The following is a 72,089-nucleotide window of genomic DNA, read 5'->3' as shown; positions in this document are numbered from 1 at the left end:
GACAATCTCAATGAGTGTAAAAAAGAAATGATTTTTTAGGAGCTCACCAAGTGTCAAGATGAAAGGACATTTTATCAAGATTATATAAAGGGCATTATTGGCGAGTATTGAAGTTAAGAGCACACTCTAATGAATGTTGTAACTCTTAGAAAGAAACTTAGATAAGATTTTGCATCTCTCATACGGAAAGAAAGCAACAAGCACTACAGTACATCAAGGATTATTGGATTAAATATCATGATTCCATTGAGTATTTGAATTGCTTAAGGAAAAGAAATTTTGGGAAGGGTGGACTATAATGTCCCCACTCCTGAGATCAATTTAATGAAGTTTCAATATAGAATCAAATAAATATAATATAATATAATTATTATTATTATAATTATGTTGGTAGGATAAATTATTTAATAACTATTGAAGTCACTATAATAATGCAAGAAGATAGTAATACTACATATAAATATCAAAATTTAATAAACAATAAGATTGAAAAAATAATAATAATAAAGAAAGAAAATTGATAAACAAATATTATAATTGTTAAATATACTATATATAGTTATAATACATCACATTGATATAATAATTGTATGAAAATAATACAATATATAATAAGATTAATTTATAATATTAAAAATACATTTTATTATAGAGAATAAATAAGAATAACAAAACAATGACAAGATAAGAAATAATATTAAATAATGAACATAAAAATATATATTATTTCATAAGTCATTAATAATATAATAATATATTATATTTCATAAGTGATTAATAATATAATAATATATATGTATGTATGTATGTATATATATATATATATATATATATATATATATATATATATATATATATATATATATATATATATATATATATATATATAATTATAATGTAATATATTATATTGACACTAGAAAATATATGATTATCCTTGAATATGGAAATTACTAATCAAAATATTAAATGTAGATAAAGAAGAGTCACGTCTATTCTAGGAAAATAGGTATATAAATGATGAGGAGGATTAAAGAAAGGGGGACATTTGGATTACAGTCTACAAGTTCAGAGAAGAGCATACAAGGATTTAAATCACAAGGAAGGAAGAACAAATATTTTTGAAAATTGGCTCATTGGATCCTCAACAACCACGCGGAGAAATATCAAAAAAAAAGGGAAATTCATGTAAGGGGCATTACACATTCAGCGATAAGGAATGATTCTGACATTCAGACACATATATTCAGAGGTAATTATCAAGAACTAATCACAGCTAGCAGTACATGTGAGGGACCAATCAACATGGAGAATCCAATGTATACACATGAGAAAGAATAATCAATGGATGTCAATAAAAGAGAATAAATCAATATAGCCAATATCATTCCCAATTGAGACTGGGAGGGACCAGTTCTAATATCACTTGAGATATGGAAGAATATGAAGTATTGGGGAGTTAAGAATTCAATATACCAAGCCCAGTCCCTTGCATAGATACCAAGAGTTATTTCATAAGGTTTGCCTTAGCATGCTACCACTAAATCAACACAGTGAAAGCCAATCTAAGTTTGTCATAAACATCAATGTTGTGGTAATTAGAATAGGAGGAATGATTAATACAGATACAAAGACTATTAAATTGTGGAAGGCACAAATGTAGAAATAAGTATGTGACCAACAATGGAGAAGAATGAAGGACATTCATGTAGCAGCTTATGGGGGCATCTAGCATTGAAGGAAATAAACTTTTAGCATCTAGTTTGCTTGTAACTCAATTTTATTGTCAGCATAGGCTACAAAAGTCTTTGAGGCATATATATATCAATACAAAGGAAGCATTTGGTTAAAAAGGAGAAATGTACAAAATCCTAAATTGGAACTGGAATTCTGATTCCTATAGACAGAGATAAGAACTTCTGACATGAACAAAATATTAGACCTTTTACATATTGCAAATTACATGGGAGCCCACAAAGAGAAAATAAATATGATAATTCTGAAGTATTAAAGTACAAGTAGCATTCGATAAGAAGAGCCCTAAGCTCATACAATTGAGATCTACAAAATTCATTGATAACATAGATCTAGAAAGTAAGTGATATAATATTGTAAAAAGAAAGCATTTATGATAATTGTTCCCATTCTTTTGAGGTAGCCAACTGGAGACATTACATTGACAAAGCTATCAAATTCATCACACAAATTAAATAAATACAAAATATATGCAAACCATTCTATGGAACATAACTACCTAGTACAGGCAGCACCACAAGCTTAGACACCACCTTTGAGCTCAATCTTCCTGCCTAGCTTTTTATGCACCTTGTTTTCTATTCAAAATTCTCACGCCATTACTAGCCACCTCTATTGAAATCTATGATGCTACAAGGCTCTATTTTCAATTGAACTCAATCCTCTATGTGCCACCCCAACCAATAGTAACCAAATCATCAACAATCAACATCTAGGTTTGCCAACAAGAGACACCCTCTTCCTAATGATGGAAGCACAACAAGTTCCTTCCAAAGGATAGGGGTAGACAAAAGTGCAAATTGAACTAAAATCTCCACATCTCATTTTGTAAGGTGCCACTGGACATGTGTGGCAAGTTTTTAGAAGACTTACATTGTCATGTTTCTCTAATGTTTTCTAAAGGTGATGATTTTTTTTTTGACAAAGCAACCGAAGGCTTATCTTAGTATAGATAGAGTTATGTATCCCTGAGTCCTCGAAACCCTTGAGAAGCATTAATACCCATTGTGTCTGATTATCCTAACATATTTTCTAACTACAAATAGTTGCAGTGACATATTTGGCCCTACCATTCTCTAGGAGCTAGCTTACTAGTAGATTAGGGGAATAGATTAGGCACTAATATATACAACATCTCAAATTTTACCTCTTGGATAATAATACTATGCATTGCAATTAAAGTTTAACATCTAACTTATTTTGTTATTTGTTTTCCCCTCATCTTCTCTAGCCTGGTATGGTTCTTAGCCTCTATCATTCATAATTATGTTTTTGCTAACATTTAGTCCACTCAATGTGCATATCCTCTAGGCACTATCCTTGACCCAAAATAAAATAGGGGTACGACAAATTTGCAGCATCTGCTCAAATGTTTGAAGAGTTTTTCCCCATATAGTAACTTTGGTGCAGTAATGTTTTTCAGATAGAATTTAACTGATGATTTTGGTTGCAAAAACTTGAAAAATTGTTGCAGAAGGCTTGAATGTTGTGTGGAGAGATTAAGAAACCTAAACTAAGAATTGTTCCCATGCAAGTGGGTGCACAATAATTTTCTCAATGGGTCGTGCTGAGAATAAAATTACCTGGATGCATTAAAGGGTCCTCATGAAACATAAAACTTCTATCTAACAACTATAATGTCCTAGATCTTGTATTTATTAAAAATTACCACCCATAAAACTTCCATTTGGGGACAAAATCCTCTAATTCTCAATGGGGTGGTTGTACAACTAAAGCCTCCTCTCTAGAAACCTTGCAGAGTTTCCTACGAAAAAAGCATAACCACTAATTTGTCAAAATGATAGAAAGAAAAACTGAATAGTTGTTTACATAATTTCATGAGGCCACCTCTAGATGAAAAACATAAGAGTTCTAGGCCTCTCTAGATGAGACCAAATTCTTTGTAAGGTTTGACATCCCTGACTTGTTTTACATATTTTCACAAATTCTTTGTGATGTGCATGCAAAAGAAACCAAAACATCCTACACATTCAACACCTTCATCATTCAACTAGGAAACCTAATAAATTAAGAATCAGTGCAAAGGAACATTTACTCATGTTTTAGTTTCAGCTATAGCATGGAAATAATAATTCAAGCTTTTAAAAGAAACTAAATAATAATAATGGTTGAATATTATTTGTGGAGAATAAATTATATAATCTAGTTACATGTAATTCATAATTTGGATTGACAGTCTTTTGGGAAGTAGAGTAATCAATGAGTTGAATAATAATCAACCAACACTTTTAAATGTTTTTGGTCTAAAACCTCTTTACTGTAGAGGCATCCTACACTAGTGAATAAATAAATGACTAATTATAATTGAAAAAGCCCATAACTTGGAGGCCACACTATGTGAGGTTGTGAAACATTGAAATATAGGTTTGTGAGTTAATACATTATTGTAGCAACATAATTTCAACCCTACACCCACAATATTACCTCTCAAACCATTAGTGCCAAACATTCTAGCTATAATATTAATTTATTAAACAACTTAAGTGTCACATTGCTATGGAAACAAGCAAAGAATAATAAACAAAAATAATATGCATGCTTTATTACTTAGGATTTCATGCCATCCAAAATGGCTTAACAACACCTAAAGATTTCATGACACAAAATAATAACAAAGTGATGCAGTAGTATGCAGTAGAAGTCTTCAAACAACAAGGAATGGTGGAAATGCTCAAATTCCCTCAACACCCAAGGTGAAGGGTCGTAGTGCCAAATATCTATCACAGCTATGGAGATGGGCTTAATGGAAGGTTATCACAACCCCACAAGACAAAGTAACCTAATCACTAGGTCTACCCAAGTACCAAGCACTAAAAACTCAATATGCACTACAGGATTCCCTTAGCCTATTTAGGTCCTAAAAAACATGAATCCATGATTCATTTCATCAAAGACAACTTATAGTATGAAGTTGCTTTGAAAAACCACTAAATTGGCTTGTAGCCCTCCTAGAATGAGGAAGAGGTGTCAATTTGGATTCTTCCAAAGGAAATGGTGACTTTACTAGTGATTTGGATACCCTTTTGGGTCTTATGAAACATTCCAAAGTTCCCAAGCATGGAGAAGAATGGATGTTGTTGCTATTGCAACATTAGATCGAATTCGAAGGCCTAATTAGGGCTCTGTTTGCACTGTAGGTACACTTTCTACAAAGAGAAAATAAAATAAAATAATTAGTACATGTGGGGGCATGTAAATGAGACAAATTTATAGAATCTTAGCCTCTTGTGTACCCAAGAACTCAATCTAGAAGGACTATTGTAAATGTTGATTTGGTGTACTCTTCATGAAGCACACCTAGGGTATGGCAGCAAACTCACCTCCTTGCATCTTCTAGAAAAAAAAAATTCAAAATATGAAAGTAAATTATTACAAATTTTATTCGACCAAAGGGCATCAATTTCCCATGGTGGAATGTGCCAAAATAACCCAGCCCTAGCAAGTTGCTGATTTGTAGGCTAATTTCTAGGCAGCCGACAATAAAAATTGAATAACTTTCAAACTATGAAGAGTTAGAACATGAGAGTTGTTGAAAAATGAAATAGATAAAATTCCCCAACTTTTAGATCCACTAAGACATATCCAATGATCTGTACACATCCATACCAGGGTCTGCAACATGTGTTTATGCAAGGAAAAATGTTAATTTTATTGCTTTCAATGTCAAAATTACATATCTATCCTATCACCTGCCTATAAGGGCTTATATATGATAATCCCAATGGTTTTATGAGTTTTTTGAACCAAATAGACATTTGGGAGAGGATTTTACAAGTTTTAGCAACTTTTTAAGAAGTTGCTCAAAGTTGCTTTAACAACTTGTAGAGCAATTTTTGCATATTTTGCAATTTTGCATACCTAGTGACCAAAATTGTTCCTAACCTTATTTTTATGATACTTAAAGGATTTTAACATAAAAAATATGAAAAAAATGTAAATACCTATGCCTCATATCATTAATGAACAATAGTTAGACAAGGGCCTATAAAATGTCAATCTTGTTACTATGGCCTTATAATGAGATCCAATGTTAAATCTATTATTCCTAAGCATGACTAAAGGCCACAAGGACCTTAGTTTGAAATATTTATAGTGATTTTTGAAGGTAGATTAGGTTCTGCTGCACCACAAAGGAGCTATTGGCCCTAGAAATTTGGGTGGAAGCCTAATTAGGGGCTCTCCTTATAGCCCTTTTGTGAAGAAATCTTGAAATCAAGTACAAACCCATTGTTGTTATCCATTCAAGCATAGTAAAAGTGTTCCAATAAAACCTTAGGAAATCATATAAACCTTGGTTGGACTAGAGCATGCTATGGTACCCTAGTAGACCTATAAATTCTTTGGAGGGATATTGTTCCTAGAAGAGTAAGGGAGTGATGCTGCAAGTTTGGATTAGTTAACCTGGTGAGGAGGTTTGGCAAGGTTAGAAAATGTTCTAAGTAGAAAGAGATCCTATAAACTACATAGGTGTATAGAAAACACCAAGATCCACATATAATATACAAGGTTGCACAGGGACAAGGGTACTTGGGGTACTTAGGGTACGGGTATGGGTATGGGTACAACTATTTTTTTATAATAGGGGATGGGGTTATTTCGGTGTGTCAAAATTTATTTTTAATTATACTTTTATATTTATAGAAGACCTAAATTTATGAGTCATGAAAATGATTTTTCAAATCAAGAATAGTGATAAAGTTTTCAAATGTAATGTATTGTTTTCAGTTTCAGATTTGTTATATGTTTGTAATAATAATTTATTATAAATGTTTAGATGCATAACATAGAAGGAAAGATTTAAACATGAACAAGAAGATCATAAATCATATGACAATGACATATTGCAAATGATAAATTTTTGGCTTTACCACTGATAAAGTTTATTGCTGATCAATATTGTATCAAAAATTCAAACTAATTATGTATTGAATTAAGCTTGATAAACAAATAACAGAGAAGGAAAACTTTAAACATGAACAAGATCATAAATCATATGATGATGAAATATTGGAAATGATAAACTTATGCTTAAATAGTGATAAAGTTTATTGTTAATCAATATTCTATCAAAGTTTCAAACTAATTAGGTATTGAATTAAGCTTGATATGCAACGAGCTAATACACAAACAAAAAATAAAATAAAAAATCCAAAATCTCAATCAAGATCCTTAGCTATGATCCTCTCCATCGAGTACTCGGTACTTGGGTATGTGGGTACAAGTACCAAGGGTGTGGGTAAAAGTACCCATGCAACCTCATAATATATTATGATAACCAATAATGTCACACATGAACAAATATATAATATATTATGATAACCAATAATGTCATACATGAATCAACATATAATAAATTATATTAACCAATAATGTCATACATGAAGGAACATATAACATATTATGATAACCAATAATGTCATACATGAACAAACATATAATATAAAATTATAACCAATAATGTCATACATTAACAAATACATAATATATTATGATGACCAATAATGTCATACATGAACAAACATATCATATATTAACCAATAATGTCATGCATCAAATAAATGTCATACATCAAATATAAAATGTCATATATACATCAAATGTATATCAAATATGTCCACTGACATAAAATCAAACGTTTATGTCTGTTGATGCCTATACTTGTATGTCTATCAACTATATCTTCTCCTTCCCACAAGGGGAAGGAAACAAATCTGTAGAGGTCTTTGATCGTCGTGTGGAGGGAGATGGTGGTGATCATGGGGTCTTCTTCACACGCTCACTCGTCCTCTTGTGAGGCTCTTCTCTAACTCAAGCTGATACTAAAAAAAGTAGATATGAATCAATAATTATTATACATTGAAATCAAATATATGTACACACAAAATTAATTATTTTATTACCGTCATCATATAGTCGCTCTGCAAGTCTACCTCAAAGGCTCGTGAATGATCGAGTGTGATAAGACCCTACAACAATTGAATCAATATAATCACTTATAGATAAAATTAGAAATTTTGATATTAACTATTATAAACAACAACTAAAACCAAGAAAATTCTTTCATGCCTCATTCAATGGCTATGAACTAGCCATAGCTATAGCCACTCCATGATCAATGGACTATCGAAGGTGAGGAGGAGTCTCAAATGTCAAGAGCTGCATGTCATACAATACACATTAAATGTAACATGAAACATGAAACAAATATAATCAAATAAATTAAATTAACATAAAAAAAATGTACCTCTACAAAGCTTGTGTCATGTCTGGGCTCAGAGTCTGTAGTGAATGTCGATGGTCATGTAGAGAACTAATGCACATGCATAAATTTTTTTATCAATCCTTTATATGATTACTTAATAAATATATGTATTCATTTAAATGATTAAATCAATACATACCTCTAGACTCATTGACGAGATGAAAAATGGGGCCAGGGTATCGCTACTAGGGTTGCCAACACTCTAACCCTAAATTTTGAACAATGTCAATACATGCTAATTAATTAGTCATTCACTATACATATGAAATGTGATCAAATTAATTTATTATAATTATAATTTACCTATGTGCCAATGCCAAATGTCTCATTCAAGAATTGATCAGTCACTAGTCCATCATCTGCACCATCTTTAGCATGACTGCCAAATGTGCATAAGGATCCACATGATGTGCACATGTGACCACGACATGTAGAAGAATCCTCCTCAACTAATGGACTCATGTGATCAATGAGGGTTTGTGTCAAAGCACTAATAGTCCCTAGAGCATTGGCCTCTACAAGTTCCTTCACAATTGAAGGAATAGTTACATGCTCACCTTGTGGCTTGACCATAGGTGCCCTAACTACATTAGGGTTATGACATGCCCCCAACCTCTGAAATGATGACCCCCTACCTCTACCTTGAGAGTTTAATATACCAAAATAATTAGGGATCTCCCCAAGGACAAACTCATAATACAATTTCCTTAAGAAATACATTGGGACCTCATGATTATTGCAAAGAGGGGCATCAAAAACCATCCACCATCTATCCCAAAAATTATTTCTAATACCATTGTGTACACACCAATGGATGGGGAACCATTTAGTACCCTATCTAATAGTATCTTGTTCACCAAGCTTTCTAAATAATGCACAAATCCTACCTTTTGGTATATCTTTTTTTTCAACATCTTGATATGATAATTTATTTGCATAATATCTTTTTTGTTCATCCCTCTTAACTTGCCAAACATCTAATTAACCACTAATATAAGATATGTGGGTCTTAATGGACTCGAGGGAGGATGCCAATTGAGCTCTCATTGGATTGGTTTGTCCACAAGCTTTCAACCTACCAATGAGTGCTTCTAATTTGGTTTTGCCTCTTTCTATTTCATTTAAAATATTTTCTTGTGTGCTAGGAGGAGGTCTTACAATTGGTTCAAGTTGCAAAAAATTTTGTTCTTGTTGTGGAAGGTTTTGGTTTGGATCTTGTTGAGGGTTTTGGTTTTGATCTTCTTGGGGATTTGTTGGTTCATTATTCACATTTCATAATAAGAAATCAATTGAAATATAAATAAATAAACAAATTTAAAGAAAAATTGAAAAAATGTACAAAACAATATAAAAAACATATAAAACAATGCAAAAAGAAAGTTAGATAACATACAACATGCTCGTGATCTTGAACTTCAATGGTGAGGAGGCATATTGGCAAGGCGGGTGGCAGAAACCTTGTATTCTCTTAATTCGCTTACATGCTATGAGGAGGGAAAGTAGGAAAATAAAGGAAAAATGAATGGTCTATGGGTATGTAGCCCATTTATAACAATTTTATTTTTTATAAAGCACATATGCGCTATGACTCAAGTTACCCAAGCCATAGCATGTGCGCACTATAGCACGTATACACTATTGAAAATTAGAGAAAATAAAAAAGGTGTCACCTTTTTTGGCACCACAACTTACCCTTATATGATTGAGCATTCAAATCATCAAGGAGATCCATTGATAGTTATTGAATTATTCAATCTTTTGGAACCCTCTCGTTGAAGATTCTAACATATGCATTCATTCAAGCTTCTTGCTGTTCCAAGATCCATTCAAGATTGGTGTTTAGGATCTAATGCAATATCTTTGAGATATCCTACATTAAATTTTACATTCATTTAGAGCATCCATACTTGTGGATCCAAGGATTCAAATCCTCCATAAGAATTACAACATAAGCAAGATGAATGGTTCCATTTACTTTGTTTATCTATAATGTGATTTGAATTTCAACATTAATTCCAAACTAGGGTTTGACCAAGGAAAACCCCCCATCCAACAAACAAAACCCTTTTTCATGTAGGAGCATGTGTGTTACAATGAATATCAATATGGATTTGAGTACCCTTTTTGGAGAAATTTCAGGATCCATGAACAGAATTTCAATAGGAGTAGCACAGGTTAAGGTCAGAAATAAAGGTGTAAGATCTTACCTCGGCTTTGGGCCAAGGTCAAATTTCTTTAGAAAGACAAAAGGTTTTTTGTTTTTTCTCTATTTCTACATTTCTAGTCTAGATCCGGTTGCAAAATTTCCCAAAACTGTATATAGACATCAGAAAACAACATTTTCCAAATTTACCCTACTTAGAGGTTTGTATTTGTTTTCAATTCAATCAAGATTTCAATACATACTTTCTATAGCAACATATAAGGTTTTCTTCACTATTCATATCCTCCATAGATTGATTCTTTTATGTAATTAACCTTTTTGGTTGATCAATTTTGATCATTCCTTTGGGAATTTAGATTTAGAGGTAGATTATATATTTCTTTCATCCCTCTACATTTTATACACATGTTTTGTTCATCATACACTTTGGTGAGCACTTGTCATTTATCTTACATTTTGGTGAACCTAACAAACTTACCCCCTCTCTTTTAAAAAATTAGATGACCTATTGTGTTTTTGGTGTTAGATTTCCCTTCATATTATCTTGTGTGTTCACCTTCATCTTACATTTTGGTGAACATGTGATAGACAACTCTTTCTTTTATGGTGCTATATATTTCATGTATTATATTTCTTTTGTGTGTTTGCATCTCTTATAAAGTAAAAATACAAAAATATTCATTTCTTCATGCCTTGTGTTTTCTTAGTTTAGTTCATTTGCATTGCATTGGTATATGAGTTGTACTACCTTTAGCGCCATTTATAATATTATGGTTAAAGAAGTCATAAATTTATGGGTGCCTTTGATCTCAAGTCTTCCTCTCCTTTCCTTAGGATCACAAATGAAAATTTGATTATTCATGATTTCAACCTTATTATGGAGAAAAACTCTTCTCACTCATCTCATGATGAGGATGATGCTTTAAGAGTTCCTCCTAAACAAGTCCAAAAACTTTCCATTGAACTTGATAAAATGGGTGATTGGATTATTCAAGAAAACCAAAAGCAAGATTCCATTCAAGCTATAGAAGCTCTTAAGAAATTCCTTCATGATAATGATCATGGTGTTAATCTCCTATGTGGTATCATTCACCTCATGCATTCAAATGTTAAACCATTACTTCAAGAAGCTCAAGATTTAGGATTTATTTCTCTAGTTGAACCTTCTTTAGTTTCTTTACCTACTCTTCCTACTTATACCCCTCCTTTTGTGACTACAATAGTTCCTTCTCTTTCTATGAGTTCCTCTTGCATCTGTCCCTTCATCACAACCTTCTTACCATAATGATCCTTTTACTTATTCCAATCCTCTTCCAACTTTTTTCCAAGTGTTCTTCCAATTGTGTCCTCCATTCTCATCAGTTCTTACACTTTACCTAGTGTTTCTAATGTTTTTTTGCCTACTATTTCTTCCAATGATTCAACAATTATCGGTTTGGCTCAAACTATGTCATCTTTACAATAACAACATGCTTCTTTAATTGAAAACAAGTTTAGCATTCCTACATGTGACATGGAAAGTCCTCTATCCTTAGACATCATCTATACTCTTGTTCCTTAGAAATTTGATATGCCCCTTCTAGAGAATTACAACAAAAAAGGAGAACTTGTTGCTCATGTAAAATATTTCAAATCCTTTGTAGTGACCATGCTCATGACCATAGGATTTTACCTAAGTTATTTGCTAGAACTTTTCATGATAAGGCTTTGCAATGTTTTTGTTTCTTGCTTTCTTATTCTATTAACTCTTTTCCAAAACTCGCCAATGTCTTTATTCAATAATTTCAAAACAACATTGGTCCAAAAGTTTCTTTTACCGATTTAATGCATTGTAAACAAAACCCTAAGGAAAACTTGATTGAATTCATTGGTAGATTTAAGCATTTACATGCTTAGATTTCTTATCATGTTCCTAATATTGATATTCAATATATGTTTATTTCAAATTTGCAAAAATATATTAGAGATAAGATTCTTCTTACTAAATTTACCTCTTTTCAACAACTTTGTGTAGCACTTCATCATTATCAATTACAAGTTTTTCAATTTGGGAGCAACACTCAAATGGCTCTTGTTCTAGTTGATTAGAGTGATGGTGCTCCTAATCCAAAAAAAATTCAAATGCCTAACAACTATGTCAAGATAAAAAAAACAAGTGAATATTGTTTTTGATCAAGTTTTTGTTGCATATCACAATGCTACTTTTGTTGGAGGCATGAATGATGATGATACTTCTATGGGGGAGCATTGTAGAAACATGATTAGATCATTATCATGATGATATGTTACATTCATGACTATTTTTGCAATTGATTTAAATATAGCAATTTTCTATGGTATCTGACAGAAGAATAGCAGAAAGATCAAGTTGGTATAGATAGATTGTTGAGTGCTTTCACTAGTGAGCTTAAAGGGCAATAATACTAAGTGTCTAGTATATGCAGCTAACCTTGGAAGCATAAGATATGAATTCTGGAAGAAGTTATGCAAGTTTTAGTGTAGATTATTCTTAGATAGATTTTATAAAAGCATATTTTGGTAAACTTGTTATATCTCTTAACAAATTTTTTATTCTAAGAAGTTGAAGTTAAAGATGTGAAGACATTCTAAAGATGACAAAGCTAGGATCTCTCATCATAATATTACATGTATGGAAATTTTTTCAAGTTACAAGGTGAAAGATTAATGTTATCACTAAGTGTAATGAGTTCTTAATGAGGTCTAAAATGATTAATTGAGGTGTAGCAACCAACTCAAGGAATTGTTTTATGGATTCAATATAAAGGAAGGACATTTTCCTTTATCATGTATGGAGGTAAGAAAATGATTGTAAGTAGCACAAAGAGTGGAATGGAAAGATAAGTAGAGTAGAGAAAAATTGGAAAGAACTCTGTTGCCAAGGTTTTACTATGATATTTGAGGTTTGATATTTGGATCTAAGGTTTTTGACCTAGTCTGCAAGGTCTAATAGTGATTGGTCCAGTTGTCGAGATAGAAGAAAGAAGTTAAAGTATACAATAGACAATAATTCTACAAGGAATGGTTGAGAGATCAGTTAGATAGTGAGTTCAGTGTTCTTGCCTCATAAGTTGTTTGGACACTGGGTCCTTCTATCTTCCACAACTCCTAATAGGGTTGGCACAACTCCTAACAGGGTTGGAATCTCCTAACAAGGATTCAAAGTCTCCTAATAGGGACTCATATGTACTAAGTGTTGTAATAGACTCCTAATAGGGTCCATCCTCTATCAAGGAATATTTATATTAGTACATCATCTTGTGGACATCATTCCCACCAATGTTTTCCCTCTGATTAAGGGTTTCCCTAGTTAACATATCCGGTGTAACTGTGTGTGTTCATATTGTTATGATTGTTGTTTACTTTGGTTTAATGGTTAAACTATTATTTAAGGTTGATCAATGTTTTAATTATTGGATAACTAATTCACACCCCCCCCCCCCCCCCCCTCTTAGTTATCTTGGTGGACTATTGTTTCTAACAATTGGTATTAGAGCATCAAGTCCTTGAAGGATAAGCTTAACATCTTTGGGAGATTAGTGAGTTATTTTAGAAAAGATAGTCTCGAGTCTAATGGAGGAAATTTAAACTCCTAGAAAATGGAGCTTCTGGGTGAGAGATTAGAATTATGTACAAAATTGAGCATTGAGTTTCTTGATAGAAGCACAAGTAAAAATAGATCCAAATCTGAAGAAGAAATGGATATCAAGGAAGGTATTGATCTGCTTATGAAAAGAGAACAAGAAGGTATGGAATTTTTTTTCTTGTTGGACATGTAATGAGTTTGGTCATTTTTCATCTACATGACCTAAAATAGTAAGAAAAATTAGACAGAGTTCACCTTCTGATGAAGATGAAGAATTTAAAGCAAGTATAGAAATTTTCTTGAATGATTGTTATAAAGATAATGAGCTTGAATTGGTTAAGTAAAAGAAAGTACTAGAAGAGATAGCTTTGGTAACTATTGTTGATCCAAAGGCTAACCATGAAAATGTGGAAGTTATCATTAGCAATGCTTTTCACAATGGGAATCAAATTGAAGAGTAGAGATCTGATCCTAGAGCAAAAGAAAGAGTTGAGTTGATGACTCCTAAGCAAAATGGAATTTCAAAGAGAAGAAATAGGTCAGTAATAGAAGTAGCAAGAGGTATGTTAGCTGAGAATGTTGTATCCAAGATATTTTGGAGAGAAGTTTTTAATACAATAGTCTACAATATGAATAGAGTGCAAGTAAGGAAAGACACAAACAAGACCCCTTATGAACTATGTTTTGGTCACTCACCTATAATTAAGTATTTCACAATTTTTGGTAGAAAATGTTATATCAAAAGGTATGTTTCTTAGTTATTTATTGAAAATAAAATCTTATAGATGTTATAATTTGAGAACTAAGACTATTTTTAAGAGTGAAAATGTAAGAGTTGGTGAGAAATTTAGGATATAAGAAAGAGTAGTTGATTACAATTCTAATGATGAGAATGTTGTTACGAAAGCAAGGAATGATGAAGTATTTTTTGAGACTAACAATGGTTTATAGAATGAAGGAGAAAAAAGGTTTGAACTGAGCTTGGAACCTTCAAAAGAGCTAAGAGGTGAGATAACAACTCCTACTTCTAGTGAGACTATGACAAAGAATAATCCACCCAAACAGATCATCGAAAGTAGAGACACAGGTGTGATAACAAGCAGTAGAATCAATGAAGAACTATGTTTGATATCTCAAGTTGAACTAGAGAAAGTAGATATAGCATGTAAATATGACTATTGGAAGCAAGCTATGAAAGAAAAATTGGATCAGATAGTGAAGAATGAGACATGGGAATTGGTTCCCAAACTAGTGGACAAGAATGTGCTAAGAACAAAATGGGTATTCAGGAACAAGATGAATGAACAAGCTAAAGTTGTAAGGAACAAAGCAAGATTGGTATGTGAAGGTTACTCATAGCATGAAGGAATAGACTATGATGAAACTTATGCTCATGTGGCAAGAATAGAAGTAGTAAGGTTATACTTAGCATATGCAGCATATAATAAATTCAAAGTGTATCAAATGGATGTCAAGTCAGCATTTTCGAATGGAGAACTTGAAGAAGAGGTATACATAGAATAGTCTAAAGGTTTTCCTATAATAGATGACAAGTACATAGTATGAAAATTGAAGAAATCATTATATGGCTTGAAGCAAGCACCTAGAACTTGGTATGCAAGGTTGGACAAGCATTTGACAAAGCTTGGATTTAGCAACGATATGGTAGATAATAATCTATATTTGAAAGAAATAGATGATGGATTGATGATTTTGGTAATATTTTTTGATGATACCATATTTGGAGGAAATAATGATGAAAGTGACAAGTTTGTAGAAGAAATTAAGAAGGAATTTGAAATGACCATGATAGGAAAAATGAAATGTTTCCTAGGATTACAGATTGTGTAGGAAAAAGAAGGAATCTTTATTTCTTAGACTAAGTATTTGAAAGATCTATTGAAAATTTTTGGTTTGGAAATATGTAGACCCATTGGAACACCTATGGTAACTGGACGCAAGTTATCTGCAAAGGATGAGATACCTACTGTTGAGCAGAAGTATAGATATATGATTGGAAGATTGCAATATCTGACTCACACAAGGCTAGATATAGCAAATGTAGATGGAATTGTTGCAAGATTTCAATCTAATCCTAGAGAAGCACATTATGCAATAGTCAAAAGGATATTTAGATACCTAAAAGGAACACTAGAGTTTGGATTGTATTATGATAGATCTAATGATTTCACTTTATATACTTATACTAATGTTGATTGGGTAGATAGTATGGATGACAGAAATAGCACTAGTGGTGGAGCCTTCTTTCCTAGAGGAAGTTGGTTTCTTGGCTAAGCAAGAAGTAGGATTGCACCTCACAAAGTACAATAGAAGAAAAATATGTTGCAGCACCAAATAATTGTAATCAAGTTGTTTGGATGAAGTAGATGCTGAAGGATATAAGGATAAAATTCAATGAACCTATTGTCATACATTGTGATAACACAAGTACACTAAATATGTTAAAGAATCTAGTTTTGCATTATAAAACTAATCACATTTCTATCAAGTATTACATGTTGAGAGAGAAATTTGTAGAAAAGAAAATTAGATTGGAGTGTGTAAGCACCAAAGAGCATATTGTAGATATTTTCACCAAGCCTCTTCCCAAAGAGACTTTTGAGTATTTGTGAAATATACTAGGGGTTATGCCCCTTCCTACATCAAAGTAGATGATGCAAGAGTGCATTAATCTAGTGTAGTAGAGCATTATTGTTTGTCTAGATTGAATGTTGATTCTTCTTGTTTGGTGGAGTATCTATGATGGATAGAGTCATTTAGGACTATTTTTGGATTTTTTTTAAAACAGTTTCTTTGGATGCTTGAGTAAGTCAAAGAAAGTTGTTATAGAGATTAATTGATGGTTGCTGAAACCTTTGACATTGGTGCCAATAGGGGAGAAGTTATAGCATGAAAAATAGTTTGATATAGAGCACATTGAGGTATATCAATGGGGGATAATGATTGATGAAGAGGATTTGAAAATGATTGATGAAGAGGATTTGAAAAGAAAGGTTAACAATCTTTTACAGTTGGTATCTTTGGAACTAGATTTTTTTCATCTATGTTGCCATCAATGCCAAAGGAGGAGATTGTTGGAAGCATGAATGTTGATGATAATTCTATGGGGGAGTATTGTAGAAACATAATTAGATCATTATCATGATGATATGTTACATTCATGATGGTGTTTGTCATTAATGTCAACATAGTAGTTTTCTGTGGTATCTGATAGAAGAACAATAGAAAGATCAAGTTGGTATAGATAGATTGTTAAGTACTTTCACTAGTGAGGTTAAAGGCAGATAATACTAAGTGTCTAGTATAGGTAGCTAACCTTAGAAGTATAAGATATTAATTTTGGAATAATTTATGCAAGTTTTGGTGAAGATTGTTCTGATATAATGTTTATAGAAGCACATTCTAGTAAACTTGTTATCTCTCTTAACAAACTTAATATTTTGAGAAGCCAAAGTTAAAGATGTGAAGAAGACATTTTGGAGATGATGTAGCTAAACTTTCTCATCATAATGTTACATGTACAAAAAATTATTCAAGTTACAAGGTGAAAGATTAATGTTCTCACTAAGTGTAACATATTCAATGAGGTCCTATAATAATTAATTGAGAAGGTGTAATAGCCAACTTAGGGAATTATTTTATGGATTTGGTATAAAGGAAGGACATTTTCCTTTATCACGTATGGAAGCAAGTGAATGATTGTAAGTAGCATAAAGAGTAGAATGCAAAGATAACCAAAGTAGAGCAAAGTTGGAAAGAACTTTGTCGCTAAGGTTTTACAGTGATATCTAAGGTTTGATATTTGGATCTAAGGTTTGTGACCTAGTCTACAAGGTCTAGCAATGATTGGTCTAATTGATAGGATAGAGGAAAGAAGTTAAAGTATAGTACAAAAAATTATTCTACAAAGAGTAGTTGAGAGATCCATTGGATAGTGAGTTCAGTGGTCTTTCCCTAGAAGCTATTTGGATAGTGGGTCTTTCTATCTTGTACAACTCCTAACAAGATTGGCACAACTCCTAATAGGGTTGGAATCTCCTAACCAAGATTCAAAGTCTCCTAACAAGGACTGTTAAATACCAAATATTGTAATAGACTCCTAATAGGTTCCATCCTCTAATAAGGAATATTTATATTAGTACATTATCTTGTGGGCATCATTCCCACTGGAGTTTTCCCTCTTATAAAAGATTTCCCTAGTTAACATATCTAGTTTAATTATGTATGTACATCTTGTTATAGTTGTTTTTTACTTTGGTTGAATAGTTAAGATTATTTAAGGTTGATAAATGTTTTAATTATTGGATAATTGATTCACCCCCTCTCCCTCTTAGTTGTCTTGGTGGACTATTGTTTCTAACAGCTTCTGCATCTGTTATTTTTTGTTTGAATTGTATATTTACTCATCTCTTTGGATCTTTACATTATATTATGAATAGGTTTTTAACTATTAATATGATTACTTTACCTCCTATTCAACCTCTTCTACCTACTACAATTGCATCAAAATATTTTGGTCCTAAAGCATTTTGTTAATACCATCATCAAAATGGCCATGATACTAAGAAGTGTATTTCTTTAAAACATAAGGCTCAAAACTTGATTGATTCTAATGTCTTACTTGTGTATAATTTTGATAGTAGTGGGAACAAATCTATCTCTCCTCTTAATCAAATTCTTCAAATCTATGTTGAAAATAGATTGATGCAAGTACAAGAATGTGTTTCAATCATTGTTTTATCACTAATGTCAAACATGTTACTTGTTGGTAAGACAAATGCTTAGATGATTTGAGTACTATCATGTGATTGATTGATAAAGAGGATTTGATCAAATAAGATAACAAGAGCACCTAGAGGAAAGGTTGAGTTATGGTAAAGAAAAGAAGTAAAAAGATTAGTTAAGAAAGTGATATTATAGTGCATTGATTATCTACTTAAGGTTGCAAAGGTTGGATACACTGACAAAGTCTAGTAGAAAAAGAGAGAAGAATTGAGTCTACCAAGCTTGATCAAGTGGATAGTAGATGCCAAGAAAAGTTAGTGCAACTCGAGTAGAAAATTAGTTAGAGCTAAGAAAAGTCAAATTTTAGTGTATGCTGAGTGATACAATGTTAGCCAAGTAAAGTTTTGGTGATGTAGAGCACTAGTAAACTTTAGCTCATGTTGAGTGATTTGATAGTGGATGCCAAGAAATGCAGTATGTGTCGAGCATCAAAAGCAAGTTAATGTTGAGTGACAACATTATGAGAAAGATCGTGAATTTGATGAATCTGAACTGACAAGTTTGATTTATTAGATTGTGTGAACCATGTAGAAGATAAGCTTGATGAGCTAGTGGCATAAAATTCAAGATGAACTATTTTGAGGCAATTCAAAAAGGATTGAAGGAGAAGTTTCTAGAAGGGAATAAAATAAAAAGATGGGGAGATTTATTGAATCATATCTAATCCTATCTAGTCCTAAAATGGACGATAGAGGATGAACAACAAAATATCTAAATTTTCTATCTATAGAGATGATTGGTCAAAAGAAAAAGTTTTCATATGCGAGAGCCAAAGGAAGACAAGGAGTCTAAGGTATTGCTTCATTCAGTGACCATAGAGAAGAGACTACTATTAGCAAAAAATGAAAGAAAGGCTTAAGGGTATGGATGCTTGAAGGGTGGACAAGCTATCAGAGATGAAGTGTGTGAAATTCAAGTAGAATGGAGGATTAAAATAGAGATCTATAATCTACAAAGTGGTTTGTGAATTGTTATTAGATCAAGCGTTACTATTACTTTCTAATTATTGTATTAGTATAGGGTAAATCCTTTGAGTTAAGGTTAACATAATAGTCATTTGTAAATCCTTTATTTAGGTGACATTACAATTGAATGATCTAAAATCCTCTAACAAGGCTGACTCCTAACAGGGTGATTGAAATCCTCTCACCAAGTCACATTTAATAGTGGGAATTGTAACCTTTAGTAGGGTTGGCCTTTCACTAGGTATCACTTTAGAAGAGTGAGAATTAGTAGCATGTTAGTGGTGGTTTTTTTCTAAATTGGGTTTCCACATAAAATCATTGTGTCAAATGTGTTATTGAATCTATTATGTTTCATACTTACATTTTTACAAAGTTGATTTGATAGTAATCTACAAAGTTTAAGTGATTGTATGATCTAATGGATGCATGCATGATGAATATGTTTTATGGATATGAGTTCACAAAGGTGTGAAAAGTTTTATTTGTACATTTGGACATTAGATAACTGATTCACCCCCCCACCCCACCTTAGTTATTCTAAAGAATTCCAATAATTGATATTAGAATCATCGACTTAAGAGGACTAGTTTGAAGGTACTAGAAGCAAAAGATCAAGATGTCAAAAAGAGAGGTACCTAAGCTCTTAATAGATATAACTTCCCTACATGGAAAAGTTTGATGAAGCTACACCTAGGAGATTTTTGAGATTATGCACATCTACCATCACCACAGAGCATGTTGATCCTCGTGGAGCCCTAACTACTGAAGATCTGAAAAAGAAGAAAGAATAGAACTAGACAATGTTGGAGATTGCCTCTGCCCTAAGTTATGTCAATTTTGATGACATTAAGGGTTGTGACAATGAAAAAAAAATGTGAGATAGTCTTCATACCATTTATGGAGGGGATACAAATGTTTTAAGAGTCAAATCTAAAAGTCTTCAAGGTAAGTTTGATGATATGAGAATACAAGAAGGTGAGAAAATTTCTCAATATTTATCTAGAATAAAAGATGTTGTTAATGCTATAAGAGAAGCTAATTGTAAGGTAGATGATGATACTATGTTAAGTAAAGTTTTAAGAATATTCTTTCCCATCTATGTTATTATATTTTTTGCAATACAAGAACTAAGATGCATACCAGGTTCTAATCTAACCCTTGAAGGTCTGGTAGGTAGGCTCGCTACTTTTGAGCTATCTAATTTTGATAATTGTAAATTTGACAATTTTGAAATTGCTTTCAAAGCCAAGCTGTCATTGAAGGAACCTAATGAGATGAAGAAGAAGAAAAAAAGGTAAAATATGCTTCCAGTGATAGTGATACATATGAGGAAGATGTAAAACAACTTGAAGCACTTCTAGCAAGGAGATTTCATAGAGGTAAAGGAAAATTCAAAAGTAAGTTACCTATCATGTGTTTCAACTGCAATAAGGTTGGTCATATTGCTACTAGACAACAAAGATTACAAAGACAAAGGCAAGAAGTCTTGCTACATTGTTGAGGAGGAAACTAAAGATGAATCTGATGATCATGATGATGAAGTTGTGTATGTTGCAATGAAGGATGATTCTGATGAGGATGAGGCAACTACACTAGTGTCTTGTGTGAACAAGAATGAAAGATGGATCATTGATAGTGAGTGTTCACATCACATGACTAGAGATAAAAGTAAGTTCATTACCTTGAATTATTATCATGGAAATAGTGTAAGGTTTGGTAATGATGTACCATGTCTGATAAAAAGAAAAGGTTCTATCAAACTCATAAAAAATATTTTATGTGACAATGCTTATTATGTTGAAGGACTTAACTATAATTTTTTGAGAGTGTCACAACTTAATAGTTCAGGTTGTAAGGTTGAGTTTGAGAACAAGATTTCTAAGATATATGATACTGGTGGAAAAATAATTAGAAAAGTTGATCAAGCTAAAGGTAATATATTCTACCTTGATATGGAAAATGCTACTTATTTAGTTATATAATTTGATGATGTGTGGCTATGGTGCATGAGGTTATGTCATGTTAATTTTGATAACTTGGTTAGTATCAGTAACATGAAAAGAGTCAAAGATTTTCCTAAGTTGAAGAAACCTGAAAATATAATTTACAAACAATGTCAATTAGGCAAAATGAAAAAGTCAAGTTTTAAGAGTAAGACTCATACCTCTAAAAGAATATTAGAGATTGTTCATGTTGACTTATGTGGACTAATTGATGTGCAAAGTTACAAAGGAGATAAGTACTTTATGCTACTTTTTGATGATTATTCTAGAATGATGATAGTTATGTTTCTAAAATAAAAATATGATGTTTTCCAAATGTTTAAGTTGTACTTAGCAAGAGTTGAGAAAAAAATAGGTAAAAGTCTAAAATATTTGAGATCTAACAGAGGAGGAGATTTTACATCAAATAATTTGAGATGTTTTGTAATGATAGAGGAATCAAAAGATAGACATCTGCACCTAGGACCCCTCCACAAAATGGAATTGCTAAAAGGAGGAACATATCTATAATGGACTATGCTAGGTAACTCATGATGGAGAAGAATGTTGTTTTGAAATACTAGAGAGAAGCTTTAAGTATAGTTTTCTATACCTTGAACCATGTACAAGTCAATAAAGGTACTCATTTAACACCTTTTGAACTATGGTATGGTACTCACCCAATGTAAAATGTTTTAACATATTTGGAAGCAAGTGTTATATTCTCAAAAAAATTAGGAATGGTAAAGTAGATGTAAAAAGTGAAGAAGGTATATTCCTTGGTTATTCCACAAGAAGAAAAGCTTATAAGTGTTTAAATAGTAATACTAACAAAGCTGTGGAAAGTGCAAATGTGAAATTTGATGAATATACAAAAGTACATGTGGCTAAACCTATGAAGGAACCAAAAGAATACAAATAATTTGTATATTTTTATGAAGGTATGTCTATTGATAAAGATTTTATAAATCAAGTTACAAATCAATAGCAAGTTTCAATGACTGTCGAGTTACATACTATGAATATCAAGTTGCATTCAGGAACTAAACTACATTCAGGGTCTGAGTTATAGAATGAAGTTGAGGCACATTTTTATTTTGATATTAGTGTACATGAAAGAGATTTTGAGCTCCCTAATAGAGATGTAAATATTGATTCAAAATTTGATAGACAATATGAGGAAAATAGAGAAGAATCAAGATTGTCAAAGTATGTCAAGAGACATCACCCTGCAGCACAAATCATTGGAGATAAAGATGTGAGACCAATGAGAAGGAACAAGTTGACAAATGATACATGTTTTCTTAGCATGCATGAACATAAAATAGTGAAATATGTCTTAGAAGATGTGGACTATAGTAAAGCCATGAAAGAAGAGATTGAAGAAATTGAGAAAATACGACATGGACTCTAGTTCCTAGGCTAGAAGATAAAAACATGACTAGTACCAAGTGGCTGTACAGAAACAAGTTAGATAAATGGTGAAGTCACAATGAACAAGGAAAGATTAGTTCGTAAAGAATATGCACAACAAGAAGGGATAGACTATGGAGAAACATTCACTCCTATTGCAAGATTGGAAGGAGTAAGAACTCTACTTGCTTACTCTACATACAAAGGTTTCAAAGTTTATCAAATGAATGTTAAATCTGCATTTCTAAATGGTATATTAGAAGAGGGGGTTTATATAGAATAGATAGAAAGATTTTTTTGATGCTAGAAATAAGAACATGGTATGTAGACTACACAAATATTTGTATGGTTTGAAACAAGCACCAAGAGCATGGTATGAAAGGTTTCATAATTATCTTGTGAAGATTAGATTTTAGAGGACTGATGATAACAAAAATCTCTACATGAAGATAGAAAAAGTAAAAGGTATTCTACTATCTAAAATTTTTGTTGATGATATCATATTTGGGTGTCAAGACACTTTATGTAAAGCTTTTACAAATGAAATGAAGAAAGAATTTGAAATGTCTATGTTTGGAGAGATCAAGTTCTTTGTGGGTTTGTACGTACATCAAATGAAATATGGTATATACATCACTCAATCAAAATATGTAAAGGAGATACTAAAAACTTTTGGATTGGAGGATACCAAGCTAGTAAGCACACCATGGTGATAGGACATAAATTGTTAAAGAATGATGATTCGGCTAAGGTGAATCAAACATTGTTTAGGTCTATGATTAGAAAATTACAATATGTAGTACACAAAAAACCTAACATTGCATTATCTATTGGGATAGTTGCAATATTTTTTGCTAATCCCAGGGAGAATCATTTGATGGTTGTTAAGACAATAATGAGGTATCTAAAAGGAATAGAAGACCATGGTCTATACTTTATGAAAATTGAGAGCCTACACTGATGCTGATTAGGCTAGAAATATTAATGACAAAAAGAGCACAAGTGTAGGAGTATTTTTTTTGGGAAAAAGGTTGGTTACATGAACTAGCAAGAAGCAAAACTGCATATCTCAATCTACTACTAAAATTGAATATGTTTTTATTGCAATAAATTGTAGAAATATTGTATAGATCAAACAACTACTCAAAGGTGTGAAGGAGGAAACTACTAAACCTGTGATACTTTATTGTGATAATACAAGTGCTATAAATATATCAAAGAATCCTATGATGCATACAAAGACTAAGCACATTGAAATCAAGTATCATTACTTGAGAGAGTTAGGTCAAGATAAAGAGGTGAAGATGGAATATATTAACACAAAAGAGAAAATATTTGATATCTTCATAAAAGTATTACCTAAGGATGCTCATGAGTAGCTAACAGGTAAACTAGGGGTGATACCCCTATCCAAGGCTATTTAAAAAGCATGAGAAGTGCCCTATATCAAAAAATATGATTGACATATGTTACACATTGATGCAGTGGATCTTACTTTAGGAGCAGCCTAAAGTAATCAACAAGTTGGAGCTACAAATTAGTCACAAGCTAGGTGACAAAGGGAGAAACTAAAAATGTTCATATCTAGATATTAAGATGACAAGTCTTTGGCATTGTTGTCAAAGAGGGAGAAAGAAAAAGAAAGGGAGAAATCCAGCAATCTAGAAAGGGAGATAGAAGATACATGGAATACCTAGTAAGAGGGAGATAGTGTTGAGGAAGATATAAGAAGTGTGATCTAGAGGGAGTCATAAGGATAATTTCATTGATTGTCTATTGATAAAAATAGAATTTCATACCCTCTATAGAAGATGAAATTTGCTAATAGAGGGAGAGACTTCAACACAAGGAATTTTTTTTTTATTGGTATTATTGTTGGTTATACTAATTAAGTTTGGTTGACCATCAATGTCAAAGATGAAGATTTTTGAAAATAGATTGATACTGTAATCACCTAAAAATGGTCATCTAGACTATTAGCCCCCTTTTCAACATTTTGGCCAAATTAATTTAATCATTTACCTAAACCAAATTGCTAATAATCAATTTATTTGATTATAACCTATAGTTTGACTATGCTATCCTAAGTTCATTATTTGATTAAAAGAACATGTCCTCTTTTAATTAAATAAAACACCCCATTCTTCTAACCCACTTAAAGTGCACACATAAAGTCCTCTTTCTATTTTACAATTAAAAGAAAAAGCTTGTGAGACTTTTGTCTTATATGACAAGTCAACTTATATTCTATTGGTTGACTTGTGTGTGCACATGGATCACACCTATTTTTGAATTCTATCATTGATCATCCACCATCTTCATCTTGATCTCTATCGTCCATACAAATTTAAAGGGAGAGAGCTTTCCCCCTCAAAGAATCTATCCTCATTTTGAATATTGTTATGCTACAAGTTTTCTAATAGGTTTCTTTGGAGCTTTGTGGAGAACTTCTATTTCTTGTCTACATTCTCTCATCCATGGCATCATGGCATTCTAGCTTAGCTTAGCTTTCATTTTTACATGTAGCTTAATCTTACATAGCTTAATAATGGTATTGTAACACTCTCATACATGTTTTAGCATAGCTTCACTTTGCATCTCATTCTAACTTAATTTTTATTTGCATTGCATTCTTGAGGAACTCCTCGAGACATTTGCATTCCTCCATCTTGTCTTTGGAACCTCCCATTGCATGGTTTACTAGCAAGAAGAGTATCTCTAAGGCTCATCTGAGAGCCCTTGAACTTGAAATACACTCTCTTGCACTTCATGGATAGGGATCTCTAAGCCGGCATCCAAGCATTCCGAACTCATGGAATCGTTTGGATAGAAGGTTTAGAGTGGGACACTTTTGAGTGTACATTTTTGGTGCCCACTGTGGAGCATGAATCAAGTTTCTAGCTCCATTTGCTTTCATTTCTTATCTCTAGTTTTTTTATAGCAGCATATTGGATCTAATCAAGTGCTTTTGTAGAATTATCACTTTGGTTTTAAGGCCAACCCATAAGTAGATTGGTTTGAAGGCCAAAAATTTAATTGGTTTAAATATTTTATCATATCTTTTAAACCACTTGGATTTTGGTTCTAAATTTATTTTTTCAAGTTGGGTATGTGTTAAAAATGTCTTAGTCCAATTTTCAGAGCATTTTAATGTGATTTGCGAAAGTTATGATTTTTTCTTTTTTCTTTTTCATAAAAAGCCATTTCTGATCACAAATCAGTGCATTTTTCAGAAAAACTTACATTTTTAGAAATATTTTTTAATTCTAAGAGGGGTACTCTCTTTGTGTTTTTACTTTTGAGGTTGTATTAAGGATCAAAAACCCAATTTGATAAATTTGGCCTATTTTGACAAAATCGGTCTCTAGAGAGCAAATGAAGAGATTTTTTTTAATTTTTTGCAATTTTGGAAAGCTCTCTGATTTTTAGTAGGGGTCTCTTCTTTTCATTTTTATTTTTGGATCTGAAATAATAGAAAAAAAGTATAATCTTGTTGACTAGATCAAAAGCAAAGAGTAAAAATGAGAGCATTTGTGATTAGTTTGCCCTTTCTTTGCATACACTTGATTGGACAATAACTTGGATATTTGAGGCAACTAACCACTTTTTATTTTAGTTTTTTATGTTATTTTACACTAACTTGTGGTGCTAACAAGTTGTGATTGTAGGTTGCCATCCTTGTGAAAAAAATTGAAACATTGCATAAAAAGAATGCATGTCAAAGCTTCAAATGCACAAGGGCTACTAACGATTGTTTACAGGGCTGCCCAACACATAAAAACCCAATTTTTCTTGTTCTTTACTTTTACATGTGTGGCATATACTAGTTGTTTATTTTTAGACACATTAAAACTTACAATTGGAATCTTTTGGTGATAGGAGAGTATGCTCTTCACCCTTGTGGTGAATCAGAAATTTTGACTTACCATTTGATTTCAAGAGTAAGAGGCAACTGAATCTTTTTGGTGTGTTTGGGAGAAAATGATTGGAATAGGAGAGTATTCTCTTCACCCTTGTGGTGAATCAAAAATCTTGACTTCCAAAAGTTGATTCACTCTTTGTGTAGTTTAGAATCCTTTAAAGGGCCTGCTCTCGGACAACCTGAGAGGAACGACCCAAGTGGGGACAAGCAGATTACCTGGATCTTCCAACCCACTATAAACTCAAGTCTATCAAGGACACAAAACCTTGGTAGATATAGTGATTGTCTTTGCCTAGTGTGATCGCTTATGGGATTTTGACCATAGGGAGATCACTAGGCAAGAATTCTTAAGGTACTCTTGTGGTCGCGAGATCGGTTACTCATCACAAGGTGAGGTGTCCCGTAATTGGGAGCAAGAGAAACACTATGAATGAAAGCCCTATCTAAACACCCTAAGTTAGTAACTACCTTTTTTAGCTACTCAACTTCTTGGTGCAAGGATCGATCCTAGTGGACTACCCGGATCACCCCAAGATTTGACACTCACCATCTGTGTTCCCTTGGTTATGTTTATGAAATTTCCATGACAAGGCCAATATCTCTTGTGGGAAACCACTTGGTGTGAGGCAAAGGAGCATCAAGCATGGGACAAGTTGTTGAGTAATGAACCATGTCCTTTAGGTAGATATTGCTTGATCTGTTCTCAAATGTGGAGACCTATGAAAATCTTTTGAACATACACATGACAATAGTTGTAGGGATTTCTTTTAAGACCTCACATATGCTTGTATCATGCAAGGTTTCTTTGTCCCTTGCTTGATTGTTTGAAGACTACTTCATGTGTCACTATCTTGCTTGGAAATAAATTATTTTTGAACATCAAACTTGCTATGCTATCAACTATTGTCAAACTTTGTCAACCAAGTCAAAGCATCAAGTCTTAACATTTTTCTTCTGTTTCTTGCTAAGGGGAGTCTCATTGTTTGACTTTGATTTGCTATGTCTCTAGTTGTTGAACATGCTTAAAGTGGCTCTTTGGTCTTAGCACTCTTGATCTTTCTATCTTCATGGTCTATGTCCGCTTGCTAGTCATCCTTTTGCTGAAATGGTTACCTTGATTTCTTGACTACACTCTTGGGTTGGAGAGTTGTTCACTTGTCACCCTGCTTGCTCTATCTATTTGGCTATTTGGGCATCTTGCCTAGCTATTGACTTGAGTCATTCATGTCGTAAGTTTTTTGGACATATTGTTTGACAAGTTGCTTTAATCTCCCTCTACTATCTTGGCAAGTGAACACTCTACCTCCTATAGTTTCAACATCAAGTTATCTTCTAGGCTCTTTTATGCTTGGATTTGCATCTAAAACTATGGGATCTAAACCTTGTGCTACCAAACTTCAATCGAATCTAGATGATCATGATATCCTCCATGTCACTAAAGAGTTTCAAGATCTATATGCACAATACAAAGAACTAGAAGAGACAAATGATCTTTCTTACCTTCATCTCTCTAAGCGCATGATGGAAATCAAGTCTAAACTTGAGAAAAGGTTAGAGGAGAAGATTACATCACTACATGAATCTTCCTTAAGGTCTTTACATGCATGCGAGTCTCCTTATTTAAGGTTATCCTCTTCTTCTAGGTTTGCATATTCTATCTCAAGACATCAAATGTCTTCATCTTCTAGATCTAAAGACCTCCTTAGAGAGAAACAAATTGATACATCCTTTGATCCTATGCCAAGTTTTCATGAAAAACCTATCTTTGACCAATATGATGAAGACATGGGTGCATGATATTCACTTGAGAAACAACAAGAAGATCCTAGACATATTTTTTAGAGGACTTTTACTCTCTTGGAACATTCTTATGATGACATTTTGCAAACACTTCTTGAAACTAAGCTCATCATGTTGCCTAAGTCTAGCTCCTATGGAAATCCATTCTTGGATACTTATTGTGCCTATCATCGATCTAATGACCATGCTACTTCTGATTGTATAGAGCTTAAACATAAAATCCAAGATCTCATTGATTATGAGATTGTTGATCTTGGAACCTCTAGTGACTCATGTGCTGAGGACACTTCTCTTGAGCAAGATTATGTTGATGAACTTATGTCTAGTAGTGGCTCCATTACATCTTCCACTTCTTCCAACACTTGTGCATCTCCCAACACTTCAAAGCTTCCCAACTTGCCTCCATCAAATAAGGATCCTAATACTTTCCACATTCACTACATGTATCCTCAAGGGCTACCTCTAAAAGAAACTCAAGCTAACCTCCACTTGGCTGCAAACATTTTCCATGCTACTAATCCTAAACATCCTCAACCTTCATGCACTACTATGCCTAATCCAAGCACTACTCCATTCACTCTTCATTCTCCCTTGTCCTTAGAAGTGGCTCCATGTCAAGAGGACTCTCAAAAAGAAAAAGCTACAAATGTCAAGAAAGATCAAGATCAAGCACCCTTTCATCTCTTTCAATATTTTTCCCCTCCATATCCTATATCTTGTCCACCTCCTAAGTATGATGAAGATGAAACTTCCACTATTTTCCTTGAGCTTACTGAAAATTATGAGAAAAGTTCTCTTCCTATGCTATCCAGAGCTACTTGTCAAGATCAAAGCATCCCCTCATGTTCTACTTCTCCACATCCAATTCAAAATTTTGCTCAAGCTTTGAGTGCTTCTATTAAAAATGTTGTTCCTATAAAAGGTACTCATGAGTCTATTGATGGCTTTGAGCATGTTTCCCACTCTAAAGATGTTGATATCCCTTCCCACTATCCCTTTGCATCTTCTAAATCTATCCTTGGTCGTTATCCATCTAAGCTAAAGCATTCAAACCTTCCATCCATATTGGGGCCTTATGTTCCTTCATCTCCTACATTCACTCCTAACTCATTCCCTAGCTCTCCTATAATACCTCAAGATCAACAAAGACACTCATCCTTGATGACTTTTCACCCATCTATACATCTAAACCAATCATATCATCCTTATTCATCCACAAATCACAATTCCTTTGGAAGTGAGAATAAACATAAGAATCCATTGAAAAAGAAAGATCACTATGTGGATTCCCAAGTCTCTTTTAAAAGACTTGAATATTGAAAATATTTCAAAGTTGACATTCAAGCTTCCAAAGGCTTCCATTCCATCTTCTTCCAAAAATCTTCCTAAAATTAATCCAAATCCTTCCACTCCACTTTTTTCCAAATCTCTTCTACCACCTCATACATCTAAATCTCAAGCTACTTCATCCATGATTCCTCCATCATTCCAATACCCTTCAAGGTGTGTGTCAATGTTGATATTGTACAATATTTCAACTACCCTCATGAAATCCTCTAAAGCTTACACTAACTTTGTATACATGAACTGTTATCCTTCATATACTCTTCCTACTACCATTTCTCTTTCATCACCCTATCAACATCTTTGAGCATACCAGTCTATGGTCTCGGCTTATCATGACTTATCTTTTCTATAGGAGCACTATCTACAAAGAGCTTGAGCTCTTTCTAAAAATTCAACAAAAATAAAAATAAATAAATAAATAAAAAATGAAAATGTGCCTTGGTGAAAACCACTTCTTGTGGCACCTTGGTAGCAAAAGTAAAGAGAAATAAATTTATCCTATGGTGAAAACTACTTCTTGTGGCACCTTGGATAAGTACCATGATGAAAACTTGGCAAATAGGCGTCATGTGTAATTCTTCCATCATCCATCTATCCCCTCTTCTCTCTTTTATCTTGACAATGTTGAGCTATCTTTGCATATTGGCTATCTTATCCATGAGATTCTTTATTTGTGCTTTCTCATTCCCTCATAGCCTCCATGTTGAGCTTTATTTTTATTGATATATCCCATCGCTATCCTATCTAGTTGACCCCTTGGTCTTGATCACAATAAATGAAACATGGTTCTCATAGGTCTCTTGACATGGCTACTCTTTTGGAATACACACTTCATGCTATCTCACTTGTTGGCTTCATTTCTTATCCTACATGATATCTTTCTCATTACTTCCATTGCTTATCTAAAATATGCTTCATATGACTATTTCACCTCTTTCCCTAGCTTGGGTACTCTTGAGGAGTCAGTCCTTGAGGATCACTTTCACTTGCTTCATACTCTTTTTTCATCCATCTTTGCTTATCCACTGGCTCGTTGCTCCATCATATCCTATACCTTGCTAGACATTGGGAGAAAATGATGTGATCTTGCTTGAGAACTAGTGGTATCTAAAACCTTCTAAAAAATCCAAAAAATCATATATGATGCTGAAAAAATCCTACAAATCAGGAAATGTCCTGAAAAAATGATCATCTTAATGAAAACCTAGCAATAGGTGCTTTGATGTATCACCAAAAAAATCAAAAAATACAAAAATACAAAAAATTGGAAAAAGTCCTTAAAAAATTTGTCAAGTGGTGAAAATCTGGAAACAGGTGCTACTTGAGACCCTTGCACCTCTGCCTATCAATCTCAATCACCTATTTTGCTACACATTTCCTAGCTTGGAATTGTTTCTTGTCCTCGTCTTGGGGGCACAACTGCTTAGCCTATTGAGGTATTCTTGTGCATTAGGGTTTCTTGGACAACTCACAAAATAGTGTTTCTCAACACTTCTCCCACCTTGACATCAAGTGTTTTTCAACACTTTTCAGATAGTTTACCTAAGGTCTCCAATGTCGCGATATTTCTCACTATCAGAATCAAGTCTTGAAGAAATGGCCAAGTGACTTACACACATGCACTTTAACACTTAAACAACTAAACTATGCTAATATTTATCTACTTTGTGTGTTGTCTATGACAATTTATTTACTATATGTTCCACCCCTAATAGTCTTTCAAGGATTTCATTGACTAGAAGACTGGGGGCATGGGGCATGTTTTCTTGATTTATGCTTGTGGGTATACTTTGTTTGTCTATAGTGTTGTAAGCATTTGTGCTTGTCCTATTCAACACTTTGACTTATAAATGTATCATCCTTGACTATTTCACAAGACCGCACTTGGGGTTTATCTTGGTGCTTATGCCTTGATATAGGTGTAATCTTGCTAAATTAAACTTAGAGAATCTAATTGCGTAGTTATCTTGACTTACATGTCTCTAATGCTTAGATTGGATTTCCACATACCTATATGATATCGATCATATTCATATCCTCATAGTTATACTAGTGATGCTGATTAGGCTAGAAATATTAATGACAAAAAGAGCACAAGTGTCGGAGCATTTTTCTTGGAAAAAAGGTTGGTTACATGAACTAGCAAGAAGCAAAACTGCATATCTCAATCTACTACTAAAATTGAATATGTTTCTATTGCAATAAATTGTAGAAATATTGTATAGATCAAACAACTACTCAAAGGTGTGAAGGAGGAAACTACTAAACCTATGATACTTTATTGTGATAATACAAGTGCTATAAATATATTAAAGAATCCTATGATGCATACAAAGACTAAGCACATTGAAATCAAGTATCATTACTTGAGAGAGTTAGTCAATATAAAGAGGTGAAGATGGAATATATTAACACAAAAGAGAAAATATTTGATATCTTCATAAAAGTATTACCTAAGGATGCTCATGAGTATCTAAGAGGTAAACTAGGGGTGATACCCCTATCCAAGGCTATTTAAAAAGTATGAGAAGTGCCCTACATCAAAAAATATGATTGACATATGTTACACATTGATGCAATGGATCTTACTTTAGGAGCAGCCTAAAGTAATCAACAAGTTGGAGCTACAAACCAGTCAGAAGCTAGGTGACAGAGGGAGAAACTAAAAATGTTCATATCTAGATATTAAGATGACAAGTCTTTGGCATTGTTGTCAAAGAGGGAGAAATCTAGCAATCTAGAAAGGGAGATAGAAGATACATGGAATACCTAGTAAGAGGGAGATAGTGTTGAGGAAGATATAAGAAGTGTGATCTAGAGGGAGTCATAAGGACAAGTTCATTGATTGTCTATTGATAAAAATAGAATTTCATACCCTCTATAGAAGATGAAATTTTCTAATAGAGGGAGAGACTTCAACACAAGGAATTTTTTTTTATTGGTATTATTGTTGGTTGTACTAATTAAGTTTGGTTGACCATCAATGTCAAAGATGAAGATTGTTGAAAATAGATTGATACTATAATCACCTAAAAATGGTCATCTAGACTATTAGCCCCCTTTTCAACATTTTGGCTAAATTAATTTAATCATTTACCTAGACCAAATTGCTAATAATCAATTTATTTGATTATAACCTATAGTTTGACTATGCTATCCTAAGTTCATTATTTGATTAAAAGAACATGTCCCCTTTTAATTAAATAAAACACCCCATTCTTCTAACCCACTTCAAGTGCACACATAAAGTCTTTTTTCTATTTTACAATTAAAAGAAAAGGCTTGTGAGACTTTTGTCTTATATGACAAGTCAGCTTATATTCTATTGGTTGACTTGTGTGTGCACATGGATCAGACCTATTTTTGAATTCCATTGTTGATCATCCACCATCTTCATCTTGATCTCTACCGTTCGTATGACTTTAAAAGGGAGAGAGCTTTCCCGCTCAAAGAATCCATCCTCATTTTGAATATTGTTATGCTGCAGATTTTCTAATAGATTTCTTTGGAGCTTTGTGGAGAACTTCTATTTCTTGTCTACATTCTCTCATCCATGGCATCATGACATTCTAGTTTAGCTTAGCTTTCATTTTTACATGTAGCTTAATCTCACATAGCTTAATAATGGTTTTGTAACACTCTCATACATGTTTTAGCATAGCTCCACTTTGCATCTCATTCTAGCTTAATTTTTATTTGCATTGCATTCTTGAAGAACTCCTAGGGACATTTGCATTCTTGCATCTTGTCTTTGGAACCTCTCATTGCATGTTTTACTAAGAAGAAGAGTATCTCTAAGGCTCATCTGAGAGCCTTTGAACTTGAAATACACTCTCTTGCACTTCGTGGATAGGGAGCTCTAAGCCAGCATCCAAGCATTTTGAACTCATGGAATCATTTGGATAGAAGGGTTTAGAGTGGGACACTTTCGAGTGTACAGATACAAGTATGAGAATGTGTTTCAATCATTATTTTGTCACTGATGTCAAACCTACTACTTGCTGGTAAGATAATTTCTTAGATGGTTTGAGTACTATAATGATTTTGATTAATGAGGAGGATTTGATCAAATAAGATAATAGGGGGACCTAGAAGAAAGGTTGAGTTATGATCAAGAAAAAAAGTACAAAGATTAGTTAAGATAGTGATCTTATAATGCATTGATTATCTACTTAAGGTTGCAAAGTTTGGATACACTGACAAAGTCTAGAAGAACAAGAGAGAAGAATTGAGTCTGCCAAGCTTGATTGAGTGGACAATAGGTGCCAAGAAGAGTTAGTGCAAGCCAAGCAGAAAATTAGTGTATGTCGAGTGATACAGTGTTAGCCAATTAAAGTTTAGTTGATGTCAAGCACCAGTAAACTTTAGTTTGTGCCAAGTGATTTGATAGCGGAGGCAAGAAATGTAGTATGTGTTGAGCATCAAAAGAAATTTAATGTTGAGTGACAACATTATGAGAAAGATCATGAATTTGATCAATTTGAGTCAACAAGTTTGATTTCTTGGATTGTGTGAACCATGTGGAAGATAAGCTTGATGAGATGGTGGCACAAAATTCAAGGTGAACTATTTTGAGACAAATTCAAAGAGGATTGAAGGAGAAGTTTCTAGAAGAGAATAAAATGCAAAAATGGGTAGATTCATTGAATCCTACCTAATCTTATCTAACCCTAAAATGTACGATAGAGGATGGATGACAAAAGATCTAAATTTTCTGTTTATAGAGATGATTTCTCAAAAGAGAAGGTTGCCATGTGTGAGAATCTAAGGAAGACAAGAAGTCTAAGGTATTTCTTCATTCAATGACCAAAGAGAAGAGACTTCTATTGGAAAGAAAGACAAGAAGGCTTAAGGGTATGGATTCTTGAAGGGTGGACAAGCTATCAGATCCAAAATGTATGAAATCCAAGTAGAATGGAGGAATGAAACATAGATCTATAATTTGCAAAGTGAGTTGTTATCAGATCAAGCCTCACTAGTACATTTGCATCCATTTTTCTACCAAAATTTTTGACCAACACTATGAATCCTCTTTATTTTTTGTTTGCATTCTCGTGTTGGTAACAAAAAAAAAAATTCCCCCTTTGGTGGAAATTTTGACCAACATCAAATTACCCAAAGTGGGTCATAAGAAATTTTCAACCAACCAACTTTGGATAAGTCAATGTAAAGACTAGAAATGCCAAAAATATGTTTGCCCACATTTTCTCTCAACTCATGTTGCTTTCACACTAATAACCCTTGAAAGAAGTGTTCAATTTTTTGAGGTCAGGGATCACCTAGATAAAATGAATTATGAGTGCAGTTAGATTGGCATTTCGCATAGGGTTTGCCCACATTTTTTGAACTTTGGCACAAGTGCAAATTTTGGATTGGAATTTCTCATAGGGTTTTCCCATGAAAAAAATTTATTACAGGTTCCCTATGTCAACTTGGTCTAGTGTGGAACCATTCTTTCAATACCAACTATGACTGACTAGTGAGAGTGAATAGCATTTGGGTGGTTGACCATAGCCTATGTTGGATACTTGTTTCTCATTCTCATCAACATGACACACACATGAGATTAGGATAATTCGTCCTCAAGTTTTAGTGCATTTGCTTCCCAATGAGAATGAATTAGGCCATTGGGCATTCTTTTCTCGTACAGAGGCCCTTGCCTGTCCACATACAGGAGTATTGCATCTGCTTCCACTTTTATTAAAAGGTAAAATAGTATAGTTGTTGTATTTTCATCATCCATTTAAGGGGAAAACTCCTTGTTTGGAAGTAGTCTATTTAGCTTAAAGAAGATCTGACATAGACTCTTCCAATATTGTATATAAAGTTGGATAAGTTGCTTCAAGATAGTTCAAAGAGTATAAACATAATTCATAAAGTTGAGCCGATCAATAAGTTCTTGAATTAGATACAAACAAACAAAAAAAATTTCCCAAATTGGAAGTAGCAATCTAGAATAGTAGTTGAATAGAGCATAACTTAATCGGAAGGATTCATTTATAGTTGATTTCAAGATTTGGGTATTTATAAATTGATTATTATAGGGTTTACTAGGTGATATTGAAAAGTGGGTCCTTTGTCTTAAAGGAGAAATTTTTCATTTTCAAGTCACATGACTCTTACTAACCTTGTTAAGCATTCATGAGCCATCAAAGATCATTACTCAACATAAAACAAGTGAGGCTTTGGCATGGGCTTGTTGGATAAGGTATGCATGGTTGGAAGACAAGGAGCTCTTTTTATACTTTTTGATTTATGATTTCCTTCAATCATCCATATTAATTACAACTGCATAATCAAGTGAACATACCATCCTACAACATAGTTTGTAAATATATTTTTTTATACATTTCCTAAACACTAGCATAATACCAAACAGTTGTCAACTACTTTTATCAATGTTTCAAATACATATCTAGCTCATTTCAAACATATCCTTATCATATTGTTCTTCTGGACCCTCTAATAAGATGTGTTGGTATTGATAATAACCCTTTTTTTAGTTAGCAAACACAAAAGCAATTAACTATTAAAGTTACTCAACAGTCATTCTTTGAACATTTAACAAGAAATGGACTTTTCATAAGCTTCCTTGACAAATAACTTGACTAGTTCTTGAGAATAGTGCATACTAAATAGAGAATGAGTAGTCCAATCTCTTGAACTCCATTGTTAAAAATTACTATTAGGATCACAAATAAAATCCTAACCATTCCAATGTGAATTTAAAATATGTGCACCTACATTATTCTTGCAAATGCACACTCTTCCAATAAATCCAACAGACCCCTTCATAATTGGTGCCTTAGTGCATACTACTTAGAGAATGAGTAATCCAATCTCTTGAACTTCATTGTTTAAACTGCTGTTAGGATCACAAAAAAAATCCTAACCTTTCCAATATGAATTTAACACATGTGCACCTACATTTTTTTGGTAAATGTACACTCTTTGAATAAGTCCAGCAGATCCTTCAAAATTGGTGTCTTGTTACAAATATACACTTATCTCCTTCCTAGCTCTTTAGCCAACATTCATATTGACAAAAAATTATGCACATTTTTGTTTAGAACACTTCCATGACAAGGAAAAAGACAAGTTTTTCATTCTATAGAATGCACTTTCATCGTAGTCTACAGTAACAACAATATCCATGTCTAAAGTAACCTACTTTTATGTTGTACATCAAGAGCACTGCATATTACATAAAAATATATCCTGGTCCCTATAGTCTAATTAGCTCATAGCTCAAAGCTTGTAGTTAGTTTTTAATTTTTATTGGGTTTAGTATATTCTTTGCATTGTCATTAATCTTTGGAAAAGGCCAAACAAAGATACAAGACCATGACTTTCACCCTTATTAGGTCAATAAAGAGATGTAAATTTGGATCTACGGATAGTTTATATTAGGAAAGTCACTTAATGAGATTTGAAATTGTGATCTTATTCAAGAACACAAGTCCTCTCAAGTCTCGTGTCATAGAATACAAGACTTATAAGTACTCTAAAAAGTATAATAGTTAACAGACAACAAAAAGATTATCCCATTTCATTTCTATGACACAAACTACCTAATAGTTACTCTTAAAGTATGGTCCCACAGTCATGATTTGTCTTGCATAATAAGCCATAGAAGAACATAACTACAAAAAAAATGATTGAAGGTAACCAACAATCACAAAAATTTACAACATAAAAAAAATATGATGTATAAATTAAAAACTTGTTGAGAGCATAAGATTAATGACTATTTCTTACCATATCCCAGTGGAATAGATGTTACATAAACCATATTCAGCTGGCTTTCATGAGAGAGGGTTTCAGGTCTAGATGTCTCAAAGCATTTTTTGTAGTAGACATAACCGACACAAAAAAACAAATTATATAGATATATATGAGGAAACCATTGTTCACTGACCATTTTTGTTTACATGCTACTACATCATTGATTTGGATTGAGGTTAATTCATACTATTAACGTACCTTCAACACTATCATAATAGTGTAGTTATTATTTGTTCATCATTGTTATTTATACATCCCTTTTACAACCTTTGCATGCTCATCATACCATTCTTCATTGTTTGTTTAAATCACTATGTGACATTTGCTAAATTTGGAACAAATATTCTTTGGGAGGTATTACATTATTATCTATGAAGCAATTTCTTTTGCACTAATTCTAGTTGCAAGATATATTTTTCTTATTTGTATTATCTACCATAGTTGAAAGTTTCTTTTTGGTAAAGGCTTTCTTTCATCAAACAATATATTATCCATTATAAATGTTAGTTAACAATAGGGTGCTTCAAAAATTAGATGGTTGAAAATAAATATTTGACATTCAATCCTTGACTTGGGATTTTCCCTTCTAATCCTTCTCTACAAGTCAGATGGTTGAAAATAAATACTTGACATTCAAGTCCTCAACTAATTTCTTTTCATTTCAATAAATAGAAAATGATAGACCCACACTTCCAATTTGACTAAAAATGTCTTTACCCACTAAGAAAAACTATGACTATGATTTTACTGGTATGTTGATAATATCTGACTATGAGCAATATCAGCTTTTTCTATAGCCTATTTTTAAGGAAATTTGGGCTCTTCAGTATTTGATGTTGATTACTACTATAGGAATTTATTTCACATTTTATCAAGATCTTTTATCTAGCCTACCTATATCAGAATTTCTCTTTAGATATGTCTTTGATTGGAGGTATATCCTATCCTCATTTTTGGGATTTGTGATAGAGCCTCTTTTCCAGGATGCTCTTTTTCATTAATTTTATCTTTGGAAGCCTTTGCTAGATTAGAATATACATGAATTTCCCTACCTATTCCATGAGCTTTTCAATCTAAATTGTGTTCTTAGATATCTACAGAGTGATGGAATTCTCTAATCCTTGTTAGACCATTATTCTTCAATTCCTTCCAAAGCCAAGGAGTCAAGACTTTCACAACATCCATTCTTGATTTTAAGGCACTAGTGATATGAGAATTATATTCACTTCATTAACATAATGACTAAAATAATAATGTTAAGCATTTACATAGCTAAAGAAGAAGCTATGGTCAATATCAATCCTTGTCCTACCAAAATTAAACAATTTATTAAGATGGAGACTGATGCCTTGGAGTATGTACAAGGTGTAGTCCTCTCCCAGTATTGGCACCAAATTACATACCACACAGAGATGTGCTTGGCATAATGCAGAGGATACAACATATGACAGAGTTCTATATTATTGTGCAAGCATGTGTACAAAATAAGAATTATATTCTGGGTAAGGTGACGATCATCCACACAGCTCAATTCTTTGTAATTCATGTAGATTTTGGAATAAAATGCATTAATTTTCATCAATAGAAATCCACCTATTGGGAACAGTACCACCTTAACTTCCACCTTAGGAAGGTAAGTTTCACTTTCAACTAAGTTGTTGACAATCTAAGTCAACTTCCAATTTCAACACTTGTGATGGACCTTGAAACTTGTTGACATCTACTGAATGACAAAAAGATCTTGATTTTTCTGACATCATCAAGAAGTTGATAGCCATGCAACATGTCACTAACTATGGGCTTTAATGTCAAATGGGGCTCTATGTGGTAACTCAATGTCTCATCGAACCAAGGCTTAAATGTTATTGAATGCAAAGAACCATCACATTGATTGATCACTTCAGGAATATTTATGCTCCTAATAAGGTGGAAGCTCCTTACCAACAACTAATTTTACCACATTGGATATCTTAGCAAGCAACAAACATATCAAGAAAATTTAAATAAGAAAAGCCCCCTTAACTTCCATCAAGGAGAAAGTGCAACTAGGTTGCTAAAAATCTAGATCAACCTCCAATAACAATGCCCATGATGGTCCTTGACTCATGTGGCCTCCACTATAAATCACACATCTTAGTTTCTCCAACATCAACAAGACATTGATATACAACCAACATGTTACTATGTTCTTATGTACAAATGGACCATTTCTGTTAACTTTACAGCCTCCTCTAAGAGATTAAATGTTGTTTAATGCAAAGGTACATAATGTTGGTTGATCACTTCAGGAATATATGTGCTCTTAATTAATATGGTTGAAGCTCCTTGCAGACAACTTTCTGATTACCTTTCAAGATCTTGGCACTCTGATGAGCATATCAAGGAAATATAAAGAAGTGTAGCCAGATATAGCTCCACCATCATTTCCTCTTTAATCAAATCTAACTCACACCAACCTAATAGGTGAGCTTGTTGTTTGTGGTAGAATATTGTATCTTAAAGATGGAAAGTTATTTTCAAAAGTGAAAAACTAGATGTGGTCAACAATATCTAACACAATTCTCTATGCTACAGCAACAAAAGTAACTCCTAAATTATCCAACTCCTTCCATTTTCACATCAACCCCTTAACATATCTATTATATGTGTTTTGACTGCTGACTAACAATTTACTTGTGGGGTTTTGACCTAAGTTGCTAACTCATGTGTAGATGCAGATGCAGGTGTGAGAATGGGATGCATGGATGGGCTTAATGTTAAATCTAAGAAAAGGCCATACTAATTGAAGCTCAATGTTAAATCAAGGTGAAGAAAGAACTGGATGAAATGCCACATGGAGGAATTGTACATTGGATCATTGCAATTGTGGTTCAACATATAAAAGTTTGGAGAAATAAGGATTCGTGGGTACTTTAAGAACTTAAAAATCTGTGTACATGACCTATTTACTACCCCATTCATAATGGAAGTTTTAGAAATAGTAATAGGGAGAGGTGTAGTCCTTTACTAATGTTTTTTTTGGTTACTATCAAATAATTATTCAAGAAGAAAGCCACCCATATATCACTTTCTCTACTAAATGCTTTGTGTACTAATTTCGCTTTGGTTTGAAGAATGTTGCAATTTCTTTTAGAAAATAATGGTAATGTTTATAGAGAATTGATCTACAATTTCTATGAAGTCTATTTGAATTAGTACATTGTGTATGGGTTCATGAAGGGTCATGTTCATGTTTTGTGGTCAATATTGAAAAGAGGTAGATAGCCTTGAACTTGAAGAAGTGGATATTTGTGCTACCTTCTGGTACTCTGATAGCTCATATCATTTCATGTAAAGAGCAGAAATTATATTGTATTTTAAATATATAAATTTTGTATTTTAGATAACCATCTTCATGTAGGTCATTTGAGTTGGGTTTATTTGACATGAGTTGAACAACAATCATTTGTGATTATGAGCTCTGTAGATTGTTGTCTCAAATTTCAATAGACCATGAATGACATTTAAGATAACAACTTGATCATCATCATATCCATGACTTTCATACATCACTATGATCTCTTTTTAGATACCACATCTATCATTTGAATTTTACCATCATTGTAATGATGGCTTGCTAGTACAGTCTTTGTTTGGTGCTACAACAATAGGTCTTTATGCATATCAGGACTACTTCTTTTTGAGTTTAAACTTTATAGGATGTTGAAGTGTGTCAAGGATTTGGATACCACTAGCCTTTGAAGTTTACTATCACTCTCATGATGGCTTGAGATACCCTAGATAAGGAAATTAGCAAAAAACTTGAAGTTGGTTTGGAAAATGGACTTTGACTAGCATAATAATTTTTGATGTGTTTTTCTTATCTTCCATTTTTTTGTTGATTTTTTTGCAATAATTTTGAGAATGAAAAATTACTGAAGCTAATTATCTTGAATAATTGAACATTTTCCACTACCAAGCATTACAATCTATAGAGAACATTATGAAGATTCTTATTGCTTCGTTTCTTTGAAACAAATTAGAAGTTTGTACCAAGCAAATTCTAAATTTCTAAGACTACAAAAGTCTAATTTTTATTGTTTTTTTTCAAAAATTCTAGAACAACAAAATAGCAGCATCCAAACTAGAATTCCATCCACTCATGAATAGACAATTCTAAAACAACTTCAAACTCCTTAAAACTACTCAAGAGATCAATTTCGGAAACCATACTAGGCAGTTTGAGCATAAATCAACAGATTCTAAAACAATTTTAAGGAGTTTCTAGTTATGTTGATTTGCATATCTAACTTTGTCAATCTTATATAATGCAGGCTAATAGTTATGGGCACAGGCATCCATACACCGCATTCCCACAACTATTTTCCCCAATTTCATAGTGTATACAGTGGTGAATATTAAGTTAGAACATAGTACTTAGAGAAAACAAACATGTTGAATATTTCTTTTCTTTGAAGACAATTTATTTGATGTTTTAAAAACATTTGTATAGTCACTTTGATAGGAACATAGGAACCTACCTACTGTAGTCAGAGACACATCAATACCAGTAGGCAAAATTTTGATATATGACAAGTCTATAAATATTCACAACTTTTTCATACAACATAGTATAATAGAAATTTAAATTTCTTACAATAGGTGATAGACCTATTTAATTACTTGAATTGCTAATTTAAAATGAAAAAACTTGAGCAATCACAATGCTTACTCTACATTATTTTTTTTTGTTTGTTGCTAATTGGCTCAACACAAACATTTATCGCACAATTGCAACACCTTCACCAGTTATTTCAGTGATTTGTACACATAGCTTTATGTTTCCCTAGTTGGAGTTTTGATAATAGCTACATACTATATTATGATTCCAAAAGGAAGGGACTCCAGCTCACCAAGATCACTTGTTTTTATATTATCTTATTTTTTTGTTTAATGCTATTATTTTATACTTTTTATTTTATAGTATTAGATTACAACAATATAATTCTATATTTTATGTTTTAATTTTCAAATTTATGAAATTAAATACACATGTAAACTCAAGATGCTGCAAAATTTTCAGCCGAGTAGTATTAGAGGATACAATTATTCATCCACTTAGTAAAGGCAATTGTTTTGGTGCAAAAATAGTAGAGGGTTTTAATTTAAATATTTGATTAAAATTTAAATTTAATTTATACAATGCGATTTTGAGACTTGAATGTTTTTCTTTTTTGAAAATTATGATACATGTGCCCATACCCAAGGAGCTTTTTTTTAGTTGTACTACCATACTGGATTCTGGTAGTCATAACTGTATCCACCTACACATGCATGCACCCACATACCAAAGGATTCTTTTTTGGATGTACCACCATACCAAGTTCTGGTAACTATACATACATGCATACCTAAACTATTAACTTAGTATCTAGCCAATCATAATGACTTCTCAATATTTGCATTTTTTATTTTTCTTATATGTTATTGTTGTTATAAAGTTAAATTAAACTTTTCTTGTCTTCAAATTTGATAGCAATAGCAAGCTTCTTTTTCCTGTGGTTAGGAAATTAGTACTAACTTCCAAATGAATTTTGACTTCATGCAATGTGCAACCATGTGATTAAGCAATTCCAAAAATACTACTTTTGATACCTTTTGAAACCATTACACAACTATAGGAACAAACCAATTGTTGGTTCATTTATTACTCAATTTTAGATTTTGATATGACTATGTGATGATTTTGATAATTTGTTCTAGTCCATAATTGCACCTTATTTTGGAAAAGACTTAAAAGTATACATAGGACATTTTAGATTAGTTTTGTTGAAGGGATGATTGCCTAATGGTTTTTTCATCACCTAGACAATATAATTGGCACATGATTTTCTGTCACAAATTCTTTGTTTGAATTTGGAAGAAATTTGGAGATGGCAACATCTAAATTTTATTTGACTTTTGAATTTAGATAATTCCAACTAAAATGCAAGGCATTGTGGAGGATGATGAACATGTGGATAAGATAGACCTTCAAGATATTACTATTGATCCCATTGTTAGGGGCATTGTAAAAAATTGGGATGCTATGGAAGACTTGTTGCATTATGTGCTTTATACTAGAATTGGCTGGGAAATTGGCAACAAGGGACAAGTGTTGTTTGTAGATCCTATTCTAACTCCCATGGTAAGAAGATTTGACGAATTGTCCTTAATTTATTATGTATATGTTTGGATGATTTGGATTGTGAAAATATAATGGATACTCCTCATATAGTGCTTTCAACTATAATTTAACTGATAAATTTAACACCAATAAATATTCATTTGTATTATCATGCATATTTGTGTCTACTTGTACAAACCAATACAAATTTTACCAATATTTCCCATGAGAAATAAAAATAACTAAGCTTATTTCAACATTTGTACCAAACATGATAATTTCAACTTTCAATGAAACATATACACATCCATGTAGATTTATGTGCCTATAAATGTTAACTTGTAGTCAAATGATGCAGATGTTTGTTGAAAGTTTTTCTTTACTTTACTAGATATTTTAGGTCTTATTATTTAGTTCTACAATATGCTTGGGTGCTATATTTTAAAGCTTTTCAGACCATCATACCTTCATCCATACAACATAGGGTTGGTTTTTCTCTATTATGTTCTATGGATTTTTATCCTTGTTCTATGGACTATCATCCTATCTTTCAACTCTACATTTGATATAAGTTTACAAGTATGTTCTTGAAGTTTTTTGTATAGACCAAATCCTTGCATTACTCCAATAGTTATAGATTGTCCCAGTGATCTTTATTCAGTATAATAATTGATATGTCTCTTCCAAGGAAATAAAAGGATAAATGATTGATCTCCTTCAATCAGTTCTGAAACTCTTTATTTATATTGATGGCACTTGTGTCTTCATAGTCATCCATGTTATTTGGATCTGTCTTGATATTTTGTTGTTGATTTGCGGATGCTTGCATATTTAACTTTTTATAGTGCTTGCATGGTAGCAAAGTAGATTTGAAACTAGGCTATGCTAATAAATTAGAATTTTCTAAGGGCAAAGCTTTTAGGAAACCTTATGCAAGGTGTTGAAGAGGATCAAATCCTTTATTTTTACTAGAGCTATTGAAGAGAGGTTGCAGGGAAACATAGGATACACTAAAAATGTTATAGAGACACTGAGGGGAAGTTGTATAGAGAAACATCATAATAGTTGCATTTTTGAAAGATATTGAAATATAAAAATGCGAGGCAAAAGGATGTCTGGCATAAGATCTATGGGTTTGATCTAGAACAAAAATCATACACAATTTAGGTATTATTAAAAATAAATTCTAGATTATGTTCTGATATACTCCTTAATTTCTTTTTCTTTTTCAAAACCGTAACTATTTAATTCCCTTTTGAAATTAAATAGTTAAAAAAACTAATTAGTACTGCTAGTCTACACAATACACATTAGTTAATATATTTTGTACTTACTTCTGGAAGAGACATCGAGGGTTCAACTCTTCTAGAAGGATTTTTCACATTTGTTTCTTAAAATTGATGGTCATATGACTAACTTGTGAATGGCACAAACAAAATCTCTTAAACAATTCTTTCTTGATTGTCTTGTCATTCCAGTATCCATGCATCAAATGAGTACATTTGCATGTTGGACAATATATCTGTTGTTTGTATGTATGTTATCTTTTTGCATAACTGGTCATTTTTCTCTAGCATCTACTACTTCACTTCTAGTATACAGTCATTTATATTGTTCCTTATCTATTCAGGTAAATGATCTAGACATGCTATGATGCTCAAACATGCTTCTATTAATCATATTTGGTTCTCTTGATACTGGGATTGTATTAAAGGGGGGAGTACAAGACCAAAATAGTTTACATGTATCTTATCCAAACGTGGATGGTTCACTCAGCATTTTGGTGTTAGTCTATGGGCCTCATTCAAATATCCATTAGATCATTCAAGGTAGTATTGGGAATTAGTAGATCTTCATGTTTGTAAGCTTGTTCAATTTTATTTGGATGTTGATTGGATTTGTCATGTTACATCTGAAATCAATTTAGAATTGGACCATAGAAAGCATGCTTAACTTCATGAATCTTCCACATACATTGCATATCATAATGTACTATTTCTACTCATGTACAATCTTTATGTGCACCTTCTTGTTGATGGTAATATTAGAATTGATAGTTTCGTTGCACTAATGGCATGCTTTCATGATTTTGATTGATTGACCATTGAATTGGTAGAAAATTTGCTATAGGAAATTTTTGAAGTAATCTTGTAGCTTCCTATTTTAACTATCAAGATTTTGAATGGGACTCTAGAAAATTTGATAATTTTTTTATCTCAAATCTTTCACAACCCAACTATTTTGTTTATATGAATCAAGGCTAGGTCTTTCCTAAAGTAGCCCTTAATTGACCACCATAGTACTTAATCATTCTACCTATGCTATAATTTGAACTAGTATAAAAAATAAAGCATTTGCAACTTAGAATCTATGGTGAAATCTTCTATCACTAACCCCATTTCCATACAATGAGCCATAATCCAAACATGGGATACTACTTTTTAATGAGAATGGTAAACTTTAGATTACAACTGGAATCAAAATTCACTGGAGGATTCTTTTGAACTACATAGACTTCTTATACTACATGTTGTCTAACTTGACATCTCACATCTAGTTGTCACCCTTCTTGTGTGCATGGGCAAAGGAGCTTTCATCACTAATTAAAAAATTTGGCATATTAGCCTAGTTCAATCACACATTTGGCACCATGTTTAAGTCCATTTCATCAACTTTGTTTATCTAGACTCTCTAATCTATTCTTCCATGCTTGCAACTATTCCACCAATTTCTTTGGATATTACACTAGTTTTTGGTGTTGTTTGTTCCTCCCAAACTATGTGATGTCTAATCTTGCATTTCCTATTTGCTGGTTACCCATCTTATTTAACCTAGGAAAATGAGTCTCCATTGTTCATTACATAAATTGGCACATTGGACCAAGCTAATTTTTGACACTTTCAAGTTTTAACACCAATATGAAGGTCCACATTATCATTTTTGATAATTTTGCTCTCTAGATCCTATAAGTCTTCTATTTTTTTTATTACCCACTTTGCAAACTTTTCTTCAGTTTCTTTCAATGTTCCATTGGTGCCCTACTTTATCATCAAGCTTAGAAATCTAGATTAGTATTGGAGGGAGGCAAAAGAAAAAATTGACAAGCAAAAAAAGTTCAGCAAGCTCAATAGGATCTATGTAAATTCTAGCAGAATATAATTAATATGGTTCATAATTCCTTTCAATTTGTTCTTCTCACATTCTAAACATTTTCCATGGGACACTAGGACCTCTATTCCTTTGTAAGTGATATTGACTTTATTTTTTCATTTTTTATGTTTAGGTTAAGCATTCGATGGTATGTATATAGGGTTATTTAGTAGCAAAAACTATGTTACACATGAAGTGCATTTAGATAAGATGGAACTAATATTTTTCTATTACATTAAATAGGCCTCTACTAATATTTTTTCATTGTAATGCTCATGTTTTGAAACATACGATGGTATGCATATAGGGTTTTTGAGTAGTCAAATTGTGGTACACATAAATTATGTTTAGATAAGATAGGACCAAGCAGCATTATTTCATTTCTCATTCTACACTATAGTGTTTCCATTGCCAATGCATTTTCACACCTCCAACATAGATGGTCCATTAAGCAGATTTAAATATCACTTATATCTAGATATCCTAACATCTTTATAGGTTATTATGCATATTGACCATGTGCACAAGTGATGCTTGCCAATGTTGTAGGTAGTTTTTGCACTTTGTACCTTAGGTATGCATGTTCCTATACTTGGAAGCTTAGGCTGAATGTTCCTTGATGTTTTAAAACATTCAAACTTCAACTTTCTTCAATCTCCACAGTGTTGACAACCTTATGTCAAGGCCAATGATGTTTCCATAACATGTGTGATCCCCAGCATCTAGTGTGCAAATGTATGCTCTTAACTGAGAAATATAGTTCTGAAACATGCCATCAAAAATAATTGAAACCAGTAGTTAAAATATATTTCCTTTTGGAAGATGACATTAGAAAAAGATGTCGTATAATGTTTTAAATTATTGATATGCCATATTAAAACAAATGTATTCTATTATGAGATTGATGAACTCTTATATGGTCTAGAACATAATTAGTCACTTATTCATAATGTATCTATATATGAACATGGTTTAAGATTGAAATAACTTTTACTATTCCTGCACAGAAAAAGGTATTAAGTGGCTTGGAAATTGGTGTAGCAAGCATGCAAGTTGGTGAATGTGCATTACTTCATTTGGGATGGCAATTGGGATATGGGAAGAAGGAAACTTTTCCTTTCCAAATCTTCCTCCTAAGTCTAATCTCATATATGAGGTTGAGCTTATTGGTTTTCAAGAAGAAAAGGAGGTAAGTCTAATTCTTCTCTTCTCACACTAATTGGTCAAGATATATATGTAGGCACTAAATGTGTAAGAGTAACAGAGGCTCAAATATTAAATGCTACACATTGTGTTATCCAATTTCCTCTGGAATAGCTAGTATTAGGGATAGAAAGGGTGAAGGATCTGATTATATGTCAATGCTAATTTTATTTTGTATCATTCTTAAATCTTAATGTCTTTCAGTAAGATGATAGGCATGCTCTATCTAGTATTAATTTTTAGTGCTTGCAGCACAATAGACCTAGGTCAAATTCCTACTAGTCTTCCCCTTCAACAAATGCAAATTAGACTGGATACTTATTCCAGCAATCTTGACAGCCTATAGTTGTAGAACCAATTGTCTTGTTGTGTAGTTACATTATAATTCATAAATTATAATTTTATTTTCATTTATTATAAATTTGTCAGGGTAAGGCACAGAGTGACATGATAGTAGAGGAATGGATTAAAGTAGCCGATATGAGACGTATAAATGGTAATGCATTTTTTAAAGAGGGAAAACTAGTAGAGGTGATGCAACGATATGAAATGGTGACATATCTATTCCTTTGTTGATTCTTCTATTTACTATAGTCCAAATTATCTAGGTTCAAGTAGTTTTCCTATCTAGCAGACTTTTCCAAGATGTGGTTTTGTGCAAACCCTGGCATACATGGGAGATGATTTTATGTTCCAGTTATTTGGAAAATATAAGGACATGGAAAATGCTATTAAGAATCCATTCCATCTCAACATGGCTGCATGTTTGTTGAAACTGAACTATTATGAAGATGTCATTGGCTAGTCTAACATGGTATGCATTTTGCAATGGTGTATCGAGTCATTTTGTTTTTATAAAACTTTTGATACTTTTGTACCCAATCTAATTTGAAGCCAACGATTCCATAAATTGCAAGTGTGTGTCTCCTTTTACCTATATATGTAGAAGAGATCAAGAAATGGGTCTCAACTATCTAATGTTTAATTTCCTCATCAATTGTAAGCGAGTAATCGATCTAAGGGATTGAAATTATAGTTGTATATATATATACATATATATATATATATAGATATATGTATATATATATATATATGTATATATATATATGTGTATATATATATATGTATATATATATATGTATATATATATATACATATATACATATACATATATATGTATATATATATGTATATATATATATATATGTATGTATGTATGTATATATATGTATATGTATATATATATATGTGTGTGTGAGTGTGTGTGTATATATGTGTATATATATATATATATATATGCTATTTCCATCTCCATTACATAATTCATTGTCATTGCATTGGTCATTATACACTTGTTTCATTAATTGCATATTGCACCCATACTTGCATATTAATTCATTAGTTCATTTTATCCATATTAGCATTTGGAATTACTAGTCATATATACCTTCATTGTTCAGCATTCATAAATTAATAGAATTATCTATAATATTGCAATAGCTCATGTAGTGTCCAAGAAACATAAAAAGGGGACATTACAATTTGTAGGAATTGTCCATAGGGTTGTAGTCCAAATAGCCAAACCAAACTAGGTAGAAGTCCTTTGAGAAAATTAGAAGCTATGTCTACTATTTAACCACTTTGAAAATAACATAAACACTTCTTGATATGTGTTCCTCTAGATACTCCAACTAGGCCTCAACCAAAGCCATGTTAGATGAGGGACTCCAATGAACCAATTTTTGGGCTCTATAAGTGTGGCCCTCAAAAAAGTTTTCCCAAATACTTCAATCTGTGCAGCTTCATATATACTCTAGAGCAAGTATCAAATAGGGGGACCAAGCACATGGTGCACCTTATACCCTTCAAGAAACTTATATTTGTTGATAAAATCTTTTAGTATCTTGTTCAACGCATGTCCAATATGCAAATTTCCATTGGCATAAGGGGGACCATCATGAAGAGTAAAAATATCCCTCGTGTTCTTGTTTGCAACCCTATTTAATATCTATTTCTCATCCCACAACTTCTATATTTCTAGTGCATGTGCTATTGAATTGGCTCTAAGGGTGATGCTTGTCTGAGGTAAGTCAACTATATGCTTGTATTCATTTTCATCTTCAATTTTTCCTTGAGATGTTTTATGTGTTGCTTCCATGACGAAAACCTTCTCTCCAAATGAAAGAGTTGAGTAAGACCTATTAGAAACTAAAACAAAAAATGGGTATCATTTTTTGCAACAAATAGATGCATTGCCAAATCACTTGAAACTGGGGATGGATGTAGAGTTATGTTTAATAAAAACCTACAAAAAGGAAAGTGAAAGGCTAGAAGAAGTAGCCAATAACCTATTTCCTCTTAAGGTTGTACATGTAATAGTTAAAGAGGATGCAATGCTACCCCTAATTGGACATTGAAGAATTTCCTAGTCCATAGCCCTTAAATAAACAATGTTAACCAAGTTGAGATTAGAAACTTTATTCAACACGCTTTCACTTATTTTTCCACTTCGGCTTCTACATCAGCACTCACATAGGGGATAGGAGCCCACAACAATGATGAAGGCTATCAGTCTGTAGTGCAAGTTAATCAGTGATGCAGTGAACAATGAAGAAGTGCCCTCTCCACAACTCTTACAACCACATTGTCAACCTCATGGAGATTAGAAACCTTATATTAATTGGTAGCTTTGATCCCCAAAAATTTGGTTGCATCTACATCACTCACATAGTTGATGGTGCCCTATGCATAAATGCCAATTTGTTCCATGCTATATCAAGAAATTATTTCTTATCCAAGCCATTTAATTTGCAACCTTTTAAATCTTTGCAAAGGTAAAGTTGGTGTAGGAGAATTTTTCTTCCCAAAGCTATCTTCTGATTGTAAAGCATCCATTCCAATATCTGTTGAACTAGATATGTCCTTTTTGTTGAATAGATGATGGAATGGATGCTTTACAATCAGAAGACAGCTTTGAAAAGAAAAAAATTTTACTCCAACTTTATCTTTGCAGAGATTTAAAAGGTTGAAAATTAAATGGCTTGGATAAGAAGCAATTGCTTGATATAGCATAAAAAAAAAAATTTTAAAATTGACCAAACATTGTTGGAAACTTTGACCAATGCTTGCTAGTTTTCTACCAAGCATTGGTCGAAATTTCCACCAACCAAAAAAAAATTTGACCAACCATTGGTGGAAATTTCCACCAATGCTAAAAAAAATTGACCAAACATTGGTGGAAATTTTGACCAATGCTTATTAGTTTTCTACCAAGCACTGGTCAAAATTTCTACCAATCCAAAAAAAAATTGATGAATGGATTGGTCAAAATTTTGACCAATCAAAAAAATTTCAATGAATGGATTTGTCAAAATTTTGACCAACATTGACAAATCAGGACCACCAAAAATTAAAAAAATTTCACTAATGTTTTGATCAAAATTTTGATGAGAAAAACTTTGATGAATAGCTTGGTCAAAATTTCAACCAATCTGGGTGGAAATTTTGACCAAAATTGGTCAAAAATTGAGTTCAAATTTAGTAGTGTCTTACTATTACTTTCTAAATATTGTACCTATCTAGGGTAAATCCTTTGGATTAAGTTTGACCTAATAGTCATTGGTAAATCCTTTAACCGAGTGATATTGCAAGTGAATGATCTAAAGTCCTCTAACAAGGCTCACTCCTAGCAAGGTGATTAAAATCCTTTAACTAGGTCACATTTAACAATGTGCATTGTAACTTTTAATAGAGTTGGCCTTTCACAGGGCATCACTTTAGAAGAGTGAGAATTAGTAGCATGTTACTAGTGGTTTTTTCCAAATTGGGTTTCCACTTAAAATCATTGTGTCAAATGTGTTATTGAATCTATTATGTTTCATACTTACATTTTAGCAAAGTTTTTTTGACAGTAATCTACAAAGTTTAAGTGATTGTATGATCTAATGGATACATGCATGATGAATATGTGTTATGGATATGGGTTCACTAAGTTGTGAAAATTTTTATTTATACATCTAGACCTTGGATAACTAAATTCACCCCCCCCCCCCCCCCTCGCTCTTAATTGTTCTAAAGAATTCCAACAATCTATATGAATCCTTACCTACACATGATACTAATGTCATATTTGTTGCAATCTATATCTTCACCTCAACCTCTAACTCAACCACAAATTCAACCTCCTCATACACAGAAACCTCAACTTAAGTTCAAAACTTAACCCCAAACTTGAAAGCAATATAAGAATAAAAGACCTCAAGAACTCTAGATCACTTTTTATGATTATGAGATTATTAAAGATCCTAATGGTCCTCTTTATATTTATGCTAAGATTGCTAAGATACCTACATGTATTTGTCTACTTGATCCTACATCCTTAGTTAATATTATTACTGAAGAAAATCTTTTTATGAAACACTTGCAACATGATTCTATTGATATATCTGATATGTGGATTCAAAATTGTAATGGTTTTTTGTATCCATCATTTGGTTCTATTGAATTTTTTGGTTGAACTTTGTGGTAAAATTGTGAACACTACTTTTTTTGTTGTTCCTACTTTTGATCAATTTTAAGTTGAGCTTGGGTTTCCTTGGTTGAATGTCGTGCATGTTGTTGTTTTTCCTATCCATTAGTGTCTTAAATTTATTCATGATGAAGAAGTGAAGATGATTAACCATGGTTTATATCAACCTTTTAGGCCCAAGAATTGTGCCACACTTGACTTCTTTTGGCCTTGAATACCTAATTCATGTCCTAATTGATATGATAATCTTTTTCATTCATATCAAGCCTATATGCATCACAAGATTCTCGAGTTAAGAATGCCTCTGATGGATCTTAATCATGGTCATTTTCCTACACCTTCCATACTTTCTTTATCTATGGCTTCTAGTTTTGTTCATCAAGCTCCTAGTCTTGCTTGTCAGGTTCTTAAGAATCCTATTAATCCTCCTAAAGAATCTAAGAAGGATCTGATAGTTGTTCCTCCTAGTTCTCAACATGTTTCAAACAAGACAAAATGTAATCAGTTTGCTAATGAATGTCGTAAGAAGTGTCATGCTCGTGTGTGGTGTAACAATATTTAGTAGTATATTTTAGTCACAGATCAAAATTAGTGACTAAAATCTATTAGTAGTATATTTAGTAGTGTTATAAATGACTAGATATTAACTAATATTAGTCACTTGACTGATCTTTAGTAGTATATTTTAGTCATAGATCAAAATCAGTGACTAAAATTTCTTAGTAGTATATTTAGTGGTCTTATAAATGACTGGATATTAACTACTATTAGTCACTTGACTGATTTTAGTCATTGATTTAGTCACACATTTAGTCATATAATTAGTAGTATATTTAATCACATATTTAGTCATAAATTTGAAAGTTAATTTAGTTATATATTTAATGTTATATGTAATGATCTATTTGCTCACATAATTAGTATATTTAGTAGCACAATTAGTAGTATATTTAGTTATAATTGGGGATGGTGGAATTGAACCACCATCCTCCTACTTTAAAAGTAGGTGCTCTTCCATTAAGCTAATACCCTTTGAAGAATAATCATACAATGTGTACAGCATTGTATGAGTACATTTAGTAGCATATTTAGTAGTATATTTAGTTATAATAGGTTATAGCATTAGGATTTCCAGAGCTAGATGACTTGAAGTCATTTTTAATCCAATCTTTCATTATATCAAGTTTTGTAAGGAGTACACTAGAATCAGTGCCTTTCTTAGATTGTTTAGCTTGTAATATCTATGTAGTCAAGTACTTGCATTCAAGTACAAGGATTGCTCCTCCACTTATTATTTTAAGTATTGCCTTAAATTCTAATGTAACATCACCAAGGTCATGCATGAAACATGTAGTTGTAGCTACAGATTCTGCATCTATCCTTTAACCATGTAGTTACACAAAATAAATGCTTATTTTTAAGTCAAGAATAGATGAAAAAATTATATTATAAAGTAATTTTCATTTCAAAATAAAATCATGACTACTAAGCCCACATGATATTGCGCATAGATAACACACAAAAGAGTCTATTTTCAAAATTAATAGTAGCCAAAAGGAAGTAAGTGAAAATGTATCAAGAACACTAAAACAATAATTAATTATATAGGAAAATCCAAAACAGATGAAGTTTCATCACTTAGGCCACTTCACAAGAGCCATAAGATGCATGACTTAGGATAGCTCATAAAATTAAAATCATTAAAGAAAGAGTATGTATACTTGTTTTGCAATAATGTTAGTAATTGCACCCATCTCCCTTGTGATGTACTAAAGAAACAACATGTGTGATCTTGGAGTTGATAAAGACTTGAGTCCCTTGGGGCTTGAGAATTTCTTTGTCCCTTTGATCTCAGTAAGATTATCTTTTCATTATTATCTCCTTTACCAAGATTTTTCATTGAGTCTATATTCTTGCTAAAGTGGTATGTAAATGTGTCATCAAAAAATGAAAACACTTCCATTTAGGACCAATTTAGCCCTTCGAGTAGGTGATTTGGGATCATGTCAAGTGCCTTGAGTGGGTATTTGACTGGATCTAGCTTTTTCCATCTGTTCTACTTCTCTCTCCCCTATTTCTAGCTCTTTTCTAGCAGTCTTTCTTGAAGGTCTATGATCTTTGACTTTCTAGGTCAAGGATGACCTTGACCTTGACCTAGGTTAGAGTCAACCTCAACCTTGAGCCTAGGTCCAAATTTTAGATTCTTGAGGTTTTAGGATATGAGGCTTTGAAAATTTGTGTTTCCCACTTTTGAGTTGGTTTTTTTAGGGTTCAGAATGGTAAACCCTTAATTTCATTTAATATAGGACCATTTCTAGGGGTTAAGGGTTAATTGGAATTCTATTATCCTATGTCAACCTCTCTAGAAGTTTGTGCCCTAGACTATAAGGAAGCCTTCTCTCATTTTGACATCTTTCTATTATCTACTTTTCATGAGGAGATAATCCAAAGATCAATTTCTATGATTGAGCATCTGCATTCAAGAATTCAAGCATTTAATTGATCAAGGAGATCCATTGATAGCTATTGAAGAATTCAATCTCTTTGGAGCCTTCTTATTGAAGATTCTAACATTCACAGTCATTCAAGCTTCTTCCTATTCCAAGATCCATTCAAGATTGGTGTTGAAGATCTAATGCGATTGATTTGAGACATCCTATATTCAATTCTATATTCATTTGGAACATCCATACTTGTGGATCCAAGGATTTGAATTCTCTACACGGGTTACAACATAAGCAAGGTGAATAGTTCTATTTACTTTGTTTATCTATATTACAATTTCAATTTCAAGTTTAATTCCAAATTGGGGTTTGACCAAGGAAAACCCCCCATCCAACAAACAAAACCCTTTTTCTTGTAGGAGTAAATGCAGGATAGTGAATATTAGTGTAGATTTGAATACCCTTTTCGGCAAACTTTTGAATTCTGTGAACAGAATTTTTGTCAAAACAACAAAAGTTAAGGTTAGAAAATTTTTCTCTATTTTTGCATTTCCAGTCCATATCTAGTTGTAGAATTTCCTAAAACTATATACAAACATCAAAAAAAAACATTTTCTAGACTTACCCTACTTTAAGGATAGTATTTGGTTTCAATTCAATCAAGATTTCAATAAGTACTTTCTATAACCACATATAAGGTTTTATTCTCTATTCATGTTCTTTATAGATTGATTCTTTTATGCAATTAACCATTTTGGTTGATCAATTTGGATTACTCCTTTGGGAATTTGGATTTAGAGGTAGATCTTATATTTCTTTCATCCCTCTGCATTTTAATACACATGTATTGTTCATCATACACTTTGGTGAGTACTCATCATGGATGTTACAATATAAATATAATTAAATTTGTTATTATATTAATTAGCTAATTAATGAGTAGACATGTCCTATGAAGGCACATGCCTATTCATGGCCTATTCTCTATATATAAATCTAAGAGGATGTTTCATTTGGAACACACATACCAGTCTAACAATGTTTAGTACATTTGTATCAGATCTGAAAAACCAATATGGTATCAGAGCCAAGCTGCAAATGAAGATGATAAAGAAAGAATCCAACTCAAAAAATATACCTAAATTTAAGTAGGTGAAGGTTGGGAGTATCTTGTAGGTTCAAGCTCTAGTGGTCTTCATTGGTCTTGTGGCTTCCTAGATTGGTCTCAAATTGGTTTTGAGAGTTGAGTGTCAACACACTTAAGAAAATTCTAAGGTTGATGTCGAGTATAATATAGATACCAAGCTACAATATGTGTCAAGAAATAAATTCAACAGGTGTTGAGTCATTTAGGTGCTGAAAATTTTTTAGGTGTTGAGTGAGATAGAGTTACTATAGGTGTCGAGTGAGATAGAATTTTTATAGGAGCTAAGCAAGACAAAAATCTTATATGTGTTGAGCATTCGCAATCACTAAGTCCCAAGTAACATAGAATCAGCATATGATTTTGTGCCTTCACAAACTCAGATGTAAACTATTTTTTAGCTAACTCAAGATGAATCTCGAAGGATCTAAAAGATAAGATCAAATCTATTACAATTCCTATATAGTCAGCATGCAACCAATCAGAAAAATGGAGAAAGCATGCAACCAATCAAGAAATATTAAAAGAATTAAGTAGAAAAGATGGATAAATCTCAATCATAGATTCATACCTAACCCTAAGTCTTGAATCCTTTATAAGGAGGTTGAAACCGCATAATTTAGATTGAGGAAGTATGTAAGAGGTCATGTAGGAATGCATGAAAGAATGCTAGAAAAGTTTTGAAGGAAGCAAAAAGGGGTGTAAGGACTTAAAGAAAGAGAAGCACTACAGAATCAAGTTGATTAGAATAGAGTATTAGCATTATAAACAAATTTATATCAGATTAGAAAGGATCATATCATATTGAGCAGAACAAGGATCTGGAATCAACAATTGAAGATTGTAGGTCATTAGGTCAAGACATTCTACTATACTTTCTAACCATTGTATTAAGAGAATGAAAATCCTATGATGATAGGTTAGCTTAATAGCTATATTGTAGATCCTTAATACGGTTGTAAATCCTTTAACAGGGTAACATTCCAAGTGAATGTAAATCCTCTAACCAGGTCATTTTTAATAGTGTAAAGCCTTTAATAGGGTAGGCCTTTCACAAGGTAGACCATTGATGGTGGTCAAAATTTGTAACCTTAACCAATACATATTGTTGCAGTGATAAGTCGTGGGTGTCATCCCCATCCCAGTTTTACCTTCTCATTTTGGAGGGTTTTTGGATGACCAAAATCTTATGTTATCTATTTCCATGCATGTCTTTGCTTTCATGTTGATTAGATATGTTAGATACATGTTATTGATCTCAATTAAAATCTTTTAGAGGTTAAAGTTTGTTACTTCTGATTCACACCCCCTCCCCTCTCAAAAGTAAATCTTTTCACTTTTAAATTCCAACAATTGGTATTAGAGCTAAGTTCTCACAAGGAGAAGCCTTACAGCTTGGAGAAAAAGATCTAGAAATGGAAGTCTACAAACTTGAGAGAATCATAGAGAATCAGGAAATTGAGATACACCTTATTCTACATTCTTTGGAAGAATCTAGGGAAGAATTGAGGAAATCCTTAAAGGGAAGAAGAGAGATTTCCATAGCTAAGAATGATGTACAATATAAGGAGATTAACACCTCAAAAGTTTTTTCAAATGGAGATTCTAAGGATTTTGATGCAGCAATAGAAAACCTGATGGAAAAGAATAGAGCTCAATCAGAAGAGATAAAAACTCTCAAGATTGAACAAGAATCTCAAACCATGATGCTTTGTGAAGTGACTGAATAGAAGAAAAGAGCCATTGAAGATAAGGCTATGATAGAAGATGACAAGATAAACATTGCCATAAGATTGGAGGAAAAGTCAATTGAACTTGCAAGAATTTTCAACATGCAACTAGACACCCTAAGCCAAATGATGAATGCACATCATGAACTAAATGTCAAGGACATTGAGATCTCCACACTAAAGATGCAAAATGAATAACTACAAAATGACATAAAAAGAGAGAAGGATATTGCAGAGAGCTTCAACAAACCCAATGAGGCTATCAAGTACTTTGAATGGCTACTAAAATCACCAAGAGCTAGTAATGACACTTTAGGACTAGGATACACTAGCACTAAAAAAGAAGATTCATCAAAGACTGCAAAAGAAAGAAGTAATAAAGGTAAGAACACTAAACCCACCTATCATTTTTGTAGTAAAAAAGGAAATACCTCTAATGTATGTAGGAGCAAGAACACCCATCAGCTTGACAAACCTAAAAATATGGGTCACTATCATAAGTGCAACAAGCAAGGACATCAAGCACATGACTACAGGACTAGGACTATCAGGACACCAAGATTTGAAGGTCACTGCTACAATTGCAAGAAGTATGGACATAGAGCTTTTGAGTGCAGATCAAAGCCTATGTGGACACCAAACCAATTAGCAAAGACCAAAATTCATGGACATCACTACAATTGGGACTACAACACTAGGAATAGCTATCAATACTGTCAAGAATATGGACACATCCCTAAAAATTGCATAAGAACACATTTTAGTGGAAACTAGATTGCATGGTTGAGTCAAATTACATGCTTCAGTTATTTGAAGACTAGTCATATCAGTAAGAATTTTCTAACAAGGTTAAAGGTACCTAACTCAAAGTTCAACAAAGGAAAAGAGAAGGTAGATGTTGAACACATCAGAGGAGAAATGAATAAAGCATGGAAGAAGAAAGATGGAAGTAGCACATCCAATGAAGGGATCACTTCACCCAAAAGGTCAAGTGGTCACACTTCATCCAACTAAGCAAAAGAAGGTATGTGGAATTGATATACAAAGTTTTATCATACATCAGTTCCAAGAAAAATAAGTACTGAAAAGGAGAGATTAGCATGAACAGAGATGCAAAGTTAAAATTTCACAAGTGTTGTCGAGTTACCTTCAGATGCTCAGTAAAAATCATAGTACATGCCAAGTTGTCTGCCAAAGTTAGTAGAAGCGAAATGGTTAGTTGTAGTTGAGTTAGTAGAGGATGTCGAGTGAAGAGAAATTTGTATTGAAGCTGAGTAAGGGAAACTCCAGTTTATTCTGAGTGTTTGAAAGACAATAGAAGTAAAGTAGAATTGCTTAAAGAGCTAAGTGGATAGCTGTAAATGCACTAAGCATTAAAAGCTATGAAACAAGGGTATATGTTCACATTTTGAATCATTTTTCCCCACCTCAAGCAAAGAGAAAAAGATGAGAAGAGAGATGAATGATTTCCAAGTAGTTTTCCAAGCATTTGAGAAGATTTCTACATAGATTCAACATAGTTTCATTGATTTCAAGGTATTTATACTTGTACTAAGCTACGTAGTTTAAAAATTTCTTCGTGTTTAAACCCTAGATTGCACAAATGGCCTCCAGTTCTAGAAAACCCTAGGAGAAAGAGTTGTTTGAAGTTTAGTTAGTGTCAAATGAAGTTAAGCAACCTAATTTTTGACCTCCTGAATTTTCTTATAAGAATGACCTAGCCAAAGCCCTATCCATAATTCCTCCTAAGGTAGTAATGGTTCAAGATGTTAGGAGATTCTATAACTATAAAATAGGTGGCATTGCAGACATGGAAATTAGGGTAGCATATGATAGATTGTGTGAAAATGGAGTCTTGAAGGAAGAGTTCCAAATCATTGAGAGGAAGGGCTTAACTCATGCCCTAGAGTTCCCTACTATTTTTAAGATTGAATGGATCAAAATTGTGTTGAGTAGGATTCATGATGGCAGTTTGTGGTTAGAAGATGGGCTAGTTAAGATATCAAAAAGGATTGTTCATAGGGTAATATGGTATCCAACCCTAGATTGGCCTAAGACCCTAAGGAGTGACTCCAAGGAAGCTATTAAGAAAAATACTGGAGCCAAATGGAACAAGAGAGGCATGACCATAGATAACATTAAGGATCCACTTGTTGATTTTTCTATTAGAGTCATTTTCCACAAATTTTATCAATCTAGTAGACTCAACAGTGTTCCATGCGTTGTAGTAGATGTTGGCTTCAAACTTGTTAAAAAGGAACATACTTATGATCTAGCAAAACTACAATTATAGCAAATCAATGAAAATATAGGAGCTATAAGAAGAAAAAAGGGAGACCAATGTAAATTTGGAGAAATTTTGATATGTATATTCTTCTATGTATAGAATGAATTCCCATCTTTTGGAAAGGTTAGCTGGAAAAAAAATAGGTCCATAGCAGCCCAGGCGAATGTATACATTGAACAAATAAGGGAAAATTTTGAGACATTAATGACTAGTTATTTTGAAGATTTCAAGAATTCAATGATACAAAGACTTAGGATTCTAGTCTCACTTGTGAAGCAGCACACAAATAACATTTGTTTTCTTGTTGATATTGACTACACTTTCATTCAAGAAGCCATACCAAGGCTAAGATGGCTTAGACCTCTTGAGTATGAGATAAATATTAATGAAGCATCTGCAGCAATAACAACATTGTTGCTAGAGGAAGTAGATAAGAGTGCCCCACATTTTGGCACATATGATGTAGTAAGGTCCAAAGTGGATATGGAGCTAAAGACTACTTCGACATTGAAGAAAAAGGATAAACTAGTGAAGAAGCTCAAAGAAAAATTTGGAGAAGGCACAACAAATGTAGAGGAAGAAGAAGATGAAGAGGAATAGGGGCAAGGGCCACTAGCATTAACCCAAGGCATGGGTGGAGATGTTGAAAAAGAAGAAGGTGTCGAGCAAGAAGAAGAAGCACCTAAGGTAGAGCCCAAAAAGAGGAAAGCACAAAAGTAGCCTACTACATAGCCCAAAGGCAAGAAGAAAATAGCTAAGCCAAGCCTAGCAAAGCCTAGCGCAAGGGAAAATACAAGGGCTACAACAAAGGTAGCCAAGGAATAGGAAAAGAAGAAACCTATAGAGTAGGGAGGCCCAGTAGAGAAAAAGAGAAGAAAAAATGTTGCACCTCTAGAATTAGATGAAGAGAGGATAGAGTCTGATGATAATAAACAATTCAAAGTGGTAACTCACACCACTAAATCAGATTTGGAAAATATTTGTGACAATATTAGGGATAATGTAGACTTGTTAGGGCTTAAAGGCATTTATTTTAATAAGCTAACAAGAGAAGAGAAAAATATAGTGGAAGAATCAATTTACACTATGATGGCCAAGTTCAAGAGTACTTCACTTGAACTAGATAATACTATGCCTAAGGAGCTTTATACAATTGTATAAAATAAATGGCATTATGTTCTAAATATGGAGAAGTAAATAAGAGATTCAACATTGGCTCATGTGATGCCTAGCCTCATAAAAGGTCAAATAAGCAAGGCAAGTAAGAAACATGTTAGCAAATTTGCACCCAAATATAGAGCATTCAACATTTTGCAAAACAAAATTGAAGATGTTGTGAAGAAGTCCACACTCATGTGGAAAGTGATTTATGGCCTTCAAACAGTGAAAGAAGGACAAGAAGATCCCTTTCTAGAAAGGAATAATGATGAGGAAGAAGAAGAAAATGAAAAGGAGGAAGAAGGAGAGAAGGAAAAGGAAGAAGTTATTGTGGAGAAAGAAACACAAAGAGGTGATATGGCAACAGCTGAAGAGCAGCAATAGGAATAGAGTGTGCAAGACACACAACTATCACCACCTAGTCCTCCACATATAAAACCTACACCTATAGAGACAATAATTATGAAGGATGTTCCTAACACCTCTAGTCAAAAAAATCAACCCATTCACTACAAAGGATCTTAAAAAGATCCTTCACCAAACTACTTTACAAGCACAATTGTGTACCAATCTAGTCTTGGTGAGTGTAGAGGAACTTTAGAAGGCTACAAGTGGACAACCAAGGAGAAAGTGAATCCATAAGAACCACCTCACAAACTCCAATAGCTACAAGTGGACAACCACAAGAGAAACCAACACAAGATGCATTTTTGCTAAGGTTAATTCCAAAGTCACAATAACTTCAACTATCGAGGAGTAAGCAAAGGAGCAAATAGGATAGAAGGATACCTCTACTCCTATAGCATGAAGTCAAGGTGCACCTCTTTTGATCACTATAATTGATCAAGGTAGAACTGAAGAGGAAAAAGAAGAGGAGAAGACCCCTCAGGAGAAAGAACAAGAGGCAATACAAACATTGGTTAATTTGCCTAATACAGGGACTCCCACTAGCACAACACAATAGTCAAGTATTGATGTAGTACCATTGCAAATATCAGCACCAGTCTCAATTTCTACCAAGGTAGCAAGGGTACTTCACTATGGAGACCTTTACACTTGATGAGGAGATATTCATACCAAGCTATGACTATAAAACAATGAACATAGAGTAGATCGATGAAGTGCAAGAGGCACTAGAAAGAAGAAAAAGCAAGAGATACTCAAGAATGAGTATAGGCAAAGGCAAGCATTGATTGAAATCAAACACATCTTTCTTGATGCATTCAGCTTACAAGTACCTGATGAGACAAAGCCCATCATGGAGAAATTATCCAACATAGTGGACCAGGTATAGAATTAAGACCTAGATACCAATGCTAAATTTCTTGCATGGTCTGAGAAGAAAATCCAGATGAAGGTAAATGAGAAAATATTTGGTGAAATAGCACTTTCTCAAGTAGAACTGACTAAAAAGGTTGAAAAGGTGAAAGAAGTACTTGATAACATATTCTCATTGTACTCCAAATTGTGTGACTCCTCATACTTCACACAAGAAACAAGCTAGCAGATATTGAGCTTGGAAAGAAACCTCAAGGTATCTAGCACACAACTACCAAAGGATCTAGCTTAAAGTGAGAAGAATTTTTCTACAATGCATCACACACAAAAGGAATTAGGTGTACTCATAGTAGATGAGGCTAACACCAAGGCCAATTTGATATAGATACAATCCACCATAACCCCTCACATGGAAGTTTTGCACAAAAATATGGCATGTGCAGAGAATGTCTTGAAGAAAGATCCCAATCTTTCTACATTGGAAGGCTTGGTACACCTTGCATCAGAGATGGCCATCTAGCTTAAAGCACTAGAAATTGCATTAGACAATTGGGTTGTTTCTTTGAAGATCATTATGGAGGTAAATAAATCATTTTTGGCCAATTATTCAATTCATTCATAGAACCCTTTGACATAAGTGTCAAAAAAGGGGAGATTTAATAAATTGGGGGAGATAATAAATACCCAAAGGGGGAGATAATAAAATTTTGAGTTTTGAGGAGAAATAAAGGAGATAAAGCCCAAAGGATACAAAAACTACATGGGAAGATGTGTGAAAGGGGGAGTAAACACAGAGCAGATAGAAACAAATCAGATAAGGAATGACAAGGTAGAGATAAAGAGTATTAGAATAATCTACATGAGACAAATTTAGTATAAGGAGTTTTGGATACAAAAATGGCACATTAGCTCAAAGGGAATTACAAGTTTTTGAGGTATATAGTCTTCTACAAAATTTTGAACAGGTCTTTGACATTTTGTATATATGTCAAACAAGATGTGTAATATACTCATAAAGATTGGATTCATAATGTTTAGTTAATTTCTTTTGACACTCATGTCAAAGGGGGAGATTGTTGGTCTCAAATTGGTTTTGCCAATTGAGTGTCAACACACTTAAGAAAATTCTAAGGTTGATGCTGAGTATAATATAGATGTCGAGCTACAGTATGTGTGAAGCCAAAAATTCAATAGGTATCGATTCATTTAGGTGTTGATCAAGTTTCAGGTCCTGAACAAGATAGAGTTCCTATAGGTTTTGAGCAAGATAGAGTTACTATAGGAGCCAAGCAAGACAGAAATCCTATATGTGTCGAGCATCAACAATTAGTAAGTGTCGAGTAACACAGAATTAGCATATGAGTTTGTGCCTTCACAAACTCAGATGTAAACCATTTTTGAGTTGACTCAAGATGAATCTTGAAGGATCTAAAAGATAAGATTAAATCTATTACATTTCCTATGTAATCAGCATGCACCAATCAGAAAAATGGAGAAAGCATGCAACCAATCAGGAAATATTAAAAGAATTAAGTGGGAAAGATGGATAAATCTTGACCATAGATTCATACCTAACCCTAAGACTCAAAGCCTTTATAAGGAGGTCGAAACCCCATAATTTAGAGTGAGGAAGTAGATAAAAAGTAGTGTTGGAATGCATGAAAGAATGCTAGTGAAGTTTTCAAGGAAGCAAAAAGGGGTGTAAGGACTTAGAGAAAGAACAAAATTGCAGAATCAAGTTGATTAGAATAGAGTATTAGCACTATGAATAAATTTATATCAAATTAGGAAGGATCAAGTTAGATTGAGCAAAAAAGGATCTAGTATCAACAATTGAAGATTGTAAGTCATCAAGTCAAGACATTCTACTATACTTTCTAACCATTGTATTAGGAGAATGAAAATCCTATGAAGATAGGTTAGCTTAATAGCTATATTGTAGATCTTAACAAGGTTGTAAATCCTTTAACAGGGTAACATTCCAAGTGAATGTCTGTAAATCCTCTAACTAGATCACTTTTAATAGGGTGTAAAGCCTTTAACAGGGTAGGCCTTTCAAAGGAAAAATCATTGATGGTGGTCAAACTTTGTAACCTTAACCAGTTACATATTGCTACAGTGATAAGTTGTGGGTGTCATCCCCACCCCGATTTTACCTTCTCATTTTGGAGGGTTTCTAGGTGACCAAAATCTTGTGTTATCTATTTCCATGTATGTCTTTACTTTCATGTTGATTAGATATGTTAGATGCATGTTATTGATCTCAGTCAAAAGCTTTTAGAGGTTAAATTTTGTTACTTCTAATTCACCCCCCCCCCCCCCCCCCCCCCACTCTCAGAAGTAAATCTTTCCACTTGTAAATTCCAACATCCTAAAATTGAGAATCTAGAGACAAATTTAACTTATCAGAACTAATGTACAATCAATTACAATAGTACATGAAATGCCTTCCAACGATAGTGTATCCACATTGAAAGGTACAAATATAAAAAATGATTGTAGTCTAGAGTATCAATGATGCCTTTTTAAATGAATTATATGTTGCAACTAAAGTAGATTAGAAGAAAAAGATACCTTGCCCCAAACTATTGAATGATGGTTCTAGTGACAGGATAATCTCAATGAGGGCTTCAACATCATTTGCAAACAAATGGGTCTTTTAAAGGATGCATTTCTTTTGGTGTTAGTCAGTTTTGAACATTCAAATTTTCTTTGGTTGTTTTATAAATTCTTAGTATTTTGGCATCTCTTGATGGAGTTCAAAATACCATAATTATACTATCCTATGTGGTTATCACCTTCACCTCCTTAGCATAGTAGACAAGGAATTTTTACCCCTATCACATGGTCAAATAAATATTCTGATGTCACTGCAAATTTTGAAAGATAGGGACCATTATGATAATCATATCCAAATGTAGTGTCGACTTTGATAAAGGGAAATAACATCAAAATAATGACTGACATATGTTGGTCCCTTGATTACCAACTACTTCTAAAAGTTTTAATTAAAATGAAGATCAAAGGTGGTGATGATTAAATATATCTTTTGGTGTGTCTTTGAATATTATAAAAGGAAAATAGTTTATGATCCAAGGGGGTGAAAAATAAAAAAAGGTGAACCCTTATTGACTTGCAGAGAATAAATAAACCTCACATGTTAGCCACCCTAGGTTTTATATATATATATATATGGTGGTACATTCTAGTTGGCCTTAAAATTGGTAAGGTAAGTAATTATCATTTCTATTATTGTTCTAGACTTCTATCATAATACTATATTTATATGAATATGGTGAACTAACATAGTTTGTATTAATGAATAATTTGATATCGGATACAACTTAAGCATAGTTATAAATTTTGAATATGGTCTGTCATAAATAAGAATGCCATTTGGACATTAAAGAATAGAATAATTATATAAGAGCTATGTGCCTTGATCTTTTCCTCAAAGAATCTTACTGCAAGAAGAAAGAGATTGAGATTTAGAGGGAGCCTAACATTTCATTAGAGGAAACCTTGAAAGAGAGGAAGTAGACAAAGGATGTGATTTAGTCAACCTTCAATGATCTTGGTCTTCCTAATTCAGAGGGAGTAAACCATGTTGAGATGGATTCTCTAGTGATCAATAAATTGTAATAGTCAAGAGGACTATGATTCATGAATATACCTTGTAACTATGTGATTTTAATTGGCCTACCCCATGCATACATCATGAGGAAGTAAAGACTTCTAAATGATGTCACTTGTATTTGTAGAAGTTATTATAAGGTAAAAATCTTACAGTAACTTGTATTATGAGATCAAACAAATTGAGTATATGGTGAATGTCTTGCATCTCAACATTTGGGAAGGTCATTACTCAAAGAGTGTTTGGTGAATATCATTAATATTCTAGGAGACCCATACTTTTGATGTTAGATGTGATATCAAACCTTATTTTGAGTATTTGAAAAATATCATTGATATTCAGGGAGGCCAATACTCTTGATATCAAATGTGATATCAAACCTTTTTTTGAGTACTCGATGAATATCATTGATATTCTACGAGACCAATACTCTTGATATCAGATGTGATATCAAAACCTTTTGAGTACTTGGTGAATATCATGTTTTGATATTCTAGAAGACCAATACTCATGATATTGAATGTACTATTAAATGATGCAAGTCTTCTAAGATATCCTTTAAAAAATTATTTGTAATATTACATTGAAGTAATATTTATTCTTATGTGGTTATCCTTCTAAGCTAAGAGGAAGTTTTGATGTTTGATAGCTCAGTTGGATAAACCTATTATATATGTGTTTTTAATATTTGAGATATAAGGTTATTTTAATATGAGAAAAAATAATATAATATAATATGTATATATATATATATATATGAATTTTTTTGTTATATTAATTATCTAATTAATGAATAGACATGTCCTATGAAGGGACATGTCTATTCATGGTCTATTCTCTATATATTAATCTAAGAGGATATTGCATTTGGAACACACATACCAATCAGATAGTGTACATTTGTAGTAGATTTGAAAAATCAACCATTTTGAAAAATAAAATAATTCCTTGATATAAAACATTTGATTTCATGTCTTTTACCCAGTTTTATTGGCTCAACATGATCACTGTTAAATAGTAATATCTTTGCATATACTAATAGTACAACCTCACACACTTGCATGATAAAAAAATCTACTCTATCTATCCTTAAGTTTTCATTTTTTGGTCATCTCTTAATGAAGCTCGACAATCAAATCTTTACCTCTGCTTACAGAAAAATGAGTAACACTTAGACAATTTTTTTAGTTTATCTACTAGAATTGTATCCTCACATCTTTTTCACTTTATACGAAATATATGTTTCCATAAATTACAACATCATAATGTCTAACCTAGCCAAATTTCCAACATCCCTTGTGATAGTTCAGCAGACTTGTGGCTTTGTTGATGGATTTGGCTCTTCAGTATTTATTTATTTTTAGAATTGTCTAAGGCTTTCTCCATATCAAAAATAGCTGGAGATATTGATGCATTCCCTATGGTTCCCATGGAATCTAATAAATCAGCCCTTGAGTTAATTTTTGTTCTGAAGTATGTTTCTTGTACTCTTTTTGTTGACTTTATGTTTTGATGCTAAAATGACTCCAATTTTTCCTGCTATAGGTGCCCCTAGTTTGTTCATTCCACCTTATGGTTGAAAGGCACAAGGAATAAATGTTGTCTTTGATAGTTGTTCACTATTTTATTGGAAGTGCCTAGATTTAGTGATATTGTCATCATCCCCTAAGTGGTCTCTAGTTTTGAACTCTAGTTCAATGTTGTGGCTACTAACTATAATCTATGTTACTTTTGCAATAGGTTTGGACTTCATCTTTACACTCTACATTATCTCTAATTATGTACTCTGGTTCACTAGTAAGTCTACTGGTTGTGGTGATAGATGTTTCTGCAACTAGTTATTGACCTATGATTTATCCCCAATTTAGGCTACAAATTCTCTTTATTCTTTGACATTATTTGACCTTCTAGATTTAGGGTGATGTACACATGCTTTACCTCATAGCCTTTATTTAACTAGTTTTTTGTTGGGTGCTTGTAACTGGTCCTCATTCTATGGCCTTTTAGATGTGCTATTATTGGTGGAAGCTTGACAATATTTATTATAGCCCATGTTATAAGGGAATTTTAGAGTTCTTTCTTTACTCTTCTACTTTTTTGATATGAGGCTCCACTCTCTTGCTATCAATTCTTATGGGTATCCTTTTGGGCCCCTAATTACATAATCTTTTGTATTTAGCAAGGATTGAAGGTTTTATTGCTAGTTCTTTCCCTCATGAACCTTGAACCAGTATTATTTATTAATATATCAGTGGCTTGACACTTTCACAAAAATAAAATAAAATAAAATTATCTTTGCATTTAGGTTATGCTTTAAGAGATTTTGAGACAATAATTTAGACATCAATCATCTTGTATTATTTGAGGTTCGTCATCTTTGATTTATGGAAAGTATCAACATATTTGAGTAGGATAATTCACTTGGAATTCATCATCTCATACTTTACAATATCCAATGTTGATTGTGTATCATTTTGTTTATCTATCATAACATAATTAAAGCCTTGCAATATTGTATTACCTTAAATACCTTGAGTTATTTCATCATACCTCATTTAGGGTTCATCCCCTCATATGACACCTTAGAGCCACATCATATTATTCCTTTAACATTTTAGAGTTTGTATTTAATCTTAATCTTGAGTCTCATATATTTTTATATCACTTGTTCTAGGTCAAAGATCAGAACAATCTCCAATGTCTCTAAAATCATAAATCAAAATGTTTAACGATTGGATTTTTCAAAATGAAGAAGGTAATCCTTGAGGACATAATTTTCAAGATGATGAATTCATTAGTGTTATAGTAATTTCTCAAAAATTAGCACATTTGATGATGAGGAAATAACATAATGGTATTCAGAAGAAACACTTTACGATCCCAAATTTAGTAACTATTTAAAGAGATAGTAAAATATGATCCACAATAATATTTTAAGGCTCTTATTGAGGATGGCATAAATATAACCCCTAATTTTGATACATCCTTGTTAGAAATGGCTCCCACTTATGAAAAAATTTGTATATCAAGATAAATAGTGCAAACAAAAAGGATTATAAACCCTATTATTTATAACCAAGTTATAAAAATCCTCAAAGACATCATAACCTAAGCCTACAAATAGCCTCATCTTGGATAAGACTATAAAATTAAGGAAAGAATTGGACACCCTCAAGAATTAAAAGATATTATCTTATAGATTTTCTTGTAAGAACAATTTTCCCTATCCTTTTAACTAGGTTACCAATGCCACCGTTTCCTAGTAATTTGGAATTGCCAAAACACAATAGGTACAAAGGAATATGAGACCTTAAAGATTAAATAAGAGAATTTAATATTGCTACCTTGAATTTTCACATGATGAAACATATCTTATGAGACTTTTATAGCATGAATTAGGATGAAGTATGATGCAGTGGTACTCAATATTACCTCCTACTTTCTAATCCTTTCAAGATTTGGTAGAATTTTTTATTGCACATTATGCTGAAAATTATGAATGTGAAATTACTATAACTGGCCTATTCAATACCAAAAAAACAATGTCATTTTTACAATAATGGAAATAATCGACCAAAAGAGCATTCTAGACAACATTCTATAAAATACCTAATTAGACCAATTTATTATAATTTGACCAAAGAGTTGTCAAATTTCTTTTGTCTCAAATTCTTGGATGATTTTAAAGATGTAATATATATGAGTGTTAGAATTGAAAAAACTCTCATTGATGATGGTATCATCAAGATAAATAATTCAACAAAGTTTTTAAAACAACTTCAAGTTTCAACAATGATGTAGAGGACTTGGGTATCCTAGGTTTTCTTTACTCAAAAGGCTCCTTTGCTTTCCTAGCCATCTAATGGTTTAGGTTATTCTTTAGTTAGTATCTCCAAGATTCTTTTTTTCAAATTCTCCTCCAAGGTATAGTTGATCTCTATAATATTCCAAGCTTATAAGGGTGAACTAGTCCAACTAGCTCCCAAATACCTAGTCTTCTTCTTTAGACTTCCCTCCTAGAATACTCAATATTCTTCCTAGGATATCTCCACACATTCCCTTAGATACTTACTAATATCCTTAATCATCTTGAGTCACTTTTAACCCCTTCCCACACTTCTAGCCTCTTTGCCAATCCAATTGATCTCCAATCCACTAGGAGACCTAGTTGCCTAGCCCCTATTAGGGCTAGTTTATCTGTTTTAAGCCATAAATTCTAAAAACTTAAAATTACCTCACTAAATTCCTTGAAAATATTCAATTCACATGAGATTACTTCCAAAATACAAAACCTTAGCTTCTAGTTGCACCCACAACCCTAGTTTTTAGCCTACTAATTAGGCCTCTGAACTAGTGAGCACAAACAATTTTTGAAAGGTCTCCAAACCTTGTTCCAATTCCTCCCACCTCTAAATCCTATTAGGGGATTTTTTAGGGCTTCCATGGACCTCAATAGTTATTTTTTAGAATGCTATGGGTGCATGCTCCAAAGTAATCTTTACCCTATCCTAGCTCACCTGTGTTCAACAATCAGCCATAAGGCTTGCCATTGGGACCAAGGAATTGATTGCAAAAACACAAAAAAAAACAAATTTATATGTATAAACTCTAACCCTACTTCCCCCATGGTTTCAACCATTTCCACTAGTGGTTTCTTAGGTTAGAGTTATTTATTTTCCAAATAGCATTGTGATTACCCTATATGATAGTGACCTTCAAAAACTCCTAACACTGCACACTAATAACTTGAATACAAACTATCTATTAGAAATGAAAGATATTGAAATCCTATATATTCCCATAAATATTGATCTACTCCACCAATTTGTACAAGTCATATAGCCATAAAGAAACAATAAATTCTAGCATAGTAAAACCACAGAAGTCCATACAGAAGTACAAAAGACAATAAATGCAATCCAAAACTCCATTAACCTTCTCCAAGCATAAAATCCATACTTATATCCCAAGCATGGGTGGTTATAACTGATCTAATCAAAAGTTTCTCCATTCTTGCAAAAGTTGTCAAAGTTGCTTGACCAACTTTTCAAAATTACAAGCAACTTTTGCATAATGAGCATTTTGGCACATTTTGACAACTTGATGGTTGAGTGTGAGCACTTTGACCCTTGATAAGATACATAGGGTCCTAAATCACCCCTCAAACCCATCCTATATCAAAAAAAAATGTTCCTCTACTCTAATTTAAAATAGAAACTTTTCCACCTATTGAGCACTATAGCCTCTTACAACATATTGTTGACCAACCTTACATCCAACTCATTGTAATTTATTCAACACACCTAAAAACACCTAAACCAACCCCAAGAAAACCTAAAAGCATTAGAAAGGGAGGTTCCTTGCACCACATTCTCATGAGGAGACAATAGTTTTGGAATGGATGCTAAGATCTCATTCACCTGAGAATTGAAAGGTGAAGGGTGTTTTGTTGGGGAAAGGAGATCCTTAAAAAAATTAACCCCTTCATCATGAATCAAATGTGCATTTGAAATGAGATTCCTCATATTTTCTTCCTTGATTTCAAAAATTGTCTTAGCAGAT

This window comes from Cupressus sempervirens, chromosome 10 (genome assembly GCF_028749045.1).
Source record: "Cupressus sempervirens isolate cs-2001-9-10 chromosome 10, ASM2874904v1, whole genome shotgun sequence".
In the NCBI taxonomy this organism is placed as follows: domain Eukaryota; kingdom Viridiplantae; phylum Streptophyta; class Pinopsida; order Cupressales; family Cupressaceae; genus Cupressus; species Cupressus sempervirens.
This window is presented reverse-complemented; position numbering follows the sequence as displayed.